This window comes from Tachyglossus aculeatus, chromosome 24, assembly GCF_015852505.1.
Source record: "Tachyglossus aculeatus isolate mTacAcu1 chromosome 24, mTacAcu1.pri, whole genome shotgun sequence".
Taxonomy (NCBI): domain Eukaryota; kingdom Metazoa; phylum Chordata; class Mammalia; order Monotremata; family Tachyglossidae; genus Tachyglossus; species Tachyglossus aculeatus.
Window position 1 is genome coordinate 4,147,940 of NC_052089.1, and position 72,089 is coordinate 4,220,028.

Here is a 72,089-nt window from a genome sequence, read left to right on the forward strand (position 1 = left end):
CCGATCGTTCATTCTCAGTCTCTTTTGCGGGCTCCTCCTCCCCCTCCCACCCCCTTACTGCAGGGGTTCCTCAAGGTTCAGTTCTTGGTCCCCTTCTGTTCTCGATCTACACTCACTCCCTTGGTGACCTCATTCGCTCCCACGGCTTCAACTATCATCTCTACGCTGATGACACCCAAATCTCCATCTCTGCCCCAGCTCTCTCTCCCTCCCTCCAGGCTCGCATCTTCTCCCGCCTTCAGGACATCTCCATCTGGATGTCTGCCCGCCACCTAAATCTCAACATGTCCAAAACTGAACTCCTTGTCTTCCCTCCTAAACTCCGCCCTCTCCCTGACGTTCCCATCACTGTTAAAGGCACTACCATCCTTCCCGTCTCACAAGCCCGCAACCCTGGTGTGATCCTCGACTCCGCTCTCTCGTTCACCCATCACATTCAAGCCGTCACCGAAACCTGCCGGTCTCACCTCCGCAACATTGCCAAGATCCGCCCTTTCCTCTCCATCCAAACCTGCTCATTCAAGCTCTCATCCTATCCCGTCTGGATTACTGTATCAGCCTCCTCTCCGATCTCCCATCCTCCTGTCTCTCCCCACTTCAATCCATACTTCACGCCACTGCCCGGATTGTCTTTGCCCAGAAACGCTCTGAGCATGTTACTCCCCTCCTCGAAAATCTCCAGTGGCTCCCAATCAACCTATGCATCAGGCATTAACTCATCACCCGCGGCTTCAAGGTTCTCCATCACCTCGCCCCCCTCCTACCTCACCTCCCCTTCTCTCCTACTACAGCCCAGCCCGCACCCCTCCACTCTCTGCCGCTAATCTCCTCACCATGCCTCGTTCTCGCCTGTCCCGCCGTCGACCCCCGGCCCATGTCATCCCCCTGGCCCTGGAATGCCCTCCCTCCCCACATCCGACAAGCTAGCTCTCTTCCTCCCTTCAAGGCCCTATTGAGAGCTCATCTCCTCAGGAGACCGTCCCAGACTGAGCCCCCTCCTTCCTCTCCCCCTCCTTTCCCTCTCCATCCCCCGCCTTACCTCCTTCCCTTCCCCACAGCACCTGTATATATGTTTATATGTTTGTAACGTATTTATTACTCTATTTATTTATTTATTTATTTTACTTGTACATATTTATTCTATTTATTTTATTTTGTTAATATGTTTTGTTTTTGTTCTCTGTCTCCCCCTTCTAGGACTGTGAGCCCACTGATGGGTAGGGCCCGTCTCTATATGTTGCCAACTTGTACTTCCCAAGCGCTTACTACAGTGCTCTGCACACAGTAAGCTCTCAATAAGTACCGATTGAATGAATGAATGAATTGATTAACCCCTTTGCTAGTCCATCTGCAGGAGCAAAAAAGCAACCACTCTCCCCCACCCTCAAAATCTTATTAAATCCTCATCTCCTTCATGAGGCCTTCCCCGACTAAGACCTCATTTCCTCTTCTCTCACTCTCTTCTCTGCCGCCCATGCACTTGAACCCCTTTATTCACCCTACCTCCAAGCCCCACAACACCCTGGACTGTAAGCTCATTGAGGCAGGGAATGTGTCTATTATATTATGTGTTGTTTTCTCCCAAGCACTTCCAGTACAGTGCTCTGCACAGTAAGCACTCAATAAATACAACTTGATTGATTACGTATACATAACTTCAATTTACTTATTCATAGTATTATCTGTCTCCCCCTCTATACTGTAAGCTCTTGGTGGGCAGATAATGTGTCTACCAAATCTGTTATATTGTACTCTATTATACTGAGAAGCAGCGTGGCTTAGTGGATAGAACACGGGCCTGGGAGTCAGAGGATCTGACCCATGTATTCTGTGTGGCCTTAGGCAAGTCACGTAGGTTCTCTGGGCCTCTGGTACCTCATCTGTACAATGGGGACCACGACTGTGGGCCCTGAGGGACAGGAACTGTGTCCAAACTGAGTAACCCATCCCTATTACTTAGAACAGTGCTTGGAACATAGTAAGCACTTAACAAGGCCCATAATAATGATAACTATTGTCATTATTATTACTCTTCTAGTACACTGCTCTGAACAAAGTGCTCAATAAATATGATTGATTGATTTTTGATTGAACCCCCATTTAACGGATGAGGTATGTGAAGCACAGAAAAGGGAAGTGACTTGCTCAAATTCACACAGCAGGTAAGTAGTGGATCAGGGATTAGAACTCAGATCACCTGACTACCAGGACAGTCCTCTTTCCACTAGGCCATGCTACTTCCTTTGTGTCCCCCCAAATAGTCACATCAACACTTACGTCCTCAGAGCCACTTATAGACATGTACACATTCTCCTATTTCAGCACTCATTTACTCACACCTATCTTTCCATTTTCTTGTCACCAGTTGTACCTCTCTTTATCACTTCCTCACTGAAAACAACGTTATGTCTTTCTGATAGCTTCACTAGAGTGTAAGCTTCTTAACGGCAAGGATCATGTTTTTATTATCACTCTTATACTCTCCTAAGTGCTTAATACAGTGCTCTGAGCACCATAGACACCAGATATATTGAGTGGATTAATTGGTAGCAAATGGGGAAGTGGAGCTTGGGTTACCCAAAGAACTTATAGCCCTCTTGACGGTAAGCTCATTGTGGGCAGGGAATGTGACTATCAACTCAGTTATCCATCAATCAATTGTACAGAACACTGTACTAAGCGCTTGGGAGAGTACAATTCAAAAGAATTTCCAGACACATTCCCTGTTCATAATAGGCTAGCAGTCTAGAAGTGTAGACAGACATGAATATGAATAAATAAGTCATTTATAACATATAATTTAAAGATTGCCATCATCATTATTGTTATTATGCACACTGGAAGTGCTCACTAGATGCCATCATCATCATTATTATTTATCATGCACACTGGGAAGCGCTCACTAGATGCCATCATCATTATTATTATTATGCACACTGGAAAGCGCTCACTAGATGCCATCATCATCATTATCTATTATGCACACTGGAAGCGCTCACTAGATGGGACTTGAATGGAAGGATGAAGAAAGGTGTCAAAGCCCAGGGAGGGAGATATGTTTGTACATATTTGTTACTTTCTTCATTTATTTATTTATTTTACTTGTACATATCTATTCTATTTATTTTATTTTGTTAGTACGTTTGGTTTTGTTCTCTGTCTCCCCCCTTTTAGATTGTGGAGCCCACTGTTGGGTAGGGACTGTCTCTATGTGTTGCCAATTTGTACTTCCCAAACGCTTAATACAGTGCTCTGCACATAGTAAGCGCTGAATAAATACGATTGATGATGATATAATTTAAAGATACATATCGTATCTTTCCCAGCAGTATCTCTATATGAGATTTCCTGCCTCTTCTCAAAATCCACCTGCGCGTCCCGACCGCATTCTTCGTGGCTTATCAAAACACTTGTCCCTTCATTTCTTCCCTCCCTAAAAGCTGTCTTCAACTGTTCTCTTGTCAAGGGCTTCTTCCTCACTACTTCAAACATGCCCCATGTCTCCCCTATCCTAAACAAATCTTCTCCTGACCCCGGCGCTCTGTTCAGTTACCGACCAATTCCCCTCCTACCATTCTTCTCCAAATTCCTTGAGCGAGATTGTCTACACCGGATATCTCAAATTCCTCTCCTCCAATTCTCTCCTGACCCCCCTCTAATCCGGCTTTCCGTCCCCTTCACTCTACAGAAACTAAACCTCTCAAAGGTCACCAATTATCTCCTTCTCTACAAATCTAGTGGCCTTTACTCCATCCTAATCTTCCTCGACCTGCAAGCTCGCTGTGGGCAAAAGAATGTGTCTGTTTATCATTCTATTGTACTCTCCCCAAACGCTTAGTACAGTGCTCTGCACAGGTAAGTGCTCAATAGATGCAATTGACTGACTGACTGACTTTAGGATATCTTTGACACCGTCGACCACCTCCTTCACCTGGAAGTATTATCCAACCTCACTTCACTGACACCATCCTCTCTGGTTCTCCACCTTTCTCCCCTGGCCACTGATTCTCAGCTGTCCTTCTCTGGCTCCTCCTCTGCCTTTCACCCCCTAATGTTGGGAGATCCTTCAAGGTTCAGTTCTGGATTCCTTCTATTCCACTCCCTTGGAGAACTCATTTGCTCCCATGGTTTCAACTTCCACCTCTATACAGATGACATCGATAATCTACATCTTCAGCCCTGATGTCTCTCCCTCTCTGCAGGCTCGCATACCGTCTTGCCTTCAAGACAATGTCTACTTGGATGTACTTTCATCACCTCAAGCTTAACATGTCCAAAACAAAACTCCTTCCTTTCCTTCCCTTCCCAAACCCTGTCCTCTCCCTGACTTTCCCATCATTGTAGATGGCACCCTCCCATCCTTTCTTGTCTTACAAGCCTGTAACCTTGGAGTTATCCTTGACCCCCTCATTCAACCCACATTTTCAATCTACCACTAAATCCTGTCGATCCCGCCTTCATACCATCACTAAAACAGCCCTTTCTCCTTCATCCAAACTTGCTACCAGGTTTAATACAGTCACTCATCCTATTCATCCTGGAGTAACTGCAATCAGCCTCCTTGTTGACCTCCCCAGCCTCCTGTCTCACCCAACTCCAGTCCATACTTCACTCTGATTCCCTGATCATTTTTCTACAAAAAAGTTCAGAACGTGTTTCCTCCCCATTCTTCAAGAAACTCCAGTAGACACTCATCCACCTCCAGATCAAGTGAAAACTCCATACCATTGGCTTTTAAAGCACTCAATCACCTTGGGCCCTCCTACCTCACCTAACTACTCTCCTACTACAATCCCACCTGCACAGTTTAATCCTCTAATGCTAACTTTCTCGCTGTACCTCTATCTCATTTATCACCTCGGCGAACCCTCGCCAACGTCCTGCATCTGGCCTGGAGTGCCCTACCTCCTTAAACCCTACAGAAAATAACTCTCTCCACGTTATTGAGAGCACTTCTCCTCCAAGAGGCCTTCCCTGACTATGCCCCCCCTTTCCTCTTCTTCCACTCCCTTCTGCATCACCCTGAATTGTTCTCTTTATCCATCCCCGCTCCCAACACTACAACACATATGTCCATATTTGTAATTTATTCATTTATCTCAATATCTCTCTCACACCCTCTAGATTGTAAATTCATTGTGGACAGGGCAAATACCATTATCATTATTATTATTATGATGCCAAGGGTCACCTTGAAAGGAAGACACCGGCGGGGAGTTACAGTTTCCCCGGGACAAAACCTCCCATCAGCCGCCAGAGGGCAGTGGAGTCACAAATAAGAAACAGTGCTTGGCACATAGCGCTTAACAAATACCATTACTATTATTATTATTATTATTATTATTATTATTATTATTATTATTATTACCATTATTACAAGGGTCTCCTTGGGAAGAAGACCCTAGGGGAGGCTACAGTTGCCATGGGCAAAACCTGCGAGCAGCCGCCAGAGGGCAGTGGAATCACAACTAAGAACCCGTGACTCTCCACAGCTGAGGGCTGCTGGATTTTCCTACCTGCCCAATAATCCATCAACTGGTGGTATTTACTGAGTGCTTACTTTGTGCAGAACACTGTTCCATGCGCTTGGGAAGGCAGCATGGCGTAATGGCTAAGAGCCTGAGCTTGGTCGTGGGTTCCAGTTCTGGCTCTGCCCACTTGCCTGCTGGGGTGATCTTGGCCAGTCAATTAACTTCTCTGTGCCTCGGTTACCTCATCTGGAAAATGAGGGATTAAGAGTGTGAGCCTTATGTGGACAGGGACTGTGTTCCAACCTGATTAGCTAGTATTTACCCCAGCGCTAGAACAGTGCTTGGTACATAGTAAGCCCTTAACAAAAAACATTATTATTATTATTATTATTATTATTATTATTCATTGTTCTGCACACAGTAAGTGCTCAATGAATGCGATTGAATTAATGAAAAAATACAATTGTATGAATCTGTCGGTTTACTGTTGTATTTTACTCTCCCAAGTTCTTAGTACAGTGCTCTGTACACTAATTAGAGCTCAATACATTTAATTTAATGAATATATATGCATATTATATGCAAATATCACAATACATGATATATAGCACAGTTGTGTTTTTATTCTTCCAAGCACTTAGTACAGTGTCCTGCACAAGAAATACTCATTAAACATACTGATTGACTGATAGATTATGGGACAGGGAAGCATGTCTAACAAATCTGCTTTGTTGTACTCTCCCAAGCTCTTACTACAGTGGTCTGTACTCCTTTCCTGATCTCCCAACCTCCTGTCTCACCCCTCTTCAGTCTACACTTCACCTCTGCCGCCAAGATTATCTTTATACAGAAACTCACTGGGCATGTCACCCCCCTCCTCAAAAATCTCCAGTGGTTGCCCATCTATCTTCATATCCATCAAAAACTCCTCACAATTGGCTTTAAAGCTCTCCATCACCTTGTCCCCTCCTACCTCACCTCCCTTCTCTCCTTCTACAGCCCAGCTTGCACACTCTTGCTCCTACTGCCACTAACCTCCTCCACTGGTGCATCGTTTTTCACCTGTCCCACTATCGGACCCTGGCCGATGTCCTACCTCTGGCCTGGAATGCCCTCCCTCCCTCAATCTGCCCAAATTAGCACACTTCCTTCGCTTTAAAGCCCTACTGAGAGCTCACCTCCTCCAGAAGGCCTTCCCAGACTGAGCCCCCTTTTTCCTTTGCTCCTCCTCCCCTCCCCCTCACTGCAACTACCCCTTCCTCTACCTCCCCACCTCACAGCACTTGTGTATATATGTACATATTTATTATTCTATTTATTTTATTAATGATGTGAATATATCCGTAATTCTATGTATTTATATTGATGATACTGATGCCTGTCTACTTGTACTTTCCAAGCGCTTAGTACAGTGATCTGCATGCAGTATGCACTCAATAAATGTGAATGAATGAATGAATGACTAGATAGATAAATACCATTAATAGAGTCACTGTGACAAGGGAACATGCCAACAACTCTGTTGCATTTTACCCTCCCAAGTACTTAGTTCAGTGTCCTGCACACATAAAGGGATTGGTCTCCTTAGGAGCACAGTTGTCTGACTGGTGTTGAGCCTGGTCTGCTCCCAGGGGAGTCCTGGGGGTCGGTTTGGGCCACGGCCTTGATCTATGAGGGTCCAGAGAGTTCAGATCATCCCAGTGCTGAGGACAATAGACTTCGAGAGAATTTGAGTCAACTTCATAGAGTGTCAGACCAAAGTGGTATTATCCCTATTCTGGAAGATGTGAATTGATTATGATAATAATGATAATAATAATAATGATAATATTTTTTAAGCACTTACCACTTGTCGAGTACTGTTCTAAGACCTGGGGTAGAATAAAACGCTAATCAATTTGGCACCATTCCCTTTTTTATGGTAATGTCAGTTGGTATTCATCCCATCTTCAGCCCCACAACAAATATGTACATGTCTATACAATCAGCATTATGAATTATGTATTTATATCAATGTCTCTCTCCCTCTCTAGACTGTAAGCATGTTGTGGGCAGAGAATGTGTCTACGAAGTCTGTTGCATTGAATTATCCCAACCACTTAGTATAGTGCTCTGCATATGGTAAGTGCTCAATAAATACTATTGATGATGTTGGTAAGCATTTGCATGTGCCAGATACTGTACTAAGAGCTGGTTTCAAGATTTCAAATACAGGATCGTCAGGTCGGACCTAGTCCATTTTCCACATGGGGCTCACAGTCTTAATTCCCATTTTACAGATAAGGGAACTGAGGCACAGAGAAAAAAAGTGACTTACCCAAAGTCACTCCACAGACAAATGGCGAGGCCGGGATTAGAATCCAGATCCTTTGACTCATTCATTCACTCATTCAATCATATTTATTAAGCACTCACTTTGTGAAGAGCACTGTACTAAGAGCTTGGGAAAGTACAATGCAGCAATAAAGAGTGACAAACCCTGCTCACAACGAGCTCACAGTCTTGAAAGGATGAGACAGATAGTAGAAATGAACAGACATCAGTACAAATTAATAAAATTACATTTAAAGACATAAATGCTGTGGGGCTGGGAGAGAGGGGAAGAGCAAAGGGAGCAGGTTAGGGAAATGGAGAAGGGAGTGGGAGATGAGGAAAAGTGGGGCTTAGTTATGGGCCTCTTGGAGGAGATATGGGTTCAGTAAGGCTTTGAAGCTGGGGAGAGTAATTGTCTGGCAGATCTGAGGAGGGAGGGTGTTCCGGGCCAGAGGTAGGATGTTGGCCAGGGGTCTACGGTGGGACAGGTGAGATCGAGGCACACTGAGAAGGTTAGCACCAGAGGAGTGAAGTATGTGGGCTGGGTTGTAGGAGAGAAACGAGGTGAGATAGGAAGAGGCAAGGTGATGGAGTGTTTTAAAGCCAATGGTGAGGAGTTTTGTATGATAAGGAGATGGATGGGCAACCACTGGAGACTTTTGAGGAGTTGGGGTGACATGTCTTGAACGTTTCTGTAGAAAGATGATCCAGGCAGCAGAGAGAAGTCTGGACTGGAGTCAGAAGAGGCAGGGGGTTGGGAGGTTGGTAAGAAGGCTGATGCAGTAATCTAGAGGGATAGGATGAGTGATTATATTAACGTGGTAACGGTTTGGATGAAGAGGAAATGGCGGGTATTAGTGATTATGTGATGGTGGGGCCGACAAGATTCGGTGACGGAGTAAATATGTGGGTTGAAAGAGAAAGAGGAGTAAAGGATAATGCCCAGGTTATGGGCCTGTGAGACAGGAAGGATGGTGGTGCCATCTACAGTGATGGGAAAGTCTGAGAGTGGACAGGATTTGGATGAGAAGATAAGAAGGTCAGTTTTGGATATGGCCTCTGAGTCCTCTGATTCCCAGTCCCATGCGCTCCCCACTAGACCACGCTGCTCTTCACAAGTTCCTCTGACTCCCAGTCCCATGCGCTCCCCACGAGACCACGCTGCTCTTCACAAGTAGCCCCACATGGAACTCACGGTCCAAGTAAGAGGGAGAACAGGTATTGAATCCCCATTTTACAGTTGAGGAAACTGAGGCTCAGAGTAGTTGAGTGACTTGCCCGTGCTCATACAACAGGCAGGTGGCAGTGCTGGGATTAGAACCCCGGACCTCCGGTACCCAGACCTATGCTTTTCCCATTAAACAAAAATTGTGCCTCTGCAAATATTCATTCAGTTGTATATATTGAGCGGTTACTGTGCGCAGAGTACTGTACTAAGCGCTTGGAATTTACAGTTCAGCAACAGAGACAATCCGTACCCAACAACGGGCTCACAGTCTAGAAATATGAACTTCTAACAGCACTAAAATTCTCTTTTGCCTCCTCCTTTCTCCTCTCTCTCTCCCAGCAGACCACATCTCGAAACAGTGCCCACTGGGACTAATTGCCTTCATGGGACTTTCCTCTTGACTCCGGTTTCCAAAAGTCACCTTAGGTCATTAAATATCACCAGTGTCCCTCTGATACACTGAGATATGATGAAACGGATTTGTGCGTCAGAGCATTTCAGACACATATTTGAGTGTAGTTGTGGGTCTCAGGGTGTTTTAATGACAGCAGAAGATCTGAAACACTGACCACCTCATGGATGGAGATCATCCCTCATGCTGTGTGATCTGACCCTGTAAACAACTTCCTTCCACTCTCCACCCTCTTCATTCCCATGACGATCCTGAGGCACAGGGAGAGGCTGATACTTGGCCCGGGTCTCCCAGCGAGTCAGTAAGAGAGCTGGGATAGGATTTCAAATTAACCTGTTCCACCTGTCTGACAGTCATCCCTCCAGACTGCCCTTGTCTCAGAAAAAAACTCTGCATTTCCATATGGTAAGCGTCAAGGGACTGCGATGAGTTTGTGAACTCAAACAGATTCAGTGGCCTTTGGTATAATTTTTCCGGTGGGGTAGAGCAGGAAAGAATCTAAATCTCTATTTGGGACTAAAATTTTTGTCTGTTAATTCCATCAGGTCTGAGGTCTCCAAAGTCACCCCTCCCCCTTCTCCATACCCCCGCTCTGAACCCTCTCCACCACTTCCCCTTCCTTCCCATATCTTCAGATGAGATCTCCTCCCTCCTCTCAAGTGCTACCCCATCCACCTGTGTTTCAGACCCCATTCCCTCTCATTTTATGAAATCTCTAGCTCCTTCCCGCTTCCCCTCCTTAACCTCCATCTTCAATCGCTCACTCTCCACTGATTCCTTCCCCTCTGCCTTCATACATGCCCATGTCTCCCCCATCCTAAAAAAACACTCTCTTGACCCCACCTTCCCTACTAGTTATCGCAGTATCTCCCTCCTACCATTCCTTTCCAAACTCCTAGAACTAATCATCTGCATTCGCTGTCTCGACTTCCTCACCGCCAACTCTCTTCTTGACCCCCTCCAATCTGGCTTCCGTCCCCTGCTCTTCACAGAAACCGCCCCCTCAAAGGTCACCAATGACCTCCTTCTTGCCAAATCGAATGGCTTCTACTCTATTCTAATCCTCCTCGACCTCTCAGCTGCCTCCGAGACTGTGGATCACCCCCTTCTTCTCAAAACGCTATCCAACCTTGGCTTCACAGACTCGGTCCTCTCCTGGTTCTTCTTTCATCTCTCCAGCCGTTCTTTCAACAAATACGATTGATTGAATGAATTAGATTGAAAGATCCTTGAGAGCAGAGAACATGTGCTTTGATTGTTTTATATGATATTTGTTAAGCGCCTACATTGTTCCAGACACTGTGCTAAGCTCTGGGGTAAGGTTCCTGAGGTCAGAGAAATGTACCTTGCTTCTGTTTAACTCTTCCAAGCTAGTTGTAGACAGGGAATATGTCTACCAATCCTATTATATTGTACTCCTCCGTGTTTAGTACAGTACTCTGCACTGTAAACATGATTGATTGAGTGAGTGATTGAGTGGACATTGAAGGCCAGTGATTCACCTGATTGATTAATATAATTTCAAAGTTTTTGTTCCAAGATGATCCAAAATGGGCCCTTGCCATATGTAGAAACAGAATGTAGTCATTCTGTAGGGAAAAGTAGTCAAAGAGAGAAAACTGATAAGGTCAACTATTTGTCATCCAATTACATACGGACAGAATAGTGACAGTCTTGTAATGATAATCATATTTATTATAATATAATAATGTTATTTGTTAAACGTTTCCTATATGTCAAGCACTGGACTAAGTGTTAAGGGTAGACACAAGATAATAAAAAACATGGAAAGAATAGAGGCTTTTTGTAATGATAATAATAATCGTATTTGTTATAATAGAATAATGGTACTTGTTAAGCATTTACTATATGTTAAGCACTGTACTGAGTGATGGGATAGACACAGTAGGTAGCTGGTGTAGATAGTTCTGGAGAACCAGCGTGGCCTAGTGGTTAGTACATGGGCCTGGGAATCAGAAGGACTTGGTTCTAATCCCAGCCCTGCCACTTGTCTGCTGTGTGACCTTGGGCAAGTGTCACCCCATGCTCGGGGACGCGTTCGTTTAGGAATCAGCTTAGTGAGAGAAACCGGGGACGGAAAGGCTGAGTTTTATACAAAATTTATTTCGTGAGACAAATTGAATTATTTGGTAATCTTGCATGCGGTGAAATGAACCTCACTTTTGGGAGGAATATGATCATTTAATGATATTAGAGCTTCCCTATCGGGAGGAATATACTTATATGTTACTCGCACGTGGTAAAACAACCAGGTCCCACCCAAGAGGAATTCACTTACGGTTTGTTCACACATGGTGAGGCGACTAGCTCCCACCCACATGCATTTCCCACTTGGGATAAATACACTTAGGCATCACCCACCCTTGGCGAAGTTCTCAGCTTCCAGCCCCACGACGGTTCAGTGGGATGGGACACTCACCCATCCCACAACTCCTTAGTTGGTTCAGGCAGAGTAAGCTTCTCATGCTATTTGCAGAGGTAACCTGCAGCCGGCTGCTGCAGTTCTCGATGCTCTGCATCTGGTCAGAGGCCGCAGGTATTTATCACCTGTGCTTTTAGGCCATTTCAGCTTCTGGCATCAATTTATCCAATCTCCGCCATCCTCTCATCCTCCATACCTAATTTGGTTGTCACGGGGGTGAGGAACACCTTCTGTATTCCAGATTTGGGCTGTCAATCTAACAGTTTTGGTTGTGGGGCCGGTATCCCACTCGCATTTCTGAGTTCTGCCTTGATGACTAGGGCAGTCACAAGGTAGTATTTGACCTTGAGATGATGGGTACCCTGGGTTCACCTAGGGACACCAAGTCACTTTATTCCTCTATGTTTCAGTTACCACATCTGTAAAATGGGGATTAGCAATGTGAGCCCCATGTGAGACATGGACTGTGTCCAATCTTATATCTACCCCAGCGCTAGTACAGTGCCTAGCAAATAGTAAGCACTTAAATAGGAAAAAAAGGAAAATCAGGTCGGACTGTATTAGAATTTGATTTTCTTGCATCTATTCCAGCACTCAGTGCAGAGCTTGGGACATAGTAAACACTTTACAAATTCCCCACGTATTGCCATTATTCCCTCAAATGCTTAGTACCACACTCCGTACACAGTAAGCACCAATAAATCTCATTGACTGTTTAATTCGGCGAGGAGTCAGGAAGAAAGTTTGCCTTTTAGCAAATTCCCTAGTTCCCCCTTCCCGCTTCCTCTACATATGCGGCTAGCTGCATGACCCTCACAGCTCATTCTTGGTACGCTGAGGTAGGCAAAACCAGTGTCCCCCAGTCCCAAAAGAAAGTAACGTCTTATGGACAATAATGGCAGTTGTTAAGCGCTTATTTTGTGCCAGGCACTGTACTAAGCTCTGAGACACTGTACTAGATATCCTAGGCATCAACTACTAGTATTGGGAGGCATTTTCTATTACTCTAAAACCATTACTTAACTATACCGGGAGTAGGTTTTCTAGACAAACAGAAGGGAAAAAATTAAGTTCTTGGAGCTAGATGGAGGAAGTTCTATTTCGCGAATATTAAGCCGGAACAGTGGTAACTTTCTATGCTCTTTTTCACTATTCAATCGTATTTATTGAGCGCTTACTGTGTGCAGAGCACTGTACTAAGCGCTTGGGAAGTACAATTTGGCAGCATATAGAGACGGTCCCTACCCAACAGTGGGCTCACAGTCCCACTGTTCAGTACGTGGTAATGCCTAGACCAAGCAGCTGGCCTAGTGGAAAAAGCATAAACCTGGGAGTCAGAGTAGCTGGGTTCTAATCCTGCTCTCCCAATTACCTGTTATGTGACCTCGAACAAGTCACTTAATTTCTCTGTGCCTCAGTTCTCTCATTTCTAGAATGGGGATTCAATACCTGCCCTCCCTCTTACTTAGACTTTGAGCCCCAGTTGGGACCTGATTATCTTAAATCTACACCACCGCGAAGACTGTACTTGACAAATAGTAAGCACTTCACAAATACCGCAATTATTATTTTTATTATTATTATTAGTGCTAGGACTCTGAGGTACTAGGACTCTGAGGCCAGAGGTATTACACTCCAGGAGACCAAGAAAAATAACTGGTTAATCAGGAGAGTTATGGGAAGGGGAATTTGAGAGGCAAACTTTGTCAAAAACTCCTGTGCTTTCTTGCAGATTTAGTCCACATGTGGACCTTTGTCACAACTGTTTTCAAACATTTATTAAACTATATGTTCTTGTTGTGTCTCAAAACTGTAGTTTCCTCCAAACTGTCCTTTCACTCAGGTGGCCAATGGCACAGACGTGTTGGAATTTCTGCTCCTGGGTTTCTCAGAGGTCCGGGAGCTGCAGTTGGTCCATGCCACACTGTTCCTGCTGGTCTACCTGGCGGTCCTGACAGGAAATCTCCTTATCGTCGCCGTCACCACCCCCGACCAGCGCCTTCACCCCCCCAGGTACTTCTTCCTCAGGAACCTGTCCTTCCCCGATCTCTGCCACATCTCTGTCACCATCCCCAACTCTTTCTTCAATTCAATGACCAAAGACAACTCCATTTCTTTCCGGGGCAGCATTCTGCAAGTGTTTTTCTTTGTTTTGACTTTTGTCTCTGAGGTGGTCCTGCTCACAGTGATGTCCTACGACGGCTACGTTGCCATCTGTCACCCTTTGCACTATGAGGTGGTCATGAACAGAGGGGGTTGTGGGAAGATGGCAGCCGCCTCCTGGCTCAGCGGGCGCCTCTTCGGCCTCATGCACACAGTAGCCACCTTCTCCGAAACTTTCTATGGGTCCAACGTGATCCACCAGTTCTTCTGTGACATCCCCCAGCTTCTGAAGCTCTCTGGTCCCCAAGGAAACATACGTGAATATTCACTCATTGTCCTGTCTGCCAGTTCCTTTTCTGTCTGTTTCACATACATAATCGCCTCATACATCTGCATCTTCTTGGCTGTACTGAGGATGCCGTCGGCAGAGGGCCGGTCCAAAGCCTTCTCCACCTGCCTGCCCCATATCATAGTTGTGATTTTCTTCATCTCCACGGGTGTTTCTGAATATCTAATTCCATCCTCTAATTGTCCATCATGTCTAGACTTGCTTCTGTCCATTTTCTATTCCATGGTGCCCCCGGCTTTGAACCTTGTCATCTACAGCTTGAGGAATCAGGCTATGAAAGCTGCTCTAGGGAGGATGTTATGCCCAGAATAATAATAATAATGATAATAATAAGCGCTTACTGTGTGACAGGCACTGTACTATGCGCCGGGTGGATACAAGCAAATCGGGTTAGGCATAGTCCCAGTCCCATGTGTGGCTCACAGTCTCAATCCCGTTTTACAGATGAGGTAACTGAGGCACAGAGAAATGAAGGGACTTTTCCAAGGTCCCACAGTAAACAAGTGGCAGAGCTGGGATTAGAATCCATGACCTCTGACTCCCCAGCACGTGCTCTATCCACTACATCATGCTGCTTCTCATATTGGTTCTCTAACGGAAAATGACCTTTTCTTCTGAAAGAGGTCAATAATACGTCCTGAAAGCTGAAAATTATCTTGCCCCAAGGTGAGGAGAATTGACATATCTTCACTACTACTTCGTTGGCAGAATAGTCCGTCTCCCTCTTCTCATACACTATCCTGTCCTCATTCCCTATTCTCCTCCTGCCCAGCTGTCCTCTAGATTGTAAACTCTTTGTGGGCAGGGATCATGTATATCAACTTTTTTGTATTGTACTTTTCCCAACACTTGGTACGGTACTTGGAACACAGTAAGTGCTCACTAAATACCATCGACTGATTGATTATTTGTGTTGGGTATTTTTAGACTGTTGATTTAGGGATTACTTGATTGATGATTGACTAACTGATCATTTCCCCTATCAGGAATTTATTTCAATGTCCTTCTCCCACTACAGACTGTAAGCATCTACCAACTCTGTTCTATTGTACTCTCCCAACTGCTTAGTAGCATGCTCTGCACACAGTCAGCGCTCAATAAATGCCATTGATTGATTGACTTATTTCTGTAGACTGTAAACTCATTGCAGGAAGGGAATGTGTTTACCAACTCCCTAGTACTGTACTCTTCCAAGTTATTAGTACAGTGCTGTGCAAATAGTAAGCACTCAATAAAATATCATTGATAATAACTGGTCTCCCTGATGTTTGTAACATCTAACCCCTTGACCCAAGCCCTGTATCCCGGACCATGCCACCTCTCGAAAACACTTGTTTTTCTACTCCTCCCTTATTGAGTCCTTTCACCTTTCACTCTCCAGTGGCTATTGTTCTAGTCTCGAGAAGCCGCATAGCCTAGTGGAAGGAGCTTGGGCCTCAGAGAGGGGCCGGGTTCTAGTCCCAGCTCCATCACTTGTCTACTCTGTGACCTTGGAAAAGCCATTTTACTCCTCTGGGCCTCAGTTCCCTCATCTGTAAATGGAAATCAATACCTATCTCTCTCCTATATAGAATGTGAGACCCATGAGGGACCACCTATCTATACCAGTGCTTAATAGATAGTGAGTATTTCGCAAGTATCTTCTAGACTGTGAGCCCACTGTTGGGTAGGAACTGTATCTATATGTTGCCAACTTGTACTACCCAAGCGCTTAGTACAGTGCTCTGCACACAGTAAGCGCTCAATAAATACGATTGATTGATTGATTGATTGATTGAAGTATCATTATTTTCTCAGATTTTCAGTGTTGGAAATGTTGTGATGATGAAAACGAAGATGATGATGATGATGATGATGATGATAAGAATTTGGGTGTAGGGGAGATTTGGAGGGATAGGATGGGTTGCTGGATGAAATCGTTAGGGGCTAAAGAAATCATTTGAATTTAAAACGTGCAACGACTCCAGACTTTCATATGAAGAGAGTTACACTCCTTATAGAAATGTCACATCAAGGAGCCCCAGAATTCCATTCTCAAGAACATCCCTACTTCACCAATCCTTTCTGCTCCATTAGTTTATTAAAATTGTGTCAAGCTATGTGTCAAGCATTGTTCTAAACATTGGGTTAGATACAAATTAATCAGGTCGGACACAATCCCTGCCCCACAAGGGGCTCACAGTCTAAGTATTGAATTTTAAAATAGACAAAACTGAGCCCGAATTATGGAAGTGACTTTCCTAAGGTCACACAGAAGACAAGTGGCAAAGCAGGGATTAGAACCCAAGTCCTCTGACTCTAACCCCCTCTATTAGATCCTTTGAGCTCACTTACTCCTTCTTAATTCTGCATTGTAGCATTGCCCATAGCTCCCTTATCACAGGAAACAGTGCGTTCATCTTGTAATCTGAGAGTCATGAATTTGAGTCTCGGATTATGTTGGGCGCTGTTTCTTTTTAATGGTATTTATCAAGTGCTTACTATGTGCCAGGTACTGCACAAAGCGGTAGGGTAGATACAAATTAATCAAGTTGGACACAGTCCATGTCCCACATGGGGCTTCATACTTTTACTCCCTATTTCACATACAAGGAAACTGAGGCACAGAGAAGTTAATTGACCTGCCCAAAGCCACACAGACGGCAAGTGGTAGAGCTGGGATTAGAACCCAGGTTCTTCTGACTTCCAGGTGTGTGCAAGGCAAGTGGTAGAGCTGGGATTAAAGCCCAGGTCCTTCTGACTTCCTTCTGAATTCCAGGTGTGTGCTCTCTCCACTAGACCATGCTGCTACCGCAGGAAGGATCCCTGGTATAAGAGACGATTCTGGGAAGGACATAGGTTCCTCACGGAGATGGAGCCTTGTCTTCCTCAAACGGGCCTCTCAGAACTTGGCAAACCTGGAGTTACTGCTTAACAGCAAGACGGAGCTGAAGGTGGCATAACTGCTGACAACAAACATATTCGCATTCAGAAGGATGATGTTGTTCCCGAGGAAACTCCCGAGAATCAGTGACAATATGAAGTCCTTGCAGTAGAAGGGCACAAAGCAGCTGCCCAGCAGCAGTACGGTCTGGGTTGCTGTCGTCTCTGTGTATTTCCGAGGAGGTGGGTGCTGGCCGTGGAGATGCCAGACCTTCCGACTGTTTCGGAAAAGGAGGACGACCATGTAGCCAATAGAGCTTCCCATGATTCCCAAGGACAGGACATCACGGAGTGCCATGAAGAAGAGAAACAGCCCTACGAGGCTGCTGACGGGCCTGACAGAACAGTAGTCATCACTGAATGTGGGCTTGCAGCTGGTCACGTTGAGAGATGCAACGGTATTGAACAAGAGGTTGATATCCACGATCGAGTTGAGGAGCCACAGGAGGATAAGGATTGGGAGGATGTGCTTTCGAACCGGGCATTGAGCTGGGCCCAGAGAGAGGAGCTGGGGCCGATGATCACGGACTCGGCCATACTCAGGAGGTCGGTGGTGCAGATGGAGAGGCCTCTGGTCACCCGATACACATAGGCGAATGTCTTACATCCAACGTCCATCTGCAGGAGCCGCAGACGCTGAGCTGATGCTGACACAGTGACAACTCTGGTAAGGAGCATTGCGGTGGACCAAAGCCAGGTGGACGATGACCAGATCCGTGGGCTTCGGCCTGGGTTCCAGGAGGATCGTGGAAACGTGTAGAGTGATGAGGAGGGAGTTTCCCATGACCTCTACTCCAATCTGAAAGAGAAAGCAGACGCCCTGGACCACATCATTGGGGAAAATCACCATTCTCACTTCTTGGGGTTGGTAGGTAGAGTCTAAAGAGGAAAAGAATATGCAAAGGAAAGTAAGAGACACTGTGCAATGGTCGCTAGGAAAAATCTGACAGAACTCAGACCCCAACAGAACCCAGGGCAGAGGGCCAAAGCAATTCCAACTATCCCTCAATCGATCATATTTACTGAGTGCTTACTGTGTGCAGAGAACTATACTAAGCATTTGGGAGAGTGATAATAATTACTATTGTATTTGTTAAATGCTTACTATGTGCTAAGGACTGTTCTAAACGCTGGGATACATACAAGGTAATCAGGTTGCCCTACATGGGGCTCACAATCCTAATCCCCATTTTACAGATGAGGTAACTGAGGCATAGAGAAGTTAAAAGGCATGGCCAAGGTCACACAGCAGACAAATGGCAGAGGAGGGATTAGAATCCTCTGACTCCCAAGCCCGGGCTCTTTTCACTAAACCAGGCAGAGTTGATAGATGTGGCCTCTACCCACAACGAGTTTACAGTCTACAAACTGTAGGCATCCAACTTCATCCTCGTAATAATGATGATAATAATGATAATAATGATTATAATAAGAATCATGGTATTTGTTAAGCATTTACCACATGCCAAGCACTGTTTTAAGTGCTGAAATATATAAAACATAATCAGGTTGGACACAGTCCTTGTTCCATATGTGGATCACAGTCTATGAAATAGGATTGTGCCAAGGACATATATACAAGGAAATCAGGTTGCCCCACGTGGGGCTCACAGTCTTAATCCCCATTTTACAGATAAGGTAACTGAGGCTGAGAGAAGTTAAAAGGCTTGCCCAAGGTCACCCAGCAGACAAGCGGTGGATCCAGGATTGGAACCCATGTCCTCTGACTCCCAGAACTGTGCTCTTTCCACTAAGCCATGCTGCTTCTCACAGGGGAGATAGACGCTAAGGTAAATAGCAGTTAGGGGAAGCAACCCAAAGACAAAGATATGCACATAGAAGAAGAAGCATGGCCAAGCAGAAAGAGCATGGACCTGGAAGTCAGCAGATGTGAGTAATAATCCCGTCTCTGTCACATGTCTGTTGTGTGAACTTGGGCAAGTCGATTCCCTTCTCTGGGCTTCAGGTGGAAACTGAGCATTAAGACTTTGAGTCCCATGTGGGACAGGGACTGTGTCCCACCTGATTACCTTGCATCTACCCCAGTGCTTTGACACGTAGTAAGCGTTTAACAAATACCACAATTACTATTGTCACAAAGTGGTGGAGATGGGGAAGACTACCTCAGTGACTGTGGGGTGGGGACTAAGGACATGGGAGAAACAATAAGTAAAGTGAGCCCGTTGTTGGGTAGGGATTGTCTCTGTTTCTGAATTGTACTTTCCAAGGACTTAGTACAGTGCTCAGCACACAGTACGCCCTCATCAAATATGACTGAATGAATAAAGTAAATGGGCTGGGGGAATGAGAAATTAGTCAAGGTAGGCTTTCTGGAGGATATGTGATTTCATTAGAGTTCTGTTCCCATACTCGCTCTCTCTTCTGCGTTACCCTTTGCCCTTAGATCACAGCTTAGTGGAAACAATCAGAAGACTTGGAAGTCATGGGTTCTAATTCCAGCTCCTCCACGTGTCAGCTGTGTGACTTTCTACAACTCACAAGTTCTCTGTGCCTTAGTTACCTCATCTGTAAAATGGGGATAAAGACTGTGAGCCTCACTTGGGACAACCTGATGACCTTGTATCTACCCCAGCGCTTAGAACAGTGCCTGGCACATAGTAAGTGCTTAAAAAACACCATCATTAGTATCAGTATCTTGCAGATGAAGAATGCAAAGCACAGAGAAGTGAAATGACTTGGTCAGGATCAACATAAGAAACGAGTGGCAGAGCCAGTATTAGAACCCAGGTCCTCTAACTCCCAGTACCATGGTCTTTCCATTAAGCCACACTGCATCTCATCACGTCCCAAACAGTGTGCCTCATCTTCCCCCCAAAACTCTATCCCAGACTTTCTCATCACCGTAGGCAAGATCACCATCGTCCCTGTCGCATGTACCTACAACCTTGGTGTTATTCTCAACACATCTACTTCATTCAACCCACATATTCAATCTGTCATTAAATCCTGTCAGCTCTACCTTCACAATATCTGTAGAATTTGCCCTTTCCTCTCCGAATAAACTGTTACCACACAGACCCCAAGCATTTTTCCTATCCCACTGCTACTAATGCATCAGTCTCCTTTACTGACCTCTCTGCCACTTGTCTCTTCTTCAAGTTCATACTTCAGTTCACTTCCTGCATCGTTTTTCTACATTAACAGAAGAGTCCAAATTTCCCCACTCCTCAAGTGGTTGCCTATCCATAGCAGCGTGGCTTAGTGGAAAGAGCACCATCTTGGGAGTCAGAGGAGTGAGTTTTAATCCCGGCTCTGCCGCTTGTCAGCTGTGTGACTCTGGGCAGGTCACTTCACTTCTCTGTGCCTCAGTTACCTCATCTGTAAAATGGGGATTAAGACGGTGAGCCCTACGTGGGACAACCTGATAACTTTGTATCTATCCCAGCCCTGAGAACAGTACTTAGCACACATTAAGCGCTTAAAAAATGCCATCATTATTATTATGATTATTAAAATCCACTTGTAATTGGCTTTAAGGCACTCCAAAAGCTCTACCCCTCCTACATTTCCCTGCTCATCTATTACAACCCAACATGCACATTTTGTTTGTTAAGCATTTACTAAGTGCCAAGTGTTGAGCTAGATCCAAGATAATCAGGTCCCATTTGGGATTCCCAGTCTAACTCTCCATTTTGCATATGAGAGATCTGAGGCACAGAAAAGTGAAGTGACTTGTTCAAAGTCACACAGCAGACAAGTTGCAGACCTGGGATTAGAACCCAGATCCTTGTGACTCCTAGGCCCCTAGTTTGTTTCCACTTGATTATCGATCAGTTATATTTATTGTGTGCCTACTGTGTGCAGAGCACCATACTAAACACTTGGGGGAGTGCAATGATAATAATAATAATAATAATAATAATAATAATAATAATAATAATAATAATAATAATGGTACTTATAAGCACTTACTATTTACCAAACACTATTCTAAGCACTGGAATAGATACAAGGTAATCAGGTTGGACACAGTCCCTGTCCCACATGGGGATCAGGGTCTTAATCCCCATTTTACAGATTAGGTAACTGAGCCATAGAGAACTGAAGTGACTTGCCCAGGGTTGCACAGCAGACAGTTGTCCGAGCCAGGGTTAGAACCCAGGTCCTACTGACTTCCAGGCCCATGCTCTATTAACTAGGCCACACTGCTTCTCTACAACAGAGTCAATAGATATGTTTCCTGCCCACAAGGACGGATCTTACAATCTAGAGAGGTAGACAGTCATTAATCAGTTAATCAATGGCATTTATCGAACATTTACTATGTGGAAAGCATTGCACTAAAGTTTTTGGAGTGTACAATACAATAAGGTTGTATTTCACTCTTTACACTGCCTCAAATTGTTGCGATTGGAGGAGGAATGGTGGAAATAATAGAGTAACATTATTTATTGATCCCCAATTGGGTCCCATTCACTGTATTAAGTCCTATGGAAAGTAGCAATATCATTATTATTATTACTATCATTATATTGTTATGCAGTTACTATGTGTCAAGTACTGTTCTAAGCACTGGGATAGATACAGGGTTACCTAGTTGGACACAAACCCTGTTCCACATGGGATTTATAGTCTAGTTGGGAGTAAGTAGGATTTAATCCCCATTTTACATATTCACTCCTTCATTCTTTATTTATTGAATTGTATTTATTGAGTGCTTGCTGGGTGCAGAGCCCTGTACTAAGCTGTTGGGAGAATACAGTAGAATAGTACAACAGACAAATTCCCTGCCCACCATGAGCTAACGATCTAGAGGGGGAGGCAGACAGTAATATAAATAAATTGCTGATAAGGTAACTGAAAGAGAGAGATTCAGTTCACCCAGAAATGAAGATGCCAGAGAAAATCCTCCTCAGGACGGCCTTCATGTTCCGGCTCCTCAGGCTGTAGATGAGGGGGTTCAGGGTGGGGGGCACCACAGTGTAGAACGCGGACACCAGAAGATCCAGCGTCGAGGGGGAGTCTGAAGGAGCCTTTATATATGCAAACCCGGCAGTGAAGACAAAAACATTAGTCACGGCGAGGTGAGGCAGGCAGTTGGAGAAGGTTTTGGCCCGGCCCTCAGTGGATGGGAGCATCAGCAGGACGGAGAAGATGCGGAAGTAAGAGGTGATGATAGCAACAAAGGAGAATAACCCAAAGCCAGTACCAATGGCCTCGCTGACATCGATGATAAGGTGTATTTTGGAGAAAGAAATCTTAAGCAGGGAGGGGATGTCACAGAAGAACTGCTGGATCGTGTTGGACTAGCAGAAGCTTAATGTGAACGTTCCCGGCAGAGTATATCACCCAAAACAGTCTCCCGCTGAGCCAAAAGGTGGCTGCCATCTTCCCACAGTCCCCTCGGTTCATGATGACTTCATAGATCAGGGGGCGGCACATAGCAGTATAGCGGTCAAGCAACATCGTTGGGAGGACGCACATCACTTAACCCATGAAAAGAATCATGAACAGGACTTGTGTCACATAGCCTCTATAATAGATTGCACATTGGTCAGTTAGGGAGGTGGTTTCAAGATCTAACAGGACCAGGGAATCCGAAGGATGGGGTCTGGGGAACCGCTGGCTACTTGGGATTTCTGCCATAAAGATGGCCGATGCAGTCTGACAAGCAGTGTGGCCTAGTGGAAAGAGCCCGGGACTGGGAGTCAGAGGCTCCGACGCTGGTCTGCTGGAAGACCGTGGGCAAGTCACTTCTCTGTGCCTCATTTTCCTCAGCTGTAAAACGGGGGCTAATAATTATGGTATTTAAGCGCTTATACTACGTGCCAGTCATTGTTCAAAGCACTGGGGTAGATACAAGCCAATCGGGCTGGACACAGACCCTGCCCCACGTGGGGCTCACAGTCTCAATCCCCATTTTACAGATGAGGTAACTGAGGCCCAGAGAAGGAAAGTGACTTGCCCAAGGTCACACAGCAGACAAGTGACAGAGCCGGGATTAAACCCATGACCTTCTCACCTCCAGGCCCGGGCTCTATCCACTATGCCACTCTGCTTCTCAGACACTATTCCCTCCTCCCTAGACTCTGAGCTCCATGTGGGACAGGGATTGTGTCCAACCTGACAACCTTGTATTTACCCCAGTGTTCAGAACAGTGCTTGGCACATAGTAAACGCTTAAAAAATACCATTAAAAACAAGCAAACCCCATCTTCCCCCAAGGATCCAACTGAAGGGGGATGGGAGGGAAATCAATCAGCCAGTAAGTACACACAGCCCCGGAGGGAGGGGACGATTCCCATGACATGAGCGAGGAGAGCGGTTGGCGGCCCTCCACCCCTAAAACTAGATACTAGAGGCATCACCGCTCTCCATTAATGATAATGGTTATTGATCCGGCCATCCTGGACCAGACACCAGTGGGAACGAAAAAGCAAATTTTCAGATAAGTCGCAACGGTCCTAGAGCATCTGTTTGTCCACAATTGCTCTTAATAATGATAAAAAAGCAACAGTGAGGGAGGTGTCAATGACTTCGGGACAGTGATGGAGATGAAGCAGAGGTCAATGAAGGACAGGTTCCTGAAGAAGAAGTACATGGGGGTGTGGAGGTGCCAGTCTAGGGTGGTGGTGGTGATGATGAGGATATTCCCTGTCAAGGCCGCTAGATGATCAGGAGGAACTGCAAGGCATGGACCAGCTGCAGCTCCCAGACCTCTGAGAACCCCGTGAGGAGGAATTCCATCAGCGTGGTGAGGTTAGCCATGTGGTCTGTGGTCTGCCTGAGGGTACCAAGAAAGAGACTGTGAAACATCCGGAGCAAACATGGTCAGAAGGATGATTTTGTTGGCCTTCAAGTGGACATAGGGTCCCCTTCTTGAGTCCTGATGCTCATCTTAGACTCTCAAACCAGGCACCCCTTCTCCCTCTGGTCTGGAACTCCTTCCCTTTCCACATATGCCAGACCACAATTCTCCCCACCATCAAAGCCTTATTAAGGTCACATTTACAAGAGGCCTTCCCCGACTAAACCCTCTTTTCCCCAGCTCCCATTCCGTTCTGTGTCATCTATGCACGTGGATCTGTGACCTTTAGACTTCTGATATCCTCCCCACCCTCAGCCCCACAGAATATATATATATATATAAATTACACAATATAAATTATTTGCATTAATGCCTTGTTCCCCTCTAGACTTTACGCTCCTTGTGGGCAGGTAGCCTGTCCACTATCTCTGTTGTATTGTAGTCTCCCTAATGTTTCATACAGTGCTCTGCACACAAAAAGCACTCGATAAATACCACTGATAACTGATGATGGATTGTGTTTTGGCATAGTCTCCCCACGAACCTCCAATGGTTACCCATAGCTTCTACATCGAATAGAAAGTCCTAGAAAAAGCCCGTGCCAGAGGGGCAGAGGACCTGGCTTCTAATTCCGCCTCCACTTATCTGCTGTGAGACCTTGAGTAAGTCACTTCACTTCTCTGTGCCCCAGATACCTCATCTGTGAAATGGTGATTAAAACTATGAGCCCCATGTGGGACATGGACTGTTTCAACCCGATTATCTTCACATCAGGGCTTAGTAGAATCTCAGGCACACAGTAAGCATTTAACAAGTATCATTAAAAAGAAAAAAGAGAGAGCGGGAAGTTGGGGAGAGAAGGAGGGAAATGGAATTGAAAACGGGTTATCTTTTGTCCCCATTGTTCTTTGCCCAATGCTCCCAAACTCTCATTCTTTCTTCTTTCCAAGGTCCCCAACTAAATATATCACTCTCAGCTCTCCCACCTCTGAACCCCTCGCTGAGATCCCCAAGATATCACAAAGGTTTCACAGGCAAGAAGGTTACACAATTAGTCAGAACAAGGGGAATGGGTTTTTTGTGGTTTCGTTTTTTTTATTTTTTGTGGTATTTGTTAAGCACAGTACTAGGTGCTGAGGAAAATACAAGATCTTAAGATCCCACATGGGGTTAACGGTGTAAGTAGGAGGGGGAACAGATATTGAGTCGCCATTTTATAGTTCAAGTGTCTGAGGCACAGAGAAATTAAATGACTTTTTATGGTATTTGTTTAGTGCTTATTGGTGCCAGGCACTCTACTAAGCTCTGGGTTAGATGCATCCAGTCAGGTTGGATGCAGTCCATGTCCCTCATGGGGCTCAAAATGTTGATTCCCATTTTACAGATGAGGTAACTGAGGCACAGAGCAGTGAAGTGAGTTGCCCAAATTTATATCGGAGACTAGTGGTGGAGCCATGATCAGAACCCAGGTCCTTCTGACACCCATCCCTGTGCTCTACCCACTAGGCCATGCTGCTTCTCCAAGGCCACACAGCAAGGTCACACAAAAGTTCACACAGTTCACACTTCCATGTGCCCAAGGTCACAAACAGGGAAGTGGCAGGGTAGGGATTAGTACCCTGGTCCGCTGACTCCCAGGCCCATGATCTATCCACCAGACCACACTGCTTCAGAGATGTTATATTTAATTACTCAGGGTCTTCTCTAGGAATGGTACAAAATTCACTATAAATAGTAAAGTTACATCAAACATTGAATCTTTTTCATCTCTTCATGCGTGAAAACAATTCAGGTTAAATATTTCATCAATGGCATATAAGTGAGAATTGGCTCCCGGAAGATCTAAGAATCATTTAGAGAAGGAGTGTGGCTCTGTGGAAAGAGCCCGGGTTTGGGAGTCAGAGGTCATGAGTTCTAATCCCGGCTCTGCCACATATCTGCTGTGTGAACTTGGGTAAATCACGTAACTACTCTGAGCCTCAGTTTCAGTTACTTCATCTGTAAAATGGGGATTTAGACTGTACGCCCCACGTGGGACAACCTGATCACTTTGTAACCTCCCCCAGCGCTTAGAACAGTGCTTCGCACATAGTAAGCGCTTAACAAATGCCATTATTATTATTTAGGGAATAAGGACAGGACCAGGGTTAATCTTCCTAGCAATGAATTCCCAAAGCATCCTGGGAGGAAGTGAGCCTCAGGGAATAAATAGAAGTCTCATCCTATCCCGACTGGTTTACTGCATCAGCCTCCTCTCTGATCTCCCATCCTCCTGCCTCTCCCCACTTCAGTCTATACTTCATGCTGCTGCCCGGATCATCTTTGTGCAGAAACCCTCTGGGCATGTTACTGCCCTCATCAACCTCCAGTGACTATCACTCAACCTAGACATCAGGCAAAAACTCCTCACTCTCAGCTTCAAGGCTCTCCATCACCTCGCCCCCTCCTACCTCACCTCCCTTCTTTCCTTCTACAGCCCAACCCGCACCCTCTGCTCCTCTGCCGCTAACCTCCTCACTGTGCCTCGTTCTCTCCTGTCCCTTCATCGACCCCCGGCCCATGTCCTCCCCCTGGCCTGGAATGCCCTCCCTCCGCACATCCGCCGAATTAGCTTTCTTCCTCCCTTCAAAGCCCTACTGAGAGCTCACCTCTTCCAGGAGGACTTCCCAGAGTAAGCCCCCTCTTTCCTCGCCCCCTCCCCATCCCCCTGCCTTACCTCCTTCCTCTCCTCACAGCACCTGTATATATGTTTGTACAGATTTATTACTCTAATTATTTTACTTGTACATATTTACTATTCTATTTATTTTGTTCATGATGTGCATCTAGCTTTACTTCTATTTATTCCAATAACTTGACACAGTCCACATGTTTTGTTTTGTTGTCTGTCACCCCCCTCCAGACTGTGAGCCCGTTGTTGGGTAGGGACCGTCTCTATATGTTGACAACTTGTACTTCCCAAGCGCTTAGTACAGTGCTCTGCACACAGTAAGCTCTCAATAAATACGATTGAATGAATGAATGAAAGTCTCATTCTGTGCAGAGAAGCAGTATAACCTAGTGAGAAGCAATGTGACCTCATGGAAAGAACATGGGCATAGGATTCAGAGGACCTGGCTTCTAATCCTGGCTCAGACACTTTTCTGCTGTTTTACTTGGGCAAGTCACTAAACTTCTCTGTGCCTTAGTTACTTCATCTGTAAAATGGGGATTAAGACTGTGAGCCTCATATGGGACCTGGTTATCTGGTATCTAGCGCTTAGAACAGTGCTTGAGGCATAACTTAATGTATGCCTCAGCTTAATAAATACCATTTTTCAAAAAAACCAACGAATGGATTTGCATTATCCATTGCCTTCTCTTTCTCTGACAAGAATAGATATAATTTTCTTATCACTCTAACTCTTCTGAAATACTTCTTATTTTTCATTACTGTTATCGTGCATTCCTGCCATCCCAGTCAAGTATTTTGTCCCATCATATTGATATTGCTAAACAGTACAATGAGGATTTTTGAGAGTTGTGACACATAGTTATAAAACAAGCAAATAAGACAAAGACTACTCAATTGAGTGGGAATATAACAGCATGGTCCAATGGATAGAGCATGAGCATAGGAGTCAGAAGATGTGGGTTCTAATTTTAGCTCTGTTTGTCTGCTGCATAATCTTTGATAAGTCACTTCACTTCTCTGTGCCTCTGTAAAATGAGGATTTAGACTGTGAGCCCTATGTGAGATAGGGACTGTGTTAAACCCAATTATCTCGTTTCTACCGCAGTGCTTAGTACAGTGCCTGACACATAGTAAGCACCATCTCCACTTTACAGAACACTGTAGCAAGCACCTGGGAGAGTACAACTAACTTTGCGGAAGAAAGAAAGAGAAAGGTCAGGGACAGAAACAGTATAAGATAGAGAAATAGACATGGAAACATTTGAAAACACAGAAACCAGGAAAGGAGAAGGAAATGTGGTAGAGAATCGGTCAGAGAAACAGAATTTGAGAAAGGACCAACAGGAAGTAGTCAATTCATGGATCAATCGTATTTTTGGAGTGTTTACTATGTGTACTCAATAAATAATAAATTATAATAATAATAAATTGTGCACTCAATAATAAATAAGCACTTAGGGGCCGAGATACTGAGGTTCATAGATGGTCACTTACAAAGGCAAAGGCCGTCAAATGGAAAAATAGAAAGAGAAAGAAAAGAGGAAAGAGATGAGCAAGACAGGGCAAGAAGACGGAGCGTCCTCCAGCAAATCCTGCCCGGTGCAGTCCCTGCATAACGTGATAGCCCAGGAATTCCGAAGAAGGAGGCATACCATGCCAGTTTGCTGAGTTATAGAGGTTTACCGTGGGGACGTATACTCACAGACTGGTCCTGGGTGGCTGCAGCGCCCCGAACACACACAGCCCCTGATGCTATGGGTGGGGTTTATATAGCCACCGCAGACTATGAGCTCACTATTAGCTGTTTATAGCTACATTCTGGGAACATAGGCAGGGCTAACTGGTACTGCTACACTCACTCCCTTGGTGACCTCAGTCGCTCCCAAGGCTTCAACTATCATCTCTACGCTGATGACACCCAAATCTACATCTCTGCCCCTGCTCTCTCCCCCTCCCTCCAGGCTCGCATCTCCTCCTGTCTTCAGGATATCTCCATCTGGATGTCTGCAGCCACCTAAAACTCAACATGTCCAAGGCTGAACTCCTTGTCTTCCGTCCCAAACCCTGCCCTCTCCCTGACTTTCCCATCACTGTTGACGGCACTACCATCGTTCCCGTCTCACAAGCCCGCAACCTTGGTGTCATCCTCGATTCCGCTCTCTCATTCACCCGTCACATCCAAGCCGTCATCAGAACCTGCCGGTCTCAGCTCCGCAACATTGCCAAGATCCGCCCTTTCCTCTCCATCCGAACACCTACCCTGCTCGTTCAAGCTCTCATCCTATCCCGTCTGGACTACTGTATCAGCCTCCTCTCCGATCTCCCATCCTCGTGTCACTCCCCACTTCAATCCATACTTCACGCCGCTGCCCGGATTATCTTTGTCCAGAAACGCTCTGGGCATGTTACTCCCCTCCTCAAAAATCTTCAGTGGCTACCAATCAATCTGCGCATCAGGCAGAAACTCCTCACCCTAGGCTTCAAGACTCTCCATTACCTCGCCCCCTCCTACCTCACCTCCCTTCTCTCCTTCTACAGCTCACCCCGCACCCTCCACTCCTCTGCCGCTAATCTCCTCACCGTGCCTCGTTCTAGCCTGTCCCGCCGTCGACCCCCGGCCCACGTCATCTCCCTGGCCTGGAATGCCCTCCCTCTGCCCATCCGCCAAGCTAGCTCTCTTTCTCCCTTCAAGGCCCTACTGAGAGCTCACCTCCCCCAGGAGACCTTCCCAGACTGAGCCCCCTCCTTCGTCTCCCCCTCCTCCCCCTTTCCATCCCCCTGTCTTGCCTCCTTCCCTTCCCCGCAGCACCTGTATATGTGTATATATGATTGTACATATTTATTACTCTATTAATTTATTTATTTTACTTGTACATACCTATTCTATTCATTTTATTTTGTTAATATGTTTTGTTTTGTTCTCTGTCTCCCCCTTCTAGACTGTGAGCTCACTGTTGGGTAGGGACCGTCTCTATATGTTGCCAACTTGTACTTCCCAAGCGCTTAGTACAGTGTTCTGCACACAGTAAGCGCTCAATAAATACGATTGATTAATTGATTGATTGATTGAGGGGGCTTCGTTTAAGCAACCCACAGCAAGGCTACACTACAAGGTTGCAAAGCGGTGTCTGTTCCCAATCAGATAGATATCCTGGGAAAATGGCCCTCTCACCCAGAGGGATGAGACAGCATTCTAGGGATGTATACTAGGAAGCAGAACATAGAAGAGTGTTTCAGAGCTAGAGCATTGCCACTACAGAGGGAAAGAGAAAGAGATGAATAAGGAAGAGGAAAAGAGGGGGAAAGAGAGCAGAGAGCGAGAGATAGAAGGTGATAGGATAGAGGGAAAAACAAGGAGAAAAGAGAGGGAGAGAAGACAGCGGTGACTGACAACAAAATACCCATTTGTAACTTTCTGTACACTAAATCAATATATTCATTGAATACTTACCTTGTGCATTGTACTAAGCACTTAGGAGAGTACAATCAGTCAATCGATGGCATTTATTGAATGCTTACTGTCTGCAGACCACTATACTAAGTGCTTCACTCTTATTTAAACTCACTGGGGAAGCCTGGGGATGAAGGTTTCGAACTCTACAATCCTTTACAATATGTAATGATAATAATAATAATAATAATAATAATAATAATAATAATCTATAACCCCCCCAGACTATAAGATCACTATGGGCAGGGGACACTGTTGTAATGTACCCCCTGCCCCCCAAGCGCTTAGTACAGTGTTCGGGTCACACAGTAAGCGCTCAATAAATATCGTTGATTGATTTATTGAGGGTGCCGATCTCTGCTGGCCCCAAGTAATCACATTTCCATCAGTCTCCCAGCTGTTCCTGGCTCCACTGAGATGCTCCCGTGTAGAGGTATAATCTTCTGCTCTCTCTTCTCCTCCACAAAGGCTGAAATACTTTCCTATCGACCCTGGCCTCTCCTCTGAAACAAAGCACGAGCTGTTCCTTGGAAGATTCCCGGAGGACATATACCGAGAGTTTTGCCTGGAAGTGGCATTTCTTGGAAGTCCATCCAATCTTTAATAAGAATGATTATGATGATGATGATGATGGTATTTGTTACTTTCTTACTATATGCCAAGCACTGTTCTAAGTGCTGGGGGAGATATACGTTTATCAGGTTGTCCCAAGTAGTGTTCACAGTCTTAATCCCCATTTTACAGATCAGGTAACTGAGGCATAGAGAAGTTAAGTGACTTGCCCAAAGTTACACAGCTGACAAGTGGCAGAACCGGGATTAGAACCCACGATTTCTGAATCCCAAGCCCTTGTTCTTTCCACTAAGCCACGCTGCTCCTGGGGACCCTGAGGTCCTGCAGAGAGGAGGTCCAGACCTGCCCAATATGATAGAGTCATCTGACATGATGCCCTTTGGACTGTAAACTCATTGTGAGCAGGGACTGTGTCTATTAATTGTTGTCTTGTGCTCTCCCAAGCACTTCGGACAGTGTTCCGCACAAGGTAAGTGATCGATAAATACTATTAATTGATATATAATAATAATATATTATTATTATTAGATTATTTAATTCTATTGATGTCTGTGCTCCTCTTTCGACTGTAAACTCATTGTGGGCAGGGAATTTGTCTACCAACTCTGCTATATTGCACTCTCCCAGTGCTTAGTACAAAGCTCTGCACACAGTAAGTGCTCAATAAATGTGATTGACTGATTGACTGATCTATCCTATGAATCGCGGCAGGAGAACTTGGGTATGCTGATTAAGTTTAGAGCTATGCCATGTATGGTTCCCATAATGAAAGAGTCTAAGCTGAAGAGTCAACAAAGTCAATTCACCTGTGCTGGGGAGCAGAGGCATGGGAAAGGGTCAAAGGTGAATGATCAAGTGATGAAAATGTTGGTCAAAGACAACAGCAGAGACTCATGTTTTTTACTGTGCAGAAGAAGGCAATGAGAAACCACTTCTATATCTTTACCAAAAATATGGATACACATGCCAGGACGACTTTATGGTAGAAGATGGAATGTTCTAGAGAGGGAATGTCCATGGACTTGCTATGGATCAGAAATAATTCGACAGCATTTGAAGAAGAAGATTGGTTAATACGTTTTCAGCCTCCTTTCTCATCTGCTTACCTTTGCTGGACACTTTGGGATTTAGCTTCATTTAATTTGAGGCTTGTGAAAAGCTGAAATAATATGATCTCTCCTACCTTTTCCTTCACCTGTATTCATTCATTCATTTGAGTGTATTCATTGAGTGCTTACTACTACTACTACTACTACTACTACTACTCCTACTACTACTACTCCGGAAGCAGCATGGCTCAGTGGAAAGAGCACGTGCTTTGGACTGAGAGGTCATCGGTTCAAATCCTGGCTCTGCCACTTGTCAGCTGTGTGACTTTGGGCAAGTCACTTAACTTCTCTGTGCCTCAGTTCCCTCATCTGTAAAATGGGGATTAAGACTGTGAGCCCCACGTGAGACAACCCGATTACCTTGTAAACTTCCCAGACGTTAGAATAGTGTTTTGCCCATAGTAAGTGCTTAATAAATATCATTATTAATATTACTACTAATAATAGTACTTGTTAGGTGCTTACTAAGTGTCAAACACTGTTCTAAGTCCCTGTCCCTCATGCAGCTCACCGTCTTTATCTCAATTTTACAGATGAAGTCACTGAGGCACAGAGAAGTGAAGTGACTTGACCAAGGTTACACATAAGACAAATGGCAGAGCAGGGATTAGAACCCAGGTTCTTCTGATTCCCAGTCCTGTGCTCTACATAACGATAAACAGACATGTTCCCTGTCCGAGGTGAGCTTATTATTATTGTTATTATTATTAATAATAATGATAATAATAATAATAATGCACTCAGAAGTGGCAAGTAGAGAAGTCGAGAGGACTAGTGGGTAGATCATGTGCCTGAGAGTCAGAATGGCCTTGGTTCGAATACCAGCGCTGCCACTTGTGTGCTCTGTGACCCTGGGCAAATCACTTCATTTCTCTGGGCCTCGGGTACCTCATCTGTAAAATGGGGATTGAGATGGTGACCCCCATGTGGGACAAGGCCTCTGTCCAACCCGATTTGCTTGTATCAATCGCAGAGCTTAGTACAGTGCCTGACACATAATAAGCACTTAAACAATGCCATTATTATTTTTAGTAGTACTAATAGTAATAATGATAATAATAATAATAATAAATGTAGACATCACAAAAACTAGCTCATGCAGGACAGGGACTGGGTCCAATGTGATTAGGTTGTATCTACGCCAAACCTTAGTACAGTGCCTGGCACATAGTATTTAACAAATTCTATTAAAAAAGAAGAAAATCAATCAATCAATCAATCAATCGTATTTATTGAGCGCTTACTGTGTGCAGAGCACTGTACTAAGCGCTTGGGAAGTACAAGTTGGCAACATATAGAGACGGTACCTACCCAACAGTGGGCTCACAGTCTATAAGGAGGAGACAGAGAACAGAACCAAGCATATTAACAAAATAAAATAAATAGAATAGAAATGTACAAGTAAAATAAATAAATAGAGTAATAAATCTGTACAAACATATATACATATATGCATATATATTTCTAAGTGCATAGGCAAAACAAAATGGAAAGGGAGTAGTGGTGAAGAGGGCATAATTGGTGGAAGCCTCTTGGAAGACATATGATTTTAATGAGAAAAAGGTTGGGAAAGATGAAGCGGGGGCAAGGTAGATGGAAAAAGAGGCCCTCAACTCTCTGGGTGCTCAATGTCTGTTCTCCCTCTCATTTAGAGAGTGAACCCCATGTGGGACCCCAGCGCTTAGTACAGTGCTTGGCATATAATAAGCACTTAACAAATATTTTTTTATTGAGCACACTGCTTCCTAGTAGACACTCAAGCAATTCGGCTGATCGATTGATTGATATTATTTGCCAAGTCAGAACCTGCCAGAGCCTGCTTCACTCCCTTCCCTTCACTCCTCTCACTCGCCTCACCCCAGATCCCCTCGGTTTGGGCATTTGGGCTGGGGGATTTTGAGGGCTGCCATCACCTCTGCTTTCCCCTGGTGGCTGTGTTTCCACTGCAGTGGCCCCTGAGTCTATGCAGAGTTGCATTCTGGGCTGACACCAGGGGATTTCAGCACCCTTGTTCTGAGGGCTTCTGGGTGATAAATCCCAAGGTTTCCCCATGTACCATGAGGACCTTGCCCTTGCAGAGACCTAGAGGTTGTCCTTCTGATAAGTCACCCATTCAGAGTGGGTCCAGGGGTACCCAGAATTTACACAGCAGCAACAGCAGAGAGAGGTGACTCAAGCATCTCTGATTTGGGTCACTCCGATCACCCCGTTCCCTCTTGTCCCCAATCCCTACAGGGGTCCCTGTCCTCTTGGCAGAGGGATAACAGGACTTCAGGAAAGAGAGAAATGGAATCTGGAACTCCCAGCAGGTTAGACTGAAGCCACAGATATGGACATGAGACCCAATTAATCTAATCCCAGTTTTGCCACTGACAGACTGGGTAATCTTGGACAAGTTACATCCACTCTGCCCCTCTATTTTCTGATCTGTAAAATGGGGATGAAACCTACCTGCCCTACCTCTTCGAGTGGGTGCCCCAGCACAACAGGGATGACTTCTGATATAATAATAATTGTGATATTTGTTAAGTGTTTACTATGTGCCTGCCACTGTGCTAAGAGGTGGGGTAGATACAATGTAATTAGGGTAGATACAATGTAATTGGATTGGACACAGTCCCTGTCCCACATGGGGCTCATAGACTTACTCCTCATTTTACAGATGAAGGAACTGAGGCACAGAGAGGTGAAATGACTTGTCACACAGCAGACAAGTGGCAGAACTGGGATTAGAATGCAGATGCTTCTGACTCCTAGGCCAGTGGTCTATCCACTAGGCCATGCTGCTTCCTTTATCATCTTACCTCTCCCTAGCATTTATCACAGTCCTGGGCACCTTTGAGTGCTTACCCTATATGTATGATAGTCAACAAAATCCTCCCCAATGTCTATACAGAAAAGATTTATTTCTCTGAACATTTGGGCCAGGGACTGTGTACAATCCGCATCTACCCCAGAGTTCAATACAGTGCTTGGCACAAAATAAGTGCTTAACAGGTACCACTAATATTAGATCATTAGGTTAGGTTTTTTCCCCCTGGTTGCATGACTCTAATTCCTGAGGAGATTCCGAAAAGCCACGGACTATTAGGAATGGCCATCTGGGATAGACTGGTAGTTCTTCCAGTCCAGTATTTTGTCTTCTATAGTGGTGACAGATAATGGTTGTCCTCCAGAGCCATTCACTCATTCAATCGTATTTATTGAGCGCTTACTGTGTGCAGAGCACGGTACAAAATACTTAAGTGCTGTAACATCAATCAATCATCAGTGATATCTATCGAGTATTTCCTGTTTGTAGAGCTCTGTACCAAGTGCTTGAGAACGTACAATATATAAATTGTTAGCAGACATGATCCATACCGTGGCTTAGTGGAAAGAGCAGAGGCTTGGGAGTCAGCAGTAATGGGTTTTAATCCAGGCTCCACCACTTGTCAGCTGTGTGACCTTGGACAAGTCATTTAACTTCTCTGTGCCTCAGTTACCTCATCTGTAAAATGGGGATGACGACTGTGAGCCTCACGTGGGACAATCTGATTACCTTGCATCTACCCCAGTGCCTAGGACAGTGCTTGGCACATAATAAGTGCTTAACAAATATCAACACTATTATTATTATTATTATTATTATTATTATGGTCCCTGTCCACGAGGACCTTACAGTCAAGAGAAATTAGTCAGTCAATCAATGGTATTTATTGAAGCACTTCCTGTGTGCATAACTCTGTACTCGGGACTTGGGAGAGTACAGCACGGCGGAGTTGATCAACATGGAGCTTGCACTTTAGAGGTGGGTTTAGAGTTAGTGCTTAGTACAATGGTCTGCGTACACTAAGCACTCAATAAGTAACCATGCTTATATTTACATCCATAATTTTTCCAACTAGCTTTCTGTCCCAGAGGATGATCAAAATGCTCTTAATGATGTATACGTAGGACAGGAGCACTAATGATAGAGTGATAGCGGCCTGACCATGGCAGAATAAAATGTCAGCACCTTCAGAGATAGTGTGTCCAAGAAAGAGATCTGCAGCAAGGGGACAGTGTCACGCCTGAAATGATTTATGTTATTGGTGGTACAGAAATCCAGCTGCAGGGCAAAGGGAGAGTCAGAAAGCCTTCCAGGTAGCAGCAGAGAATGAGCAGAATACCGACTCTGGGGGTCGTGATGGCTGTGTAGTGTTAAGGTCTTCAGATGACCACATAACGGTCATAGGACATGCAAGCCCGAACTCTGACACCCGCAGTAGGATGTAGAAGAATACTTGGGTCCTCTTGTCTCTCCCCACTTCAATCCATACTTCATGCTGCTGTCCGGATTGTCTTTGTCCAGAAAAGCTCTGGGCATGTTACTCCCCTCCTCAAAAATCTCCAGTGGCTACCAATCAATCTGCGCATCAGGCAGAAACTCCTCACCCTGGGCTTCAAGGCTCTCCATCACCTCGCCCCTCCTACCTCACCTCCCTTCTCTCCTTCTACAGCCCACCCCGCACCCTCCGCTCCTCTGCCGCCGGTCTCCTCACCGTACCTCGTTCTCGCATGTCCCGCCATCGACCCCCGGCCCACGTCATCCCCCGGGCCTGGAATTCCCTCCCTCTGCCCATCCGCCAAGCTAGCTCTCTTCCTCCCTTCAAGGCCGTACTGAGAGCTCACCTCCTCCAGGAGGCCTTCCCAGACTGAGCCCCTTCCTTCCTCTCCCCCTCGTTCCCCTCTCCATCCCCCCCATCTTACCTCCTTCCCTTCCCCACAGCACCTGCATATATTTATATATGTTTGTACATATTTATTACTCTATTTATTTATTTATTTATTTTGCTTGTACATATCTGTTCTATTTATTTTATTTTGTTAGTATGTTTGGTTTTGTTCTCTGTCTCCCCCTTTTAGACTGTGAGCCCACTGTTGGTAGGGACTGTCTCTATATGTTGCCAACTTGTACTTCCCAAGCGCTTAGTATAGTGCTCTGCACACAGTAAGCGCTCAATAAATGCGATTGATTGATTGATTGGGTTGTAGAACAATTATAGGAGATGATTTTGATCCCTGTCAAAATGCTCACAAACGAGTTGAGAATGCAGACAGAAATTTCTGAATTCAGACAATGCAGACAGAAATGCAGACAAAGATTTCCCGGAGGAATGAATTACGCAGTGAGAAATGCATAGGCATGTGAAGGTGAGGGACCAGGAGGGTGAGGGTGATGATGGTCAGAATGCCAGTGATGCTCAGCAGGTAGGCAAGGAGAAAAAAGGAGAAAAGGCAAAATTACAAGGAGGGATCATTTGTCAGGCGCAGGAGGATGAATTTCGTCACAGAGGTTCAATTTCTCAGTGCCGACTTGATTCAGTCTTAAACTGCAAGGGAAGATCATGCGGGAACCACATGTGAGAAAAAATAGATATGGTAGATGGAATCATAATGCTCAGACAGGTGGGCATCAGTGCTCCCAAACCTGAGTCAGATAGTCTGTCAGTCAATTATATTCATTTAGTGCTTACTGCATGTAATACAATGTACTCAATGCTTGGGAGAGGATGAGGTAACAATATAAAAGACATGTTCCCTGCCCTCAACGAGCTTACAGTATAGAGTGGGAGACAGAGCAGACATTAATATGAATAAATACATAAATTCCAGATAGGTACATAAATGTTGTGGGGCAGGGAGGTGGATGAATGAAGGGAGCAAATCAGGATGATGCAGAAGGGAGTGAAAGAAGAGGAAGGGAGGGGTTATTCAAGGAAGGCCTCTTGGAGGGGATGTGCCTTCAATAAGGCTTTCTAAGGGGCGAGTGTCATTGTCTGTCGGATATGAGGAGTGAGGGAGTTCCAGGCCAGAGGCGGGATGTGGACGAGATGTGGGCAGGGAGACAGACGAGATCGAAGTACAAGCAGAGAGTTAGCGTTAGAGAAAAGTAGTGTGCATGCTGGTTTGTAGTAGGAGACTACTGAGGGGACTAGGAGACCACACCAAAGGGATGGATTTTCCACCCAAATGTGGAAAGATCCCGGACCTGGGAGTCAGGGAACCTGAGTTCTCATCCTGGATCCACCCTTGTTTGCTGTATGACTTTGGGCAAGTCACTTAATTTGACGGTGCCTCGGTTGCCTCATCAGTAAAATGGAGTTTCAATACTTGTTCTCCATCCCACGTAGAGTGGGAGCCCCGTGTGGGATGGGGCTGTGTTCCACCTGATTAATTTGTATCTACCCCAGAGTTTAGAACAGTGAGGGATCATTTGTCAGGCGCAGGAGGATGAATTTCGTCACATTGTAAGTGACTTAACAAATACCCTAATTAAAAGAACCCATGTCCTCTGAGTTCCAGGTCTATGCTCTGTCCAGGAGAGTACACTCCTTCCCCTTGTTAATAATACCGCTACTAGAGCGTATTAAGCACTTTCTGTGTGCCAAGAACAGTGCTACGATCTGGGGTAGATTGTCTTGGCTTATACTGTCGAGTCATCTTCAACCCATAAAAACGCCATGCACACATATCTCCCAAAATGACCCACCGCCATCTGCAATCATTCTGGTAGTGTAGCCATAGGGTTTTCTTGGTGACAATACAGAATTAGTTTACCGTTGCCTCCTTCCATACGGTAAACTTGGGTTGTCGCCCTTGATTCTCTCAGATTCATTCAATCGTATTTATTGAGCACTTACTGTGTGCAGAGCACTGTACTAAGCGCTTGAGAAGTACAAGTTTGCAACATATAGAAATGGTCCCTACCCAACAACGGGATCACAGTCTAGAAGGGGGAGACAGACAACAAAACAAAACATATGATCAGGTGTCAAGTCATCAGAATAAATAAAAGTAAAGCTAGATGCACATCATTGACAAAATAAATAGAATAGTAAATATGGACAAGTAAAATAAATAGAGTAATAAATCTGTGCGAACATATATACAGGTGCTGTGGGGAGGGGAAGGAGGTAGGGCGGGGGGAATGGGGTGAGGGAGAGGAAAAAGCGGGCTCAGTATGGGAAGGCCTCCTGGAGGAGGTGAGCTATCAGGAGGGCTTTGGAGGGAGGAAGAGAGCTAGCTTGGCGGATGTGCGGAGGGAGGGCATTCCAGGCTAGGCCGTAGAAGGAGGAAAGGGAGGTGAGGTAGGAGGGGGGCGATGGAGAACCTTGAAGCCGAGAGTGAGGAGTTTTTGCTTGATGCGTAGGTTGACAGGCAGCCACTAGGGATAGATTTTTGAGGAGGGGAGTTACATGCCCGGAGCGTTTCTGCACAGAGATGATCCGGGCAGCAGCGTGAAGTATAGACTGAAGTGGGTAGAGGCAGGAGGATTGGAGATCAGAGAGGAGGCCGATGCAGTAATCCAGTCGGTATAGGATGAGAGATTGAACCAGCAAGGTAGCGGTGCTGTACACACAGTAAACACTTAATGAATATCTTTGACTAATTCTTCTAGACTGCAAGCTCCTTGTCAATTGATTAATTGATTGATCGTTTGATCTCCGAAGCACTTAATGCCATGATCCACACTCATTCAGCGCTTGATAATGGTGAGGTGGTTGTTGGGTAGGGACCGTTTCTATATGTTGTCAACTTGTACTCCCCAAGCGCTTAGAACAGTGCTTTGCACATAGTAAGTGCTGAATAAATGCAAAAATAAATAAATAAATAAATAAATAAATAAATACGATTGAATGAATTGATTGATTGACATGTCACTAGTGGCTCTTATGTGCTCTGGAGGAGAATGCAGTAGCTCTGAAACATAGGTCAGGGGTCGCCCTGGAAACAAGTTTGGTGATCTTCCACAAATCAATGTCATATTTATTGAGTGCTTACCATGTGCAGAGCACTGTACAAAGCACTTAGGAGAGTACAATGCAATAAAGTTGGTAGACACGTTCTAATCCTGGCTCTGCCACCTGCCTGCTGTGTAACGTTGGGAAAATCACTTCACTTCTTTGTGCCTCAGTTCCCTCATCTGTAAAATGGGGATTAAGACTATGAGTCCCATGTGGAACAAGGACTGTGGCCAGCATGACTAGCTTGAATCTACTTGGGAGAATACAACACAGATTCAGAGATTCCGGGTTTGCATCCCGGTTCTGCCACTCATCCACTGTGTGACACCATTCAAGTCACTTGTCTAAGCCTCAGTTTCCTTAACTGGAAAATGGGGATTCAAGATCTGTTCTCCCTTCTACTTAGACTGTGAGTCCTATCCGAGACAAGGACTGTATCCAACCCAATCAACTGGTATCTACCTCATAATTTAGAATAAGTATTGAGAAACACTATTATAATTACAATTATTGCTATTATTATTATTTCTATTATTAATAATAAGAGTAATGTAGCAAAGCAGTAGTATTAATAGAGGTAATAGTAATGATAGTAGATGTAATGGAGGTAGTAGCAATAATAAATGTAATACTAATGGCAGTTGTAGTAGAGGTAGGCAAAAACTCCTCACCCTCGGCTTCAAGGCCCTCCATCACCTCGTCCCCCCCACCTCACCTCCCTTCTCTCCGTCTACAGCCCAGCCCGCACCCACTGCTCCTCTGTCGCTAATCTCCTCACTGTGCCTCGTTCTCGCCTATTCCGCCGTCGACATCCCCAGGTAGACCTCCCCAGGCCTGGAGACGACAGTAGCGGCAGCTGATACAAACATTTTGCCCTTTATTCACGGCATCATCAGAGTCTCCTGGGCCCCTGGATTCTGCCCCATCTGAGTAGAGATGATAGTCTCATAATTCCCCAGAGACGTCCTTACCCTGGCCTGGAATGCCCTCCCTCCACACATCCGTCAAGCTAGCTCTCTTCCTCCCTTCAAAGCCCTACTGAGAACTCACCTCCTCCAGTGGGCCTTCCCAGACTGAGCCCCCTCCTTCATCTTCCCCTCCTTCCCCTCACCATCCCCCCGCCTTACTTCCTTCCCCTCCCCCAGCACCTGTATATATGTACATATGTTTGTATGTATTTATTACTCTATTTATTTTGCTTGTACATATTTATTCTATTTATTTTATTTTGTTAATATGTTTAGTTTTGTTGTCTGTTTCCCCCTTCTAGACTGTGAGACCGCTGTTGGGTAGGGACCGCCTCTATATGTTGCCAACTTGTACTTCCCAAGCGCTTAGTACAGTGCTCTGCACACAGTAAGCGCTCAACAAATACGATTGAATGAATGAATGAAAAAGGTAACAGTATTAGTAGACATAGTAATGACAGAGTGGTAGATGTAACAGAGGTAGTAGTAGTAGAAGCAGTAATCATAATGGCAATTTATATATGGCTTACCTGGAACTGTACAGTGTATTGGTGAAAGAACAAAACAGTCATAAGGCACATTTCCTGCACACAGGGAGCTTATACTCTGGGAGATGGGACAGTTATAAACATATTGACAAAAATGTAGGCAACTTGGGTTGTCTGTCCCCTAGCAGGATTCCCACCCCTTCCTCTTCCTGGAATGACCAAAGTTCAGTGAGGTTGCATCTAGCAAGTAGTGGAAGGGATACAACTGATGCAGGTGGAGACCATATTCATTCATTCATTCATTCAATCGTATTTATCGAGCGCTTACTGTGTGCGGAGCACTTTACTAAGCGCTTGGGAGAGTACATTACAACAATGAACAGACACAGTCCTTGCCCACTAACAAGCTTACAGAGCAAATGCTCACTTTACTGAGCATTTGGGAAGTTCAAATCAGGAACATATAAAGACGGGTTCTACCCAAAAATGGGCTCACAGTCTAGAAGGGGGAGACAGACAACAAAACAAAACTTGTAGACAGGAGTCAATACCATCAGAATAAATAGAATAATAGCTATATACACATCATTAATAAAAATGAATAGAGTAATAAATAAGTACTAATATATAAAAGTGCTATGGGGAAGGGGAAGGGGGTAGTGCAGAGGGATGGAGGGGGGCAGTGGGGAGGGTAGGAGGAGGAGGAGAGGAAAAAGGGGGGCTCAGTCTGGGAGGGCCTCCTGGGGGAGTTGAGCTCTCAGTAGGACTTTGAAGGGAGGAAGAGACCTAGTTTGACGGATGTGTGGAGGGAGGGCATTCCAGGCCAGAGGTAGGACGTGGGTCAGGGGTCAACGGCGGGACAGGAGAGAACGAGGCCCAGTGAGAAGGTTAGTGGCAGAGGGGTGGAGTGTACGGGCTGGGCTATAGAAGGAGAGAAGGGAGGTGAGGTAGGAGTGGGTGAGTTGATGGAGAGCTTTGAAGCCGAGAGTGAGGAGTTTTTGCTTGATTCGAAGGTTGATAGGCAACCACTGGAGATTTTTGAGGAGGGGGGGTGACATGCCCAGAGCTTTTTCTGTACAAAGATAACCTGGGCAGCAGAGTAAAATATAGGCTGAAGTGGGGAGAGACAGGAAGATGGGAGATCAGAAAGGAGATTGATGCAGTAATCCGGTCGGGATAGGATGAAAGATTGAAAGAGCAAGGTAATGGTTTCGATGGAGAGAAAAGGGTTGATCTTTGTGACGTTGTGGAGGTGAGACCGGCAGGTTTAGGTGAAGGATTGGATGTGTGGGGTGAATGAGAGAGCGGAGTCAAAGATGACACCAAGGTTGCGGGCTTGTGAGACGGGAAGGATGGTAGTGCCATCCACAGTGATGGGAAAGCCAGGGAGAGGACAGGGTCTGGGAGGGAAGATAAGGAGCTCAGTCATCAGGACCCTAGTGGAAGAGGTACAGCTGAGGCAGGTGGAGACCACCAGGGACGTTCGTCTCCATGTCCAGCGGTTTCCAGTTTTCCTATCTGGCCAGAAAGCAGGATGACATAGTGGAGAGAGCAGGAATCTGGCAGTCAGAAGGATATGGGTTCCAGTCCCAGCTCTGCCACTTGGCTGTGTGATCTTAGGTAGGTCACCTCACTCCTCCGTGTCTCGACTACCTCATCTATGTAATGAGGATTATGATTGTGAGCCCCATGTGCGTCTTGGACTGTGTCCAACCTAACTAGCTGGTATCTATCCCAGAGTTAGTTCAGAGGCTGGCACATAGTAAGTGCTTGACAAATAGCATTTTAAAATAGACCCTGGAGAGACTGTAGAGGCAACTCCAGCCTGCTCATGTGATTCCTCCTCCACACCTTAAAAATCAACCCAGGGAGAGTGTAGTGTTATTAGTTAAGCACTTATTAAGTGCCAGGCACTGTACTAAATTCTGGGTTAGATACATGCAAATTGGGTTGTATACAGTCCCTATTCCACATGGGGCTAGCAGTCATAATCCCCATTTTACAAATGAGGGGATTGAGGCAATGAGAATTTAAATGACTCACCCAAGTCCCCAGAGCAGACAAGTGGTGGAGTCGAGTTTAGGATCCGGGTCCTTCTGACTCCCAGATTCGTGCACATACACTGCGTCATGCTGCTTCTTGGTGGACACACAAAGGTGAGGGCAGTAAAGAAATGTCAGGAATTGTTTAGAACATCAGAAGCAGGAAGGATCAAAACTGCGCAGGTGGACATGAGAGCCAGAATGGTTCCCCTTGGTCTTCCTGTCCTCCACTATCCTTCTTATTCTCCACTCTCCTTAAGTTCCCTCAGGCTGGGAAATATCTTACCCCTAAAAATGGCCAGTAGCACGGTGGTGACTAAATTCTTCTTCCTGGGGTTTTCAGAGGTTTGGGAGCTGAAGCTTTTCCACACAACTCTTTTCCTCCTGGTCTACCCGGCCGCCCTGAAAGGCAATCTACTCATTGTCACCGTTACCGCTCTTGACTGTAGCCTCCACACCCCCACGTTCTTCTTATTCAGGCACCTGTCCATCCTCGACCTCTAATACATCTATGTCACCGCCCCCAAATCCTTCCTCAACTTCCTGACCAACAGCAGCTCCATCTCCTTTCTGGGCTGTGGTATACATTGTGTTCATTTTTCGTTCCCGTGCAGACACCCCTGCTCATATTGATGCCCTCTGACCATGTCGTGGCCATCTGTCGCGCCCTGCACTATGAGGTTATCATGGACAATGGGGCCTGAGTAAAAGTTGCGGCCTCCTCGAGGCTCTTTGGCGCCCTGAACGCCATGTCACACACACTCCTGCCACCTTCTCCGTCCCCATCTGGTGGTCTAACGTCTTCCCTCGGTTCTTTTGTGATATCCCCCAGCTCATCCCCTGATGGAAATCTTCAGGAATTTGTGTTTAAAACTTCCTCCACCTGCCTCACCTTCGATTATTTCCTTGCCATCGTCATCATGTACGTGTGCATCTATCTTCTGGGCCGTGCTGAAGATGCTAGCCACTGAGGGACGGACCAAAGCCTTCTTCACCTGCCTGCCCTACCTCGCCATCGTAACCTTATTCATGGCGAACAGCCCCTTTCCCCACCGCAAGTCCGTGTCTTACTCACCTTCGGCCCTGGACCTGCTGATGTCCGTTTGCTACACCGTGGTGCCTCCCAACGTGAATCCTATCTTCTACAGTCCGAGGAACCAGGGCATGAAGGCCGCCCTGAGGTAAATGATAGCGGGGAAATGCCTCTAAAATGAAGGTAGACCCTCCTTCTCAAAGAGGTAATGGACGCTTCTAGCCCGGAGGATGCTGGGTCACCTCCCCTTGGCATCAGTCACACGAGAATCACTGGTGTTGATGGAGTCTCCAACAGAGAAAGATGGTCGGCACAGTTGCTAAGACCTCAGGGTCAAGACCACCATGCCTGAATAACACCAGCCTCTGTTCCGTGCACACCTGCCCTCTTTGTCACTGCCAATCATATTTCCTCTGGGGTATGGAGTACATTGAGTGCTTGGGTGGTCTGGGGTAAGAACATTATAAAGGGCCAGAATACATTTATTTTAGAGAATCAGCGTTGCTCAGTGGAAAGAGCACGGGCTTTGGAGTCAGAGGTCATGTGTTCAAATCCAGGCTCTGCCCATTTTCAGCTGTGTGATTTTGGGCAAGTCACTTAACTTCTCTGCGCCTCAGTTACCTCATCTGAAAAATGGGGATTAGGATTGTGAGCCCCAGATGGGCTCCCCGGGGCTGGTAACATCCCCAGAGCTTAGAACAGTGCTTTGCACATAGTAAGCGCTTAATAAATGCCATTATTATTCATTCATTCATTCAATTGTATTTATCGAGGGCTTACTGTGTGCAGAGCATTGTACTAAGCGCTTGGGAAGTACAAATTGGCAACATGTAGAGACGGTCCCTACACAACGACGGTCTCACAGTCTAGAAGGGGAAGACAGACAACAAAACAGAATATGTGGACAGGTGTCAAGTCATCAGAATAAACAGAAGGAAAGCTAGATGCACATCATTAAAAAAACTGAATAGAATAGTAAATACGTGCAAGTAAAATAAATAGAGTAATAAATTTGTACAAATATCTATACAGGTGCTGTGGGGAGGGGAAGGAGGTAGGGCGGGGGGATGGGGAGGAGGAGAGGAAAAGGGGGTTCAGTCTGGGAAGGCCTCCTGGAGGAGGTGAGCTTTCAGTAGCGCTTTGAAGGGAGGAAGAGAGCTAGCTTGGCGGATGTGCGGTGGGAGGGCTTTCCAGGCTAGACCGTAGAAGGAGGGAAGGGAGGCGAGGTAGGAGGGGGGTGATGGAGAATCCTGAAGCCGAGAGTGAGGAGGTTTTGCTTGATGCGTAGGTTGACAGGCAGCCACTAGGGATAGATATTTGAGGAGGGGAGTTACATGCCCAGAGCGTTTCTGCAGAGATGATCCGGGCAGCAGCGTGAAGTATATACTGAACTGGGTAGAGGCAGGAGGATTGGAAGTCAGAGAGGAGGCCGATGCAGTAATCCAGTCGGGATAGAATGAGAGACTGAACCAGCAAGGTAGCGGTTTGGATGGAGAGGAAAGGGTGGATCTTGGAGATGTTGCGGAGGTGAGAACGGCAGGTTTTGGAGACGTATTGGATGTGAGGGGTGAACGATAGAGCAGAGTCGAGGATGACACCAAAGCTGCGGGCTTGTGAGACGGGAAGGATGGTAGTGCCTTCTCCAGTGACAGAAAAGTCAGGGAGAGGGCAGGGTTTGGGAGGGAAGATAAGGAGTTCAGTCTTGGACATATTGTGTTTTAGATGGCGGGCAGACATCCAGATGGAGATTCCCAGAAGGCAGGAGGAGACCCGAGCCCGAAGGGAGGGAGAGAGAGCAGGGGCAGAGTTGTAGATTTGGGTGTCATCAGCTTAGAGATGATAGTTGAAGCCGTGGGAGCGAATGAGTTCACCAAGAGAGTGAGTTTAGATAGAGAACGGAAGGGGACCCAGAATCGACCCTTGCGGAACCCCTGCAGTAAGGGGATGGGAGGGGGAGGAGGAGCGGGAAAAGGAGACTGAGAAAGAAAGGCCAGAGCGATAGGAGGAGAACCAGGAGAGGACGGAGTCTGTGAAGCCAAGGTTGGATAGCATGTTGAGGAGAAGGGGGTGGTCCAGAGTGTCGAAGGGAGCTGAGCGGGCAAGGAGGATTAGGATAGAGTAGGAGCTGTTGGACATGGCAAGAACGAGGTCATTGGTGAACTTTGAGAGGGTAGTTTCGGTGCAGTGTAGGGGACCGAAGCCAGTTTGGAACTGATCGAAGACAGAGCTCGCGCTGAGGAATTCGAGGCAGCACGTGTAGACGACTCGTTCAAGTAGTTTGGAAAGGAATAGTAGGAGGGAGATAGGGCCATAACTAGAAGGGGAGGTGGGGTCAAGAGAGGGGTTTTTTAAGATGGGAGAGACGTGGGCATGTTTGAAGGCAGAGGGGAAGGAACCAGTGGAGAGTGAGCGGTTGAAGCTGGAAGTTTAGGAGGGGAGAAAGGACGGAGCTAGAGATTTCATAAAATGAGAGGGAATGGGGTCAGAAGCACAGGTTGCCGGAGTAGCACTTGAGAGCGGGGAGGAGATCTCATCTGAGGATACTGCTGGGAAGGATGGGAGAGTAGTGGAGAGGGTTGAGATCCGGGGGTTGGAGAAGGGAGGGGAGTGACTTTGACGAGCTCAGACCTGATGGATTTCATTTTATTAATGAAGTAGGATTCCAGATCTTTGGGGGTGAGGGAAGGTGGAGGGGGAGGAACGGAAGGGCCTGAGAAGGGAATTAAATGTATGGAAGAGCTGACGGGGATGATGGGCATGGGTGACACTAAGGGAGGAGAAATAGTTTTTTCTGGCAGAGGAGAGGGCAGAGTTAAGGCAGGAAAGCATAAACTTGAAGAGAACAAGCTTGGCATGGTGTTTCGACTTTCGCCAGCAGCGTTCAGCAGCTCGAGCATAAGAGCGATGGAGGTGGACAGTGACAGTGATCCAGGGCTATGTGTTAGTGGTACGAGAGCGGCGAAGGGAGAGGGGAGCAAGGGAGTCGAGCTGAGTAGAGAGGGTAGAGTTGAAAGCAGTAATCTGATCATCAAGATTTGGTAGAGAGGAAAGGTGTGAGGCGCTGAGAAAGATGGATGGGGTCGATAGAGCGGAGGTCTCTGTGAGGTAGTAATATAGATTTACAGGGGAGAAGAGTGTGAGTGAGGAGACAGGTGGGAAGGTTATGATCAGAGAGAGGGATTTCAGAGTTGGTGAAGGTGGAGATAGTGCAGCGGTAGGAAATGATGAGGTCGAGGGTGTGACCAAGTTGGTGAGTGGGCGAGGTGGGGTGGAGCAGGAGGTTGGCATCATCAAGGAGAGATAGAAGACGGGTGGCAGAGTAGCCACCAGGGACATCCATGTTGATGTTGAAGTCTCCGAGGATCAGACTGGGAATGGAAAAGGAGAGAAGGAAGGTGAGAAAGGGGTCAAAATCATTAAAGGAGTTGGAGGTGGGGCTGGGGGGCGCAGTAGGTGACGGCTACAAGAATCTGGAGGGGGTGGTAGAGGCGAATATTGTGGGCTTCAAAGGAGGGGAAAGAAACGCAAGGGGGAGGAGGGATAGTGTGAAAGTTACATTGCGGAACAAGAAGGAAACCGACACCTCCTCCTTTTCCTGTGAGTCTGGGGGAGTGGGTGAAGAAGAGGCCTCCACTGGAGAGAGCAGCAGAAGAGACCGTGTCGTCCGAAGACAGCCATGTTTCGGTCAGGGCGAGGAGGAATAGAGAGCTGGAAAGGAATAGGTCCAGGATGAAAGGGAGCTTATCTATAATGGAGCGGGGGTTCCAAAGCTCACACTTGGCAGCAGCTGTGAAGGGAGGGTAGTGAGGAGGAAGGGTGCGAGGGGTGAGGATTGTTTAGATTGACATAAATTGGCGGGGGCCTGGGCCGGGAGAGTGGGAAGAGTGGTGGTGATGAGAAAGGAGAACTCGGACGGGGTGGGGGCGGGGAGGGGGGGGAGGGGAGGGAGGTATTATTATTATTATTATTTTACCCATCCATTTATGGCCAAAGTGGCAGAACTTTGTACCCACGCAACGTCTTTGCGTCATGATTGAGCAACCTCAATAGCCACTGCTGGCTGCTATGTTAGTCACCTATTTTGGCTGTGTGCCCCTTAAGCACTTTCCCCAGTTCCAAAGAACACACGTAGAAATTATTCGACTCCACGATTTCTCTTATCCTTAATCTATTTTAATCCCTGTCTCCACCTGAAGCAGTGTGATTTAGAGAATACCACACGGGCCTTTGAGTCAGAAGGTCATGGGTTCTAATCCCGGCTCTGCCGCATGTCTGCTGGGTGACTTTAGGCAAGTCGCTTCACTTCTCTGGGCCTCGGGTACCTCATCTGTAAAATGGGGATCAAGAGTGTGAGCCCTATATGGGACAGGGATGGTGTCCAACCTGCCAGACTAACTTGTATCTACCCCAGGGCTTGGAACAGTGTTTGACACATAGTAAGCGCTTAACAAGTAAGCTCCTTATGGTCAGAGGTCAGGTCTATCAACTCTGTTGTACTGTACTCTCCCAAGTGCTTAGTGCAGTTCTCTACACTCAGTAAACCCTCAATAAATATCATCGCATGTTGATTTAATTGTATCTATCGACTCTGTACTGTACTTTCCTGACTGTTTTGCATACAGTAAACTCGCAATAAATGCCATCAGTTGATTGATTGATTGTGGCTCCCACCTCTCTTGTATTATACTTTTACAACTGCTTATTACAGTCCCTAGTATACATCAGACTATCAGTAAGTTAATGATATTGATGGAGCATTTACTGTTTGCAGAGCACTGCTCCTGGAAGAGTAAAGAGAGATACAATCCCTGTACATCAGATGCTCAATAAAGACTAGGTTGAGAAGCAGTGTTCCCTAGTGGAAACAGCAAGAAGTGTCATGGTATTGACACCTATCTACTTGTTTTGGGTTTTTTTTTTTGTCTGTCTCCCCAGTTCTAGACTGTGAGTCCGTTGTTGGGTAGGGACCTTGTCTATATGTTGCCGATTTATACTTCGCAAACACTTAGCACAGTGCTCTGCACACAGTAAGCACTCAATAAGCATGAATCAATGAATGAAAGAGCATGGGCCTAAGAGTCAGAGAACCTTGGTTCTAATCCCTGTTCTGCTAAATGCTTGCTGTGTGACCTTGGGCAAGTCCATGACTTCTTTGTGCTTCAGTTACCTCATTTGTACAGTGGGGATTAAGACTAGGCCCCATGTGGGGCATGGGCTGTGTCAAACCTTGTGTTTTCCCCAACGCTTAGAACAGTGCCTGGCACATAATGAATGCTTAACGAATGCCATTAAAAAATCCTTGTTCCCTCTCTTACTTCAAACTGTAAGCGCCAAGTGCTACAGGGACTGTGTCCTTCTTAAATAACTTATACCGACCTATGTGCTTGAAACAGTGCTTTACACATCGTGAGCACTTAAAAATGCAATGTCAATACAGTACTAGCAATAATAATAGTAATTATGGTATTTGTTAAGTACGTACTATGTGCCAAGCACTGCTCTAAGCACTGGGGTAGATACAAGATAACCAGGTTGGCCACAGTCCCTGGCCCAAATGGGGCTCACAGTTTTAAATTTTTCATTTTACAGATGACATAACTGAGGCACAGAGAAGTTAAGTGACTTTCCTAAGGTCACGCAGCAGACATGTGTCAGAGCCGGGATTAAAACCCACGTCCTATGACTCCCAGGCGCATGCTCTTTCTACTAGACCATGCTACGACCATTGATGTAAATCCATCTATTCCACTGAAACTGCTCTCTTCAAGGTCCTGACTGGCCAGATATTCTATGGGAGCAACCCAAACCTGCTCACAAGATTCCACCCAACAAGTTGAAAATCATCATCGTCATCATCAGTGCCATTTATTTATTTATTGCTAACTGTGGGCAGAGCACTGGTTTAAGTACGTGGGAAAGTACAATACAACAGAGTTGGTAGACACATTTCCAGCCCATGAGCTTATGCTCTAGAGTGGGGTGAACGGGTATTAATCAGTCAACGTTTTTTTGAGCGCTTACTATGTGCAGAGCATCATCATCATCAATCGTATTTATTGAGCGCTTACTGTGTGCAGAGCACTTTACTAAGCGCTTGGGCAGTACAAGTCGGCAGAACTTGTTAAGTGCTTAACAACTTGTTAAGCGCTTGGGAGAGTACATTACACAGAGTTGTTAGACATATTTCCTGCCCACAACGAGCTTACATTCTCCAGGGGAAAGATAGGCATTAAAAGAAATAAATTAGAGATATGCAGGCAAGGGCTGTGGGGCTGAAAGTGGGGGTGAATAAAGGATGCAAATCCTACTGTGAAGGTGAGAAGAGTGGAGTGGGAGAAGAGAAAGTGAGCACAATTTAGTGACATGTGCTTTACAAGCTGGGATGACTATCTTCTGATGAGTTCGTGTTTAGCCACCGAGTGTGGTAGATAGTCAAACGATTGTATCATAGTTCAGGTGTCTCAGGATTGAGGAGACATAAGAAGTGTGGTGTAGCCAGATTTGCTACAAGTACATGGTCAGAAAGATGAGGGTCCGAGACTTGGTTCTGCCCGTTGACTTGAAACCATGTGTAAATTAGTCTACCAGTAGTATTTACTGAGCACTTACTGTGTGCAGAACACTGGATGGGGTGCTTGGGAGAGTACAGTAGAATAGAGCTGGTAGACACGTTTCCTACCCACAATGAGCTTACACTCTCCCTCAACTTCAAAACCGTCCTAAATAGACCAATGACATTTATAGAACACTAACTGTATGCAAGCCACTCAACTAAACACTTGGGAGAGTCCAGTAAAACAGAGTTCATAGACACATTTTCTACCCGCAACGAGTTTACAGTCTAGAGTCAGTCGGGTCAGTCATATTTAATGAGCACTTACTGTGTGCAGAGCACTGTAGGAAGCGCATCGGAGAGTACACTGTGACAGAGAAGCAGCATTGCTCAATGGAAAGAGCACGGCCTTTGGAGTCAGAGGTCATGGGTTCAAATCCAGGATCCACCACATGTCTGCTGTGTGGCCTTGGGCAAGTCACCTAACCTCTCTGAGCCTCGGTTACTTCATCTGTAAAATGGGGTTTAAGACTGTGAGCCCCACGTGGGTCAACCTGATCACCTTGTATTCCCTCCCAGCGCTTAGAACAGTGCTTTGCAAACAGAAAGCGCTTAACAAATGCTATAAAAAAATCAATAGAAAATAAACAGACACATTCCCTGCCCACAACGAGCTTACAGTCTAGAAGGGCAGACAGACAGTAATATAAATAAATAAATTACACATATGTACATAACTGCCGTGAGGCCGGGAGAGGGTTCAATAAAGGCAGCAAGTCAGGGCGAAGCAGAAGGGAGTGGGAGAAGAGGAAAGGAGGGCTTAGGCAGGGAAGGCCTCTTGGAGGAGATGTGTCTTTAATAAGGCTTGAAGGTGGGGAGAGGTGGGGAGAGGGGTGGCAGATATGAAGAGGGAGGGCATTCCAGGCCAGAGGCAGGATGTGGGCGAGAAATCGGTGGTGAGATGGATGAGATTGAGATACAGTGAGAAGGTGGGCATTAAAGGAATGAAGTGTGCGGGCTGCATTGTAGTAGGAGAGTAATGAGGTGAGGTAGGAGGGGACAAAGTGATTGAGCGCTTTAAAGCTAATAGTAACTAGTTTCTGTAATGGTTGATGGGCAACAATTGGACTTTGTTGAAGACTGAGGAAACGTGACCTGAACGTTTTCGTAGAAAAATAATGCAGGCAGCAGAGCGAAGTATGGGCTGGAGAGGGGAGAGACACGAGACACAGACGTTAATATAAGTGAATAATTCATAATATATCATTTATAGATATGTACCTAAGCGCTGTGGGGTTGAAGGTGGGCGAATAACAAATGTCCAAATGTCAATGACTCAAGTTCATAGATGGATCAGAAGGGAGAGGGAGTCAAGGAAAAGAGGGTTTAATGAGGGAAGGCCTCTTGGAAGAGATATGACCTCAATAATGCTTTGAGGGTGGGGAGAGTGATAGTTTGCTGTATATGGGTATGTAGCCGAGGGGAGAGGAGTTCCAGGCCAGAGGCAGGAATTGGGCGAGAGGTTGGCCACAAGATACGCAAGTGAGTCAGTGAGTCGGGTGGCATTAGAGGAGCGAATTGGGTTATAGTTTGAGATCAGTGGGATGAAGGGAGGAGGCAGTGATATGACTGAGTGCTTTAAAACCAGTGGTAAGGATCTGTTTGCTGCACCGGTGGGCGGGCAGCCACTAGAAGTTCTTAGGGAGTGAAGAAACATGGACTGAACGCTTTTGCGGAAAAATGAAGTGAAGGTTAGACTAAAGTTGGGAGAGACACAGAGAAATGACTGAGCCAAGATCTCATTTGGGATTGTCCAGACTTTTCCAAGGGGTTGTGCAGTGAACCATCCCATTGGAGGTGGGAGAATGGTGCGAAGACGACGAAGACGATGAAGGGAACTGCTGGGCTCTGGTGACCACTGGTCCCCTCCCTCCACAATGGCCTGTAGGAATTATTATTCAGGAGCCTGCATAGGTTGCGACATCACCTTTGGGGTTGTGCTTGTGGGTCCCCCGGGAAAGAAGAGAAATGGGGTGAGAGTCTGTGCGGTCAGGAGAAAATCTCCCATCTTCTTGATGCACCGGCAGGCGGAAAGAGGCAGGCCGTGAAGAAGCTAGCTGCCCCAGATCCTTCCAGGTGAGTTTGGAAGTGGATGGAAGTGCAAAGAGCTCTCAGCAATGGGGGTGATATAATAATAAGGATAATAATTATAATAACAATGATAACAATAATTCATTTAATCGTATTCATTGAGCATTAACTGTGTGCAGAGCACTGTACTAAGCACTTGGGAAGTACAAGTCGGCAACATATAGAGACGATCCCTACCCAACAACGGGCTCACAGTCTAGAAGGGGAGGCAGACAACAAAACAAAACATGCAGACAGGTGTCAAAAGCGTTAGAATAAATAGAACTATAGCTATATGCACATCATTAAAATAAATAGAATAGTAAATATGTACAAGTAAGATAGAGTATTAAACCTGTACAAATATATACAAGTGCTGTGGGGAGGGGAAGGAGGTAGGGTGGGGGGGGAAAGGGGAGAGGAAAAAGAGGTCTCAGTTTGGAAAAGTCTCCTGGAGGAGGTGAGCTCTCAATAGGGCTTTGAAGGGAGGAAGAGAGCTAGTTTGGCGGATTTGTTGAGAGAGGGCATTCCAGGCCAGGGGAAGGACATGGGCCGGGTGTCGATGGCGGGATAGGCGAGAACGAGGCACAGTGAGGAGGTTAGCGGCAGAGGAGCAGAGTGTGCAGGCTGGGCTGTAAAAGGAGAGAAGGGAGATGAGGTAGGAGGGGGCGAGGTGATGGAGAGCCTTGAAGCCAAGAGTGAGGAGTTTTTGCTTGATTTGTAGGTTGAGAGACAACCACTGGAGATTTTTGAGAAGGGGCGTAACATGCCCAGAGCCTTTCCGTGCAAAGATAATCTGGGCAGCAGCGTGAAGTATAGACTGAAGCAGGGAGAGACAGGAGGATGGGAAATCAGAGATTTTGTTTTGCATTGCTGCACCCTCTGTGCATAGAACAGTACTCTGCACACAGTAAATAGTAAATATCATCATGACCTGGGAGAGAGTTGGGCACAGAGGGAGAGGCGTGGAGGGGTTCCCCTGCTGCCCTCATTTCTTTGCCAGCCCTGTTGTTGAGGACTTTGGACAATTTATTCACTATTGTACTAACCTGATTTATTATCAGCTTTATAACTATTGTATCTTTCATGGGTCTGCTCATACCGTGTTATTGGCATGTAAAGAAGGCAGCAGCTGAGGTTCAACTTCCATCAAACTCACATTTATATAGAATGAATTCACCCATTTTCCCAGTTGCTTTTATTTCTGTTGCCAGAGGGGAAAAGAATAAAAGGAGGTGTGGGGTCATTATTTTTCTGTTTGGTGGTTAAATGAATATTCAAATATATAAACCATAAACCAGAATAAGAGCAAGTGTGAGCTCGCTCACTATTATCATCCTTATTGTTATCATTATTGCATTGGTTAACCACTCACTATGTATCAAACATTTTATCAAGCACTGGGGTAGATACAAGTTAGTTAGGTTGGACACAGTCTCTTGTCCCACATGGAGCTCACTGTCTCAATTCCCATTTTACAGATGAGGGAACTGAGGCACAGAGAAGTTAAGTAACGGCCAAAGGTCATACAGCAGACAAGTGGAGGACTCAGGATTTGAAACGAAGTTCTTCTGACTACCAGGCCTATGCTCTGTCCACTAAGCCATGCTACTTCTCATTCATTCATTCATTCATTCATTCATTCATTCAATCGTATTCATTGAGTGCTTCCTGTGTGCAGAGTAAAAAAGCGCTTGGGAAGTGCAAGTTGGCAACATATAGAGACGGCCTCTACCCAACTGCTGGCTCACAGTCTAGAAGGGGGAGACAGACTACAAAACAAAACATATTAAAAAAATGAAATAAATAGAATGAATAAGTACAAGTAAAAAATAGAGTAATAAATATGTACAAACATATATACATATATACAGGTGCTGTGGGGAGGGGAAGGAGGTAAGGTGGGGATGGGGAGGGGGAGGAGGGGAAGAGGAAGGAGGGGGCTCAGTCTGGGAAGGCCCCCTGGAGGAGGTGAGCTCTCAGTAGGGCTTTGAAGAGAGGAAGAGACCTAGCTTGGCGGATGTTGGGAGGGAGGGCATTCCAGGCCAGGGGGATGACGTGGGCCGGGGGTCGACGGCTGGACAGGCGTGAATGAGGCACAGTGAAGAGATTAGCGGCAGAGGACTGGAGGGTGCGGGCTGGGCTGTAGAAGGAAAGAAGCGAGGTGAGGTAGGAGAGGGAGAGGTGATGGAGAGCCTTGAAGCCAAGAGTGAGGAGTTTTTGCCTGATGCGTAGGTTGATTGGTAGTCACTGGAGATTTTTGAAGAGGGGAGTAACATGCCCAGAGCGTTTCTGTACAAAGACGATCTCATGTTTGGAATCCCAGGTAACAAATAGCACTTCTTTGCTTTATTAAATTTACAAGTTTCACTTTCTTGTAATGAAACCCCGACCTCAGGAGATCAGTCAGACTCTATTTCCTTAGCGCTTAATGTATGCAGAGCACTGTATTAGGCACTTGGGAGAGTACAACACAACAGAGTTGCTAGACATATTCCCTGTCCACAATAAGCTTACAGTCTAGAGGGGGAGACAGACATTAAAATAAATTACAGATGAGGAAGTGGCAGGTTATAAGAATGTGCACATAAGTGCTGAGGGAGGAGTAGGCACCAATAAGTGGCAATTATTGAGCACATACTGTGCACAGAGCACTGTACTAAGTACTGGGGAGAATGCAGTACAACAGAGCTGCTAGACACGTTCCCTGCCCACAGGGTGCTTATAGTCTAGAGCGGGAGACAAACATTAAAATAAATTACAGATATAGGCATAAGTGCTGAAGGCAGGGGTGAATAAAGGGTACATATACAAGTGCAAGGGTGGCAGAGAACAGAAAGGGAGTAGAGGAAATGAGAGTTTAGGCAGGGAAGGCCTTTTCGAGGAAATGTGATTTGAGAGTGGTTTTGAAGGCAGAGAGCGTGATCATTTGTCAGTTATAAAGGGGAAGGAAGCTCCAGGCCAGAGGCAAGATTTAGGTGAGGGGTCAATTATGATATAGTTCAGCATTTCATTCATTCATTCATTCATTTATTCGTTCAATAGTATTTATTGAGCGCTTACTGTGTGCAGAGCACTGTACTAAGCGCTTGGGAAGTACAAGTTGGCAACATAGAGAGACGGTTCCCACCCAACAGCGGGCTCACAGTCTAGAAGGGGGAGACAAACAACAAAACAAAACATATTAACAAAATAAAATAAATAGAATAAATATGTACAAGTAAAATAAATAAATAGAGTAATAAATACGTACAAACATATATACATATATGCAGGTGATGAGGGAAAGGGAAGGAGGTAAGGCGGGGGGATGGGGAGGAGGGAGAGAGGAAGGAGGGGGCTCATTCATTCATTCACTGATTCAATCGTATTTATTGAGCACTTACAGTGTGCAGAGCACTGTACTAAGCTCTTAGGAAGTACAAGTTGGCAACAAATAGAGACGGTCCCTACCCAACAGTGGGCTCACAGTCTAGAAAGGGCAGACAGACAACAAAACAGAACACATTAACAAAATAAAATAAATAGAATAAACATGTACAAGTAAAATAAATAAATAAAGTAATAAATACGTACAAACATATATACAGGTGCTGTGGGGAGGGGAAGGAAGTAAGGCGGAGGGGATGGGGAGAGGAAGGAGGAGGCTCAGTCTGGGAAGGCCTCCTGGAGGAGGTGAGTTCTCAGTAGGGCTATGAATAATAATAATTATTATTATTATTACTGTGTGCCAACTTGTACTTCCCAAGCGCTTAGTACAGTGCTCTGCACAGAGTAAGCGCTCCAGTGTGGCTCGAGAAGCAGTGTGACTCAGTGAAAAGAGCCCGGGCTTTGAAGTCGGAGGTCATGGGTTCGAATCCCGGCTCTGCCACATGTCTGCTGTGTGACCTTGGGCAAGTCACTTAATTTATCTGAGCCTCCGTCCCCTCATCTGGAAAATGGGGATTAAGACTGTGTGCCCCGCGTGGAACAACCTGATAACCTTGTATCACCCCTAGCGCTTAGAACAGTGCTTTGCACATAGTAAGCGCTTAACAAATGCCAACATTATTATTATTATTAATAAATACGATTGAATGAATGAATGAATGCAGAGCCGTGTGCTAAGCGCTCATGAATGAATGACTTCATTCATTCATCTAGACTGTGAGCCCGCAGTTGGGTAGGGACCGTCTGTATTTGTTGCCAAATTGTACTTCCCAAGCGCTTAGTCCAGTGCTCTGCACGCAGTAAGCGCTCAATAAATATGATTGAATGAATGAGTGAATAAATGAAGGTTGGCAGGACTGGCGTCCACGGGGTCCCCGCCGCCATGTTGGCGACTCCTCCAGCTCGGGCTCGGGCCCTGGACCCCCGAAGGACGGACCCGGGCCCCCAATGCGGAGGCAGGAGGAGGACCAAGGAAGAGCCCCCAGTTTGGGGGTGAGGGGGCTCCCCCAAAACCGCTCCGACCCCTGACCGACCGGCCGGCCGGCCCACTTACGGTGCCCGAGGCCTTCATCCTGCACCCGCCTCGCTCGTGGCCCCCGAAGAAGCTTACTGGTTCCGGATTCCTAATTTCGGGTTGGTTGGAGGCACCTAAATCTCAGGAGTTCTAGGTGATCCAGGAAGAGCAGTCTGTGAGACTACCTTTTAATGGTATTAATTGTTTACTAGGCTCCAGGTACTGTATTAAATGCTGGTGTAGATGCAATCTAATCAGGTTGGACACAGTCCATTCCCCATGTGAGGCTCACAGTCTTACTCTCCATTTTACAGTTGAGGTAACTGAGTCACAGGGAAGTGAAGTAACTTGTCAAAGGCCAAACAGCAGACAAAGGCAGAGGAAGGATTAGAATCCGGATCCTTTTGACTCCCAGGCCAATGGAAGAAGCAGCTGGGAGAAAGAGGAGTAGGTTGGGGGGAGGGGGAGGAGACGATTGAGAGGAGAAACTTGGGGAGAGGAAGAAGAGGAAAATGGGGGTTAGTGGAAGAAATGGAATAGAGAAGGAAACTGGGGGTTGGAAGAGGAAGCTAAAGGTTGGTGAAGGAGGCTGGGGGTTAGAAGAAGAAACTAGGTGATGGATGAGGAAGTTGGGGGTTGGAGGCAGTAGCTGGAGGTTGGAGGAGGAAGCTGGAGGTTGGAGGAGGGAGCTGAGGGTTGCAGGAGGAAACTTGGAGTTGGAGGAGGTGGTGGTAGCTGGGGGGGTGGGAAAAAGGAAAAGGGGAAGTGGCAGAGTACAGCAGAGTAAATTGGAGACAATCCTTTCCTACAATGCAATCAGTACCTGTTGCCAGTCAGCCTCAGGAGTCACATATCACACTTTTCAACCTAAAGGAGGTCTCAACAAATATAAAACATTATTTTCTGATCATTCTTTGGAAGACTAGAATTTTCAGAGTGAAAGAGGACACTTTATCCTAGGTGAGTAGCTTTTTTCTGTGGTATTTGTTAAGCACTTTCTACATGCCAAGTACTGTGCTAAGCTCTGGGGTAAATACAAGCCAATCAGTTTGGACACAGCCCATGTCCCACATGGGGCTCACGTTCTTCATCCCCAGTTTATAGATGAGGTAACCTGAGTCACAGAGATGTGAAGTGACTTGCCCAAGTTCACACATCAGTCATGTGATGTTGCCAAGGACTAGAACTCCGGTCCTTCTAATCTAAGCCCCAGGCTCTATCAGTTAGGCCATGCTGCTTCTCAGCTTTCCCCAGGACATGCTCCCCAAAGCAGCCTTCATGTCCCTGTTCTTCAGGATGTAGATGAGGGGGTTCAGGGCAGGGGTCACCACGGCGTAAAACACGGACACCAGCAGGTCCAGCGTCGAGGGAAAAGTTGAAGCAGGCTTCAGATACTCAAAGCAGCTCATGGAGAGAAATATGATGACGACGACAAGGTGAGGCAGGCAGATGGAGAAGGCTTTGACCCGGCCCTCGACGGATGGCATATTCAGCACGGCCCAGAAAGGGTGAACGTAAGAGATGCCAATGAACGTAAAGAAGATTAAAGACAACAGGGTAAGGAATGTGCAGACCCCCACTTCCTGCAGCATGTCCTCAGAGCCAGAGAGTCTCATGCGATGGGGAATTTCACAGAAGAACTGGAGGACGACAATACCTCCCCAGAAAGGTAGAAAGGGGATTGTGGCCTAGTGCATGATGCCAGAGAGGCCCCCACTGAGCCAGGAGGTGGCGACTATCTTCCAACAAGCCCTTGGGTTCCTGATGACCTCGTAGTGCAGGGGGCCTCAGATGGCCACATAGTGGTCATACGACAATGTAGTAAGGAGGGTGCTCTCTGACGATGCAAATGAGATAAAGAAAAGCACCTGAAGGACACAGCCCAGGAAAGATACGGATCTACGGTAGGTCAGGGAGTTGAGGATTGAGTTGGGGATGGTGACGAAGATGAGGCAGAGGTCAAGGATCGACAGGTTCCTGAGGAAGAAGTACATGGGAGTGTGGAAGTACCGATCTCGGGTGGTGATGGCATCGAGGAGGAGATTCCCCAACAGGGCCGCTAGGTAGAGCAGGAGAAACAGTGTTGAGCCCCTTCTTTCCTCTCACCCTTGTCCCCCTCTCCATCCCCACCATCTTACCTCCTTCCCTTCCCCACAGCACCTGTATATATGTATATATGTTTGTACATATTTATTACTGTATTTATTTATTCATTTTACTTGTACATATCTATTCTATTTATTTTATTTTGTTAGTGTGTTTGGTTTTGTTCTCTGTCTCCCCCTTTTAGACTGTGAGCCCACTGCTGGGTAGTGACTGTCTCTATATGTTGCCAACTTGTAATTCCCAAGCGCTTAGTACAGTGCTCTGCACACAGTAAACGCTTAATAAATACGATTTATTGATTGATTGAGAAACGGCGTGGTGTGGACCAGCAGCAGCTTCTGGACCGCCGAGTACCCCAGCAGGAAGAATTCCATCACCGTGGTGCAGTTTGACATGTCCTCTCTGGAGGTGAAAGATAATGAATATGAAAATACTGAGATGTTGGTGCTGTTACTCTCTGTCTCTCACTATTTTAGTCCAAACTTCACTCGGCTGCCCAGATCATTTTTCTACAAAACTACTCAGTCCAAGCTTATCCACTTCTCAAGGACCTCTAGTGGTTGCCCATCTTCCTCCCCATCAAAAGAAACTCCTTAACACTGGCTTTAAAGCACTCAATCCCCTTTTCTCCTCCTACCTTACCTCGCTGCTCTCCCATAATAATGATAATTAATTACGGTATTTGTTAAGCACTTACTGTGTTCCAGGTATTGTACTAAGCACTGGGGTGGATACAAGCAAATTGGGTTAGACACAGTCCCTATGCCAAGTGGGGCTCACAGTCTCAATCCACATTTTACAGATGAGGTAACTGAGGCATGGAGAAGTTAAGTGACTTATCCAAGGTCACAGAGCAAACAAGTGGCAGAGCCAGGATTAGAAATGATGACCTTCTGACTCCCAGGCCAGTGTTCTGTCTCCATGCTGCTTCCCATTTCAGCCTAGCCCATACACTTCCCTAACACCAACCTACTCACTCTACCTAGATCTTGTCTATCTCACCACCGGCACCTTTTCCACATACTCCCTCTGGCCTGGAACTCCTTCCCCTTACAAATACACTGGACCACCACTATCCCCACCTTCAAAGCCTCATCTTCCACAAGAGGTCTTCCCTGATTGAGTCCTCTTTCCCCCGGCTCCCTCTCCCTTCTGCATCGTCTATGCACTTGGATCTGTGACCTTTGAACCTGATATCCAAATCTACATCTCCTCCCATGATCTCTCTCCCTCTCTCCAGGCTCACATCTCCTCCTGCCTTCGAGACTTCTCTACTTGGATGTCCTCCCGTCACCTCAAATGTGACATGTCCAACACAGAGCTCTTTTCCCACCTGAACCCTGTCCTCTCCCTGACTTTTCCATCACTGTAGATTGCACCACTGTACTTCCCGTTTCACAACCCCATAACGTTGGCATTATCCTTGACTCCGCTCTCTCATTCAACCCACTTATTCGATTCGTCAAAAAATCCCGTTGGTTCCACCTTCACAATATCATTAAAATCTGCCCTTTCTTTTCCAGCCAAACTGCTACCACGTTCATTCATTTAATCGTATTTATTGAGCACTTACTGTGTGCAGAGTACTGTACTAAGCGCTTGGGAAGTACAACTTGGCAACATCATCATCACTTGTCATCATCAATCGCATTTATTGAGCACTTACTGTGTGCAGAGCACTGTACTAAGCGCTTGGGAAATACAAGTTGGCAACATATAGAGACAGTCCCTACCCAACAGTGTGCTCACAGTCTAAAAGGGGGAGACAGAGAACAAAACCAAACATACTAACAAATACAATAAATAGAATAGATATGGACGAGTAAAATAAATAAATAAAAAGAGTAATAAATATGTACAAACATATATACATATATACAGGTGTTGTGGGGAAGGGAAGGAGGTAATATGGGGGGATGGAGAGGGGGACGAAGGGGAGTGGAAGGAAGGGGCTCAGTCTGGGAAGGCCTCCTGGAGGAGGTGAACTCTCAGTACGGTCTTGAAGGGAGGAAGAGAGCTAGCTTGGCGGATGGGCACAAGGAGGGAATTCCAGGCCAGGGGGATGACGTGGGCCGGGGGTCGATGGCGGGACAAGCGAGAATGAGGTACGGTGAGGAGATTAGCAGCAGAGGAGTGGAGGGTGCGGGGTGGGCTGTAGAAGGAGAGAAGGGAGGTGATGTAGGAGGGGGCGAGGTGATGGAGAGCCTTGAATCCCAGGGTGAGGAGTTTCTGCCTGATGCGCAGATTGATTGGTAGCCACTGGAGATTTTTGAGGAGGGGAGTAATATGCCCAGAGCGTTTCTGGACAAAGATCATCATCATCATCATCATCAATCGTACTTATTGAGCGCTTACTATGTGCAGAGCACTGTACTAAGCTCTTGGGAAGTACAAATTGGCAACATATAGAAACAGTCCCTACCCAACAGTGGGCTCACAGTCTAAAAGGGGGAGACAGAGAACAAAACCAAACATACTAACAAAATAAAATAAATAGAATAGATATGTACAAACAAAATAAATAAATGAATAGAGTAATAAATATATACAAACATATATACATATATACAGGTGCTGTGGGGAAGGGAAGGAGGTAAAATGGGGGGGATGGAGAGGGGGACGAGGGGGAGAGGAAGGAAGGGGCTCAGTCTGGGAAGGCCTCCTGGAGGAGGTGAGCTCTCAGCAGGGCCTTGAAGGGAGGAAGAGAGCTAGCTTGGCGGATGGGCAGAGGGAGGGCATTCCAGGCCCGGGGGATGACGTGGGCCGGGGGTCGACGGCGGAACAGGCGAGAGCGAGGTACGGTGAGGAGATTAGCGTTGGAGGAGCGGAGGGTGCGGGCTGGGCTGTAGAAGGAGAGAAGGGAGGTGAGGTAGGAGGGGGTGAGGCGATGGAGAGCCTTGAAGCCCAGGGTGAGGAGTTTCTGCCTGATGCGCAGATTGATTGGTAGCCACTGGAGATTTTTGAGGAGGGGAGTGATATGCCCAGAGCGTTTCTGAACAAAGATAATCCGGGCAGCAGCATGAAGTATGGATTGAAGTGGAGAGAGACACGAGGATGGGAGATCAGAGAGAAGGCTGATGCAGTAGTCCAGACGGGATAGGATGAGAGCTTGAATGAGCAGGGTAGCGTATGGATGGAGAGGAAAGGGCGGATCTTGGCAATGTTGTGGAGCTGAGACCGGCAGGTTTTGGTGACGGCTTGGATGTGAGGGGTGAATGAGAGAGCGAAGTCGAGGATGACACCAAGGTTGCGGGCTTGTGAGACGGGAAGGATGGTAGTGCTGTCAACAGTGATGGGAAAGTCAGGGAGAGGGCAGGGTTTGGGAGGGAAGACAAGGAGATCAGTCTTGGACATGTTGAGTTTTAGGTGGCGGGCAGACATCCAGATGGAGATGTCCTTAAGGCAGGAGGAGATGCGAGCCTGGAGAAAGGGGGAGAGAGCAGGGGCGGAGATGTAGATCTGGGTGTCATCAGCGTAGAGATGATAGTTGAAGCCGTGGGAGCGAATGAGGTCACCAAGGCAGTGCGTGTAGATCGAGAACAGAAGGGGACCAAGCACTGAACCTTGGGGAGCCCCCACAGTAAGAGGATGGGAGGGGGAGGAGGAGCCTGCAAAAGAGACTGAGAATGAACGACCGGAGAGATAAGAGGAGAACCAGGAGAGGACGGATTCTGTGAAGCCAAGGCCAGATAACGTGTTGAGGAGAAGGGGCTGGTCCACAGTGTCGAAGGCAGCTGAGAGGTCGAGGGGGAGACAGACAACAAGATAAATCATGTGGACAGATGTCAAGTCATCAGAATAAATAAAAATAAAGCTAGATGCACATCATTAAGAAAATAAATAGAATAGTAAATATGTACCACGTTAATGCAATCACTCAACTTATCCTGCCTAGATTACTGCATCAGCCTCCTTGCTGACCTCCCAACCTGTCTCTCACCGCTCTGGTCCATGCTTCATACCACTCCCCTAATTATCTTTCTGCAGAAACACTCAGGACATCTCACCCCCCTCCTCAAAAATCTCCAGTGGTTTCCCAACCACCTCTGTATCAAAGAAAAAAAATCCTCACCATTTGCTTTAAAGCACTCCATCACCTCGTTCCCTCCTACTTTATCTCACTTCTCTCCTTCTACAATCCAGCCTGCACACTTCACTCCTCGGTGCTAACCTTCTCATTGTGCCTTGATCTCACTTGTCTCACTGCAAACCCCTGGCCCATGTCCTGTCTCTGGCCTGGAATGCCCTCCCTCCTCTAATCTGACAGACAATTACTCTCCAACCCTTCAAGTCCTTATTGAAAGCACGTCTATTCGAAGAGGACTTCCCAGGTTAAGCCCCGTTTTTCCTTATCTCCCACTCCCTTTTGAATCATCCCAACTTGCTTTCTTTGCTCTCTCTCCCTTCTCCCAGCCCCACGGCACTTATGTATATATCTATACTTCCGTTTCTTTGTATTGATGTCTGTCTTCCTGACTCTAGACTGTGCGCTCATTGTGGACAGGGGTTGTCACTGTTTATTGTAGCATTGTTCTTCCCCAAGGGCTTAGTACAGTGCTCTACACAAAATTAGCACTTGGGAAATATGATTGAATGAATGAATAAATGAACCAGTCGACCAACTCTGTTGTACTCTCCAAAGTGCTTAGTTCAGAGTTCTACACACAGTAGATTCTCAATAATCACCACTGATTGATTGATTAAGTAGTGCTAAACTGAAAGAGAAAAGGAACTGGAGAAGCAGAAGCAGCAAAAGAAACTTGGGTGCCTGACGTGACTGCCTGTGAACCCCATATGGGACAGGGACCGTGTCTAACCCAATAATCATGTATCTACTCAAGTGCTTACCATAGTACTTGGTAGCTAGTAAATGCTTAATAAATACCACAATTATTATTATTCACAAGAGGGCACAAAAATCAATTCAGGACATAGGCTCTCAGCCTCGCACATATCTTCAGAAGCTCAATACAATCTCAATTCACCTCCTCTGAGCGATTTGGCTAGATACGATTGGTCAGAAAGATTCCTCCTCCAAAGATGCAGCATGGCCTACTGGAAAGTCAGAGAACATGGGTTCTATTCCCAACTCGGCCATTTACTTGCCATGTGACCTTGGGCAAGTCGCTTCACTTCTCTGAACCTCAGTTTTCTCATCTATGAAATGAGGATTCAATACCTGTTCTCCCTCCCACATAGACTCGGAGCCCCAAGTGGGACAGGGAGTGTGTCCAAAATCATAAACGTGTATCTACTCCAGAACGTAGAACAGTGTTTGAAGACTTAGTAAGTAAGCACTTAACAAATGCCACAAAAAGAACCTCTCCCCACCCCATGCAATCTGAGAGAAGCTTTACCACGGCACGGGTGCTGATATTGGTGGAATGTGGGTGACCCAGTGGCAGGATGACAGGAAACTCAGCCAGTCATAGACCAGATCCTATCTCTGCTCTGGACACTCAGGAAAGTCACCTGATGCTTCAGTTTCTTCCTTTAGGAAAAAGCTTGACTGGGGAAGAAGGATAGAAGGCAGATCACTAGGGAAACATGTGAAAGGGAAGTTCCCCCCACATCCGTTATCAATGAACAGATAGACATATCCCTTCAAAGCCCTACTGAGAGCTCACCTCCTCCAGGAGGCCTTCCCAGACTGAGCACACTCCTTTCTCTATCCCTCCTCTCCCTTCCCCCATCCTTACCTCCTTCTCCTCCCCACAGCACCTGTATATATGTATATATGTTTGTACGTATTTATTACTCTATTTATTTATTTATTTTATTTGTACATATTTATTCTATTAATTTTATTTTGTTAATATGTTTTCTTTTATTGTCTGTCTCCCCCTTCTAGACTGTGAGCCCGCTGTTGAGTAGGGACCGTCTCTATATGTTGCCAACTTGTACTTCCTAAGCGCTTAGTACAGTGCTCTGCACACAGTAAGCGCTCAATAAATACGATTGAATGAATTAATAAATGAATGTAGTAAGCACTTGGGAGAGTACAATGCAACAGAATTAGCAGACACGCTCCCTGTCCATAATGAGCTCAGAGTCTAGATTACTGTACTAAGCGCTTGGGAGACCACAGTGTAAAAGAATTGGTAGACACGGTGCTGCTCACAACGAGATTACAGTCTAGAGGGGGCGATAATAATGATAATAACTGCGGTATTTATTAAGTGCTTACTCTGTTCCAAACACTATTCTAAGCGCTGAGGTGGATTCAAGTAAATCAGTTTGGACACAGTCCCTGTCTCACATGGGACTCACAGTCTTAATGCTCATTTTGCAGATGAGGTAACTGAGGCCACAACTGGAGATTTACTTTCCTCTAATGCGAAACTACTCGCTATACCTCGAACTCAGGGAAGTAGCGTGGCTCAGTGGAAAGAGCATGAGCTTTGGAATCAGAGGTCATGGGTTCAAATCCCGGCTGCACCAATTGTCAGCTGTGTGACCTGGGGCAAATCACTTAACGTCTCTGTGCCTCATTTACTTCATCTGTAAAATGGGGATTAAGACTGTAAGCCCCCCGTGGAACACCGTAATCTCCTTGTAACTTCCCCAGCGCTTAGAACAGTGCTCTGCACATAGTAAACGCTTAATAAATGTCATTATTATTATTATTATTATTATCTCATCTGTTTCACTGCCAACCTCTCGACTCTGGCCTGGAATGCCCTCCCTCATCATATCTGACAATAACCATCCTGACACTTTCAAAACATCATTGGCGGCACATCTCCAAGAGGCCTTCCCTGTCTAAGCCCGCATTTCCTCTTCTCCCAAATCCTTCTACGTCACCTTTGCCCTGTACTAAGAGCTGGGTCGATACAAGGTTGGACACAGTCTCTGTCCCATATGGGGCTCAAATTCTTAATCCTCATTTTACTGATGAGGGAACTGAGACCCAGAGAAGTGAAGTCATTTGCCCACGTTCACAAAGCAGACAAACAGCAGAGCTGGGATTAGAACACAGGTCCTTCTGACTACCAGGTTCAGGCTGTATCCACTAGACTACACTGCTTCTAGTGATTGAGAGGGGTCTCCTCGGCTTGGCCTGGGGCAGGGCCATAATAGGGAGACCATAACTCCATTGTGATCCTTGAATGTATTGGTAAAAGACAGAGGAATGTGTACCTCCTATCTTTTAGACTGTGAACCCTTGCTGGGCCAGGAAGTGAACCTCATTAATTCGCTCATATCTAACCCAGTCCCCTCTCTGGGTAACGCCTGGAGATTTCCCAATACTCTACTGGTCTCAACTGCAGGAGGGAGAGTCAGGCAGAGGCATATCAATTACATTCCTAGATTGACCAGTGGCTAGCGAGTGGAAGGCAATCTGCTAAAGTCAAAACTCACCTGTGCTGGGCAGCAGGAGATCCCCTTCTATTCTCTATATACACTCACTCCCTTGGTGAACTTATTCGCTCCCACGGCTTCAACAATCATCTATACGTTGATGACACCCAAATATGAATCTCTACCCGTGCTCTCTCTCCCTCCTTTCAGGCTCACGTCTCCTCCTGCCTTCCGGACATCTCCATCTCGATATCTGTCCGCCATCTAAAACTTAATATGTCCAAGACTGAACTCCTTATCTTCCCTCCCAAACCCTGCCCTCTCCCTGACTTTTCTGTCACTGTAGATGGCACTAATATCCTTCCCATCTCACAAGACCGCAACCTTGTTGTCATCCTTGACTCTGCCCTCTCGTTCATCCTCACATCCAATCCGTCACAAAAACATGCCGGTCACATCCCCGAAACATCGCCAAGATCCACACTTTCCTCTCCATCCAAACCGCTACCTTGCTGGTTCAATCTCTCATCATATCCCGACTGGATTGCTGCATCGGTCACCTCTCTGATCTTCAATCCTCCTGCCTCTACCCACTTCAGTATATACTTCACGCTGCTGCCCTGATCATCTCTGTGCAGAAACGCTCTGGGCATGTAACTCCCCTCCTCAAAAATCTATCCCTAGTGGCTGCCTGTCAACCTATGCATCAATTAAAAACTCCTCACTCTCAGCTTCAAGATTCTCCATCACCCCCCTCCTACCTCACCTCCCTTCCCTCCTTCTAAGGCCTAGCCTGGAATGCCCTCCCACCGCACATCCGCCAAGCTAGCTCTCTTCCTCCCTTCAAAGCGCTACTGAAAAATCACCTCCTCCAGGAGGCCTTCCCAGACTGAGCCCCCTTTTCCTCTCCTCCTCCCCATCCCCCCGCCCTACCTCCTTCCCCTCCCCACAGCACCTGTGTAGGTACTTGTACAGACTTATTACTCTATTTATTTTACTTGTACATATTTACTATTCTATTCATTTTTTTAATGATGTGTATCTAGCTTTCCTTCTATTTATTCTGATGACTTGACACCTGTCCACATATTCTGTTTTGTTGTCTGTCTCCCCCTTCTAGACTGTGAGCCCGTCGTTGTGTAGGGACCGTCTCTATATGTTGCCAATTTGTACTTCCCAAGCGCTTAGTACAATGCTCTGCACACAGTAAGCGCTCAGTAAAAACGATTGAATGAATGAATGAATAATAATGGCATTTATTAAGCGCTTACTATGTGCAAAGCACTGTTCTAAGCGCTGGGAAGCTTACCAGCCCTGGGGAGCCCATCTGGGGTTCACAGTCCTAATCCCCATTTTTTAGATGAGGTAACTGAGGCACAGAGAAGTTAGAAGACTTGCCCAAAGTCACACAGCTGAAAATGAGCAGAGCCTGGCTTTCAACACATGACCTCTGACTCCAAAGCCCGTGCTCTTTCCACGTGCCCTCACCTTTGTGTGTCCACCAAGAAGCAGCATGACGCAGTGTATGTGCACGAATCTGGGAGTCAGAAGGACCCGGATCCTAAACTCGACTCCACCACTTGTCTGCTCTGGGGACTTGGGTGAGTCATTTAAATTCTCATTGCCTCAATCCCCTCATTTGTAAAATGGGGATTATGACTGCTAGCCCCATGTGGAATAGGGACTGTATACAACCCAATTTGCATGTATCTAACCCAGAATTTAGTACAGTGCCTGGCACTTAATAAGTGCTTAACTAATAACACTACACTCTCCCTGGGTTGATTTTTAAGGTGTGGAGGAGGAATCACATGAGCAGGCTGGAGTTGCCTCTACAGTCTCTCCAGGGTCTATTTTAAAATGCTATTTGTCAAGCACTTACTATGTGCCAGCCTCTGAACTAACTCTGGGATAGATACCAGCTAGTTAGGTTGGACACAGTCCAAGACGCACATGGGGCTCACAATCATAATCCTCATTACATAGATGAGGTAGTCGAGACACGGAGGAGTGAGGTGACCTACCTAAGATCACACAGCCAAGTGGCAGAGCTGGGACTGGAACCCATATCCTTCTGACTGCCAGATTCCTGCTCTCTCCACTATGTCATCCTGCTTTCTGGCCAGATAGGAAAACTGGAAACCGCTGGACATGGAGACGAACGTCCCTGGTGGTCTCCACCTGCCTCAGCTGTACCTCTTCCACTAGGGTCCTGATGACTGAGCTCCTTATCTTCCCTCCCAGACCCTGTCCTCTCCCTGGCTTTCCCATCACTGTGGATGGCACTACCATCCTTCCCGTCTCACAAGCCCGCAACCTTGGTGTCATCTTTGACTCCGCTCTCTCATTCACCCCACACATCCAATCCTTCACCTAAACCTGCCGGTCTCACCTCCACAACGTCACAAAGATCAACCCTTTTCTCTCCATCGAAACCATTACCTTGCTCTTTCAATCTTTCATCCTATCCCGACCGGATTACTGCATCAATCTCCTTTCTGATCTCCCATCTTCCTGTCTCTCCCCACTTCAGCCTATATTTTACTCTGCTGCCCAGGTTATCTTTGTACAGAAAAAGCTCTGGGCATGTCACCCCCCTCCTCAAAAATCTCCAGTGGTTGCCTATCAACCTTCGAATCAAGCAAAAACTCCTCACTCTCGGCTTCAAAGCTCTCCATCAACTCACCCACTCCTACCTCACCTCCCTTCTCTCCTTCTATAGCCCAGCCCGTACACTCCACCCCTCTGCCACTAACCTTCTCACTGGGCCTCGTTCTCTCCTGTCCCGCCGTTGACCCCTGACCCACGTCCTACCTCTGGCCTGGAATGCCCTCCCTCCACACATCCGTCAAACTAGGTCTCTTCCTCCCTTCAAAGTCCTACTGAGAGCTCAACTCCCCCAGGAGGCCCTCCCAGACTGAGCCCCCCTTTTTCCTCTCCTCCTCCTCCTACCCTCCCCACTGCCCCCCTCCATCCCTCTGCACTACCCCCTTCCCCTTCCCCATAGCACTTTTATATATTAGTACTTATTTATTACTCTATTCATTTTTATTAATGATGTGTATATAGCTATTATTCTATTTATTCTGATGGTATTGACTCCTGTCTACAAGTTTTGTTTTGTTGTCTGTCTCCCCCTTCTAGACTGTGAGCCCATTTTTGGGTAGAACCCGTCTTTATATGTTCCTGATTTGAACTTCCCAAATGCTCAGTAAAGTGAGCATTTGCTCTGTAAGCTTGTTAGTGGGCAAGGACTGTGTCTGTTCATTGTTGTAATGTACTCTCCCAAGCGCTTAGTAAAGTGCTCCGCACACAGTAAGCGCTCGATAAATACGATTGAATGAATGAATGAATGAATATGGTCTCCACCTGCATCAGTTGTATCCCTTCCACTACTTGCTAGATGCAACCTCACTGAACTTTGGTCATTCCAGGAAGAGGAAGGGGTGGGAATCCTGCTAGGGGACAGACAACCCAAGTTGCCTACATTTTTGTCAATATGTTTATAACTGTCCCATCTCCCAGAGTATAAGCTCCCTGTGTGCAGGAAATGTGCCTTATGACTGTTTTGTTCTTTCACCAATACACTGTACAGTTCCAGGTAAGCCATATATAAATTGCCATTATGATTACTGCTTCTACTACTACTACCTCTGTTACATCTACCACTCTGTCATTACTATGTCTACTAATACTGTTACCTTTTTCATTCATTCATTCAATCGTATTTGTTGAGCGCTTACTGTGTGCAGAGCACTGTACTAAGCGCTTGGGAAGTACAAGTTGGCAACATATAGAGGCGGTCCCTACCCAACAGCGGTCTCACAGTCTAGAAGGGGGAAACAGACAACAAAACTAAACATATTAACAAAATAAAATAAATAGAATAAATATGTACAAGCAAAATAAATAGAGTAATAAATACATACAAACATATGTACATATATACAGGTGCTGGGGGAGGGGAAGGAAGTAAGGCGGGGGGATGGTGAGGGGAAGGAGGGGAAGATGAAGGAGGGGGCTCAGTCTGGGAAGGCCCACTGGAGGAGGTGAGTTCTCAGTAGGGCTTTGAAGGGAGGAAGAGAGCTAGCTTGACGGATGTGTGGAGGGAGGGCATTCCAGGCCAGGGTAAGGACGTCTCTGGGGAATTATGAGACTATCATCTCTACTCAGATGGGGCAGAATCCAGGGGCCCAGGAGACTCTGATGATGCCGTGAATAAAGGGCAAAATGTTTGTATCAGCTGCCGCTACTGTCGTCTCCAGGCCTGGGGAGGTCTACCTGGGGATGTCGACGGCGGAATAGGCGAGAACGAGGCACAGTGAGGAGATTAGCGACAGAGGAGCAGTGGGTGCGGGCTGGGCTGTAGACGGAGAGAAGGGAGGTGAGGTGGGGGGGGACGAGGTGATGGAGGGCCTTGAAGCCGAGGGTGAGGAGTTTTTGCCTACCTCTACTACAACTGCCATTAGTATTACATTTATTATTGCTACTACCTCCATTACATCTACTATCATTACTATTACCTCTATTAATACTACTGCTTTGCTACATTACTCTTATTATTAATAATAGAAATAATAATAATAGCAATAATTGTAATTATAATAGTGTTTCTCAATACTTATTCTAAATTATGAGGTAGATACCAGTTGATTGGGTTGGATACAGTCCTTGTCTCGGATAGGACTCACAGTCTAAGTAGAAGGGAGAACAGATCTTGAATCCCCATTTTCCAGTTAAGGAAACTGAGGCTTAGACAAGTGACTTGAATGGTGTCACACAGTGGATGAGTGGCAGAACCGGGATGCAAACCCGGAATCTCTGAATCTGTGTTGTATTCTCCCAAGTAGATTCAAGCTAGTCATGCTGGCCACAGTCCTTGTTCCACATGGGACTCATAGTCTTAATCCCCATTTTACAGATGAGGGAACTGAGGCACAAAGAAGTGAAGTGATTTTCCCAACGTTACACAGCAGGCAGGTGGCAGAGCCAGGATTAGAACGTGTCTACCAACTTTATTGCATTGTACTCTCCTAAGTGCTTTGTACAGTGCTCTGCACATGGTAAGCACTCAATAAATATGACATTGATTTGTGGAAGATCACCAAACTTGTTTCCAGGGCGACCCCTGACCTATGTTTCAGAGCTACTGCATTCTCCTCCAGAGCACATAAGAGCCACTAGTGACATGTCAATCAATCAATTCATTCAATCGTATTTATTTATTTATTTATTTATTTATTTATTTTTGCATTTATTCAGCACTTACTATGTGCAAAGCACTGTTCTAAGCGCTTGGGGAGTACAAGTTGACAACATATAGAAACGGTCCCTACCCAACAACCACCTCACCATTATCAAGCGCTGAATGAGTGTGGATCATGGCATTAAGTGCTTCGGAGATCAAACGATCAATCAATTAATCACTTGACAAGGA

General features: G+C 46.2%; 1 protein-coding gene across 1 annotated transcript; it reads right to left on the reverse strand.

The window, feature by feature from the left end:
* Nucleotides 1-17,200: 17,200 nt before the first annotated feature.
* Nucleotides 17,201-38,337, reverse strand: LOC119945101 (vomeronasal type-1 receptor 42-like). The gene is made up of 4 exons (XM_038766130.1): nucleotides 38,332-38,337; nucleotides 35,791-35,907; nucleotides 17,854-18,040; nucleotides 17,201-17,730 (listed from the first exon to the last, which is right to left on the reverse strand). Exons 1-4 carry the CDS (start codon nucleotides 38,335-38,337, stop codon nucleotides 17,201-17,203), a joined length of 840 nt encoding a protein of 279 aa, XP_038622058.1.
* Between the last annotated feature and the right edge of the window lie 33,752 nt (nucleotides 38,338-72,089).

What these genes read in the sequence shown, in the direction of transcription:
- LOC119945101 (XM_038766130.1), bottom strand. An exon ending in TGACATTTTATTCTGCCATG is followed by an intron (nt 18,041 to 35,790) that starts GTCAGGCCGCTA and finishes TTTCTCTTTCAG; the next exon opens with ATTGGAGTAGAGGTCATGGG. An exon ending in TGCGGCTCCTGCAGATGGAC is followed by an intron (nt 17,731 to 17,853) that starts GTTGGATGTAAG and finishes CTCTGGGCCCAG; the next exon opens with CTCAATGCCCGGTTCGAAAG.